The sequence below is a fragment of the Mixophyes fleayi genome, chromosome 4, assembly GCF_038048845.1.
Source record: "Mixophyes fleayi isolate aMixFle1 chromosome 4, aMixFle1.hap1, whole genome shotgun sequence".
NCBI classification, from domain to species: Eukaryota; Metazoa; Chordata; class Amphibia; order Anura; family Limnodynastidae; genus Mixophyes; species Mixophyes fleayi.
In genome coordinates, this window is record NC_134405.1 from 4,775,637 (window position 1) to 4,836,584 (window position 60,948).

A 60,948-nucleotide genomic window follows, 5' to 3' on the forward strand; every position below is an offset into this window, starting at 1 on the left:
CTTCAATTACAAAAAGAAACAGTAAGCCATAAGTGAGCAATAAAACGCTTTATATTATTGACTCAGCCTCCAGGAACGCTATGCAAAGACATACATTGTAAATGACCGCAGCAGGAAACAAGAGAAAATCAGTTTTATGGCAAGTGCTGGAATATACTATAGAGAGCTGGGTGAGGAGTGTGTGATAGTGAATCCGTCTTGCTGCTTGTTTTATCTTCTTTTACCCTACAGGACGAAGGATCTCCAGCATGGAGATATCTGGCAAAGGATCCATTCCTGGAGGTTTATGTGATTAGATAACGTTATCTCCAGTCCTAACCCAGCCAATTCCTGTTGGCCAACATCTTACCTATAGTTCTGCATGGGGCAGGTACAGAACCTAGAGGAGCTCCAAGGCACTTAGGGACATGAAGGTGTGGGGTTTTGTAGAATGTGACTGGTCTGTGTACACAGCGGGGTCATGAATAATTTACAAAGTATCTGTATGCGCTACAAAGAAATGTCCTGGCCAGAGCCGCAGAGCAAAGAGTAGCTTAAATAATCTAACTAGAAGGAGGTGGAAAACAGAGTATCTAGGCAAGAAATTAAACAGGTCAAAGTAAAGCAAAAATTTACAAAATAAAATAAATTGTAGCATGAGCCTAAGTAGTCTGGAAAAAAATGTCTACGAATGAAAAAAACGATAATAAATAGTTTGGTGATTTACGAGAGAATCATCGTAGGTTCATGGGTTGATGGAGTAGAAGACATAGTGATAAGACATTGGGAAAAATATTAATGGGAATAATAGAAACCATAAAGTATTATAGTTTGTCTATAGTGTAAGCTGTAAATGTCCACAAAGCGTGAAAAAATATTCCAGTATATATCAACAAGTGATGTACAGCAATGAAGTATGACAGAGTATGGAGGTCATGTTCAAGAAATGTTCTGTATCCTCAATAGCACGTAGTAGCTCCTCTGAACGTTGGTTCTTTACCTCCCCTGTGAGAACCGGGCGACGGGGGGGGGTGTATACCAATGCCTTCAGGTGTGTCTGGTTATCAGAGGATCTGTGCATGTTCAATCATACCACGATCTGTTCAGACTGTTAGTTTATGAGGCTGCGTAGCTGTATAACTGCTCCGTCCGGGCCGGCAGCGGTCCGCTTAGTAAAAGTGTAGAGTTATGTCCACAATGTTTTGGAGGCACGTGTAGTGTCAGTAGGAAATAATTAAATGAAACTAACGCATTTCAGTCACCAAACAATCCGACTTCCCTACACTCCAAGTTCAATTTATCATTGAAGCCACCAGATATGTGCTGGACCACAATCAAGTTTGGTTCGAAGGCCAATGTCATAAACAGACCCGTGGTACGACAATGGGTACTTTATTAGCACCCAGTTATGCCAATCTGTTCGTGGCTTATTGGGAAGACATTTGGACAAACCACCCCTATCTTAAAGACCGTTGTTTATGGAGAAGAATCATAGACGCATCTGGAATTCACTGAAGAAAATCTCAAAGCCTTTATTACTTGCATCAATAACAATAACCTCAACCTACGATTCACAGTCAATAGCAATAAGACCACAGTTGTGTTCCTCGACCTAGAAATAACACTTAAAACAAAACCTTTATTAAATAAAAGCCCATTGCGATACTTTCATCCCTGCATGTAGCAACAACACATGGCGTAGAAACAGCCCTAAAGGGCAATTTATGAGAATCAGTAGTAATTGCTCTGAATAGGTCACTCACTCAGAGACAGGTTCCTAGAGAGGGATTATGACCCGATGGCTGCCAATATAGCTTACCAGGGCTCTCTCGAGAGGGAAGGAGATCCCCTACTCATCACAAAGAAGAAAAATAAAACAGAGTTAAGCAATTCTACAATGATAATCCAAGCATTCTGAAAAAAAATCATTAAAAAACACTGGTCAATCCTTCTAGACGATTATAAGTTGTCCCAGGTACTACTAAGCAAACAGAAATGTAAGTACAGTTTTTTGTAACAAGAGACAGAAGATAAGCCATAAACATGGCTAGGCGAGAAACAGAGGGCTTTACCACTTCAACCGTTGCAATGTATGCAAAACCAAAGGACACGGCACTACCAAACCCACCAAGACCTTCAAGTCTAATACACGGATACAGAATTCAAGATAAAGGAAAAGATGTGACACCGTAAGGGTTATTTACCTACTGGCATGCCCCTGTGGACTTCAATATGTAGGCTGCACCATACGTAGCCAAAGCAATAGAATCTCAGAGCATCTCAGGAACATTAGAAAACAACTGGAAACTCACAATGTGTCACTCCCCGGACCCGCTGACCACCGGTGGGGTCCGGTGCTCTCACTTACCTCCTTCACTGCTGGGCATCTCCTCTGTCAGACACTGAGGCTCATCCCGCCGGACACCATCTTGACAGTTCTTCTGCACATGCACGGACCCAGCGTTTACCAATTCACTCATTCTATTTCCAATCCGCTGCTCTGAACCTCTAATTAAGACACCTCCTGCAGACCCCGAGTGCCAGATCTTCAAGTCTTCTCTCCTAATTAGACGTGTCTAACCCTGGCTCCTGCTTTCCTTGCTGTTGCTAAATGTTACCTATCCTGCTCCAGTTCCCTAGTGCTGCGCCTCTTTTCATCCAGCTGCAGAGCGTCACTTCCAGACTTGCTTCAAGCCCTCCAGCGCAGCACTCCATCATCCGGCTGCAGAGCGTTGCCACCTATGTCCTACCTATCTGTAGACTATCGCACCTGCTCATTGATCCTGACCACTGGGGCTCTCCAGTTCCTCCGGACCTCTTTGCTAAATCAAGCTGCAGATCATCTCATCTCCTCGCGACCCTGACTCAAGTGGCTTCTCAGGTCCACTGAGGAAGACCGTTCATAACGCGGGTGAAATGCGTTGGGTTCATTTACTTATTTCCTACCGATACTTTTTTGCTACTGATACTACAAGTACCTCCAAAACTCCATGGACGTAACCAGACACACCTGAAGGCACCGTTTTACACCACCCCTCGATTCTCACAGGGGAGGTAAAGAACAGTTCAATAGGAGGGAGATGCACAGAGGGGCTACTACAGTACCGATAGGAAATACAGTACATACTGTATATGTGACTTTGTTTTCTTGAACATGACCTCCATACTCAGTCATACTACATTGCTTTGGACATTTGGATATTTACAGCTAACGCTATAGACCAACTACAATACTTTATGAGAGATTTCTATATCCCCATTAAAAAATAAAATCACAATACATTTCACTATGTCTTCTGGTCCATCAACCCATGAACTGTACATGCATGATTCTCCTACATCACCAGATTGTTAAGGATGTGCCTGGACCCCCATGTTTTGTTTTTGTTACTGATTTTGCACAAAAATTCTGAAAGGTTTTGGCTTTGGATCTGGAAAATTGTGAAAAATAGGTAAAATTATGTGATTTTGAGCTGTTGTTGTTGTTGTTCTTATATTGTCATTTATAGCAGTGACATTAATTCCCAGTTTATTTTCTAATGATTCCTTCACAACTGTCCAAATTTTCACCAATTTTGGCCAAAGGCTGCAGCGAGCTGGCTGGTTAAAATCAGTGGCAGATTAGAGGCAAAAATACATGGCAGTTTAATAAAAGATACCCTCCCTAGTGGCACAGCATTGTGCAGAAAGTATCTATATACGGTTTGAGATTAAAGTGTCAGTCTCTATCCGTCCTTTTGGCCAAGCCTAAGTGTAGTAGCTGACCTAGTACAGTTAGTTCAGGTTACCCTGAATTGGCGGGTCTCCTTGGTCTGATGCCGGAAGGTCGGTGGTGTTTGGAGCCCAAGGTGACAGTGCTCTTGGAGGACAAAGCACATAGGTGACCTGAAAATGCACTGGTGGTGAAACTGGAAACCTTCATCTTGTACAACCCTGGGGTAAAGAGGACTGCCCCAGACATGCAGCGGAGGCGGTCCCGAAGACCTATGTATATAAATATGTAATATATAAATAATATAAGGTATATATGTTCTATTAGTGGAGTGTAAGTTAGATGGAGAATGATATGTAGTGTATTAAGTAGGGTTATGTAGGGTAGGATAACTAATTCATTTAAATAGATAAATTAAACAAAAAAAGCTGTCTAAAGAGTGTAAGGTGCAAGAGATACAAATGTTGAAACACTACGCACACACTAAATTTGGAACATTAGACAGCATGCATCATGGAGAGTAAGGAGGCAGTAACAAGCAGAGATCATTAGATAGTGGCATCAGTAGAAATTTAGACAAGTAGATAGACACCCAATTGTAAAGTGTTACGTAATTTGCTGGTGCTATATAAATAAATGTTGATGATGATAGACGATGGTGGGCTTTATCAGTAAAAAGAAACTTCAAAGACTATGCACACAATAAATTTGGAACATAATAAGGTAACCATCATAGGCACTAATGCTACAGAAACAAGCAGAGGTCATTGGATGGACAGTGGTAAAATGAACAAAGTTAGACATTTATAAAAGTAAATAGGCAAAGGTGACCTGCACCCATAATAAAAAGTTCAAAGACTAGTACTATGCACCTTCTTGTTGCACAGAGCATTCATCGGAGGCCATGAGTGAAGCTTTCAAATACCTTGTCTGATAAGTGTTTCTTTATGCTACGAGTAAGGTAGATCTGTCTGAATAGTAATATGTGCCATAATGCTGCCCTTGTGAATCAAACAATATTTGCCAGTATCATGTATATCTACATCCAGTCACCATGTATAATTGTCTACATCATATATATTTTATACTGAAGAGTTGTTATTTGTCAATGTCAGATTTTTTGCATAGTTTTCTATCTAACTAATGTTACGTTTGAGACTAAAGTGTCAATCTCGATTCGTCCTTTTAGCTAAAGTTCTAGTGTACTATCTGACCTAGTATGGTTGTTTGGGATGCCCTGAAAGGCTGGGTCTCCTTGGTCTGATGTCGGAAGGCTGGTGGTGTTTGGAGCTCAAAGTGCCTAGGCAAAAATTTCAGTTTGTTTGATATTTGTTTGCTTGAATGGGGTTTGGATATATACTATTTATGGGTGACCTTGTTCTCGGAGGGCTGAAGAACCAGTCTTTTGTTGCAGCCAAATATTTCAAATTTTGACTCATCAGTCCAAAGCACCTGCTGACATGTTTCTGCACCCCAGTTCCTATGTTTTCGTGCATAGTTGAGTCACTTGGCATTGTTTCCACGTCGAAGGTTGGCTTTTTGAATGGAATTCACTTCTGGCCAGACTTCTCCAAACAGTAGATGGGTGTACCTGGGTCCCACTGGTTTTATTCAAGTTCTTTGCGGAAGGAGAGCAGTACACTAATGAGTGTCTGCAGGCAACAGTGAAGCATGGTGGAGGTTCCTTGCAAGTTTGGGGCTGCATTTCAACAAAAGGAGTTGGGGATTTGGTCAGGATTAATGGTGTCCTCAATGCTAACAAATACAGGTAGGTGCTTATCCATCATGCAATACCATCAGGAAGACATACGATTGGTGCCAAATTTATTCTGCAGCAGGACAACGACCCCAAACATAAAGCCAATGTCATTAAGAACTATCTTCAGCGCAAAGAGGAACAAGGAGTCCTCTGGTCACTGGCCACACCAAACACCCACCCACCCATATGTTGAAAAGGACATACAGTAGTTTAACTAACCAAGCACTTTGAGAACTGCCCCATTTGTGGTTGAAGTGATTGATTTGTTTGGGCCCTCACAAAATCCAACATTTTAGTTGTTGATTGTTGAACTGGAAAAAAGATAGGGATGTTAACAAATAAATCATGGGCATTTGGATAATAGTGGTCATCTTCCTCAATGGTGACAAGTGATAATGTTACTATCACTCTCATCAACACCCTCATCAAAGATGTCTACAATTACATTTATATTTTAAAAAAGAAGGCACACCAAGTAGGTAACTGTAAGGCAGCATGTGTGACACTAGGTAGAGGGTCAGCAGCAATACATTGGAGAGGAACACACATATACATTGGAGAGGGACAGCAGCAACACATTGGAGGAGGACCAGCAGCAACACATTGGAGGAGGACCAGCAGCAACACATTGGAGGAGGACCAGCAGCAACACATTGGAGGAGGACCAGCAGCAAATACATTGCAGGAGGGACAGCAGCAAATACATTGCAGGAGGGACAGCAGCAAATACATTGCAGGAGGGACAGCAGCAAATACATTGCAGAGGGACAGCAGCAAATACATTGCAGAGGGTCAGCAGCAATACATTGGAGAGGATCAACAACAATACATTGGAGAGGATCAACAACAATACATTGAAGAGGGTAAGCAGCTATACATTGGAGATGGTCAGCAGCAATACATTGGAGAGGGTCAGCAGCAATACATTGGAGAGGGTCAACAACAATACATTGGAGAGGGTCAACAACAATACATTGGAGGAGGACAGCAGCAATACATTGGAGGAGGACAGCAGCAACACATTGGAGGGCACAGCAGCTATACATTGCAGAGGGACAGCAGCAATACATTGCAGAGGGACAGCAGCAAATACATTGGAGAGGGTCAGCAGCAAATACATTGGAGAGGGTCAGCAACTATACATTGGAGATGGTCAGCAGCAATACATTGGAGAGGGTCAACAACAACACATTGAAGAGGGTAAGCAGCTATATATTGGAGATGGTCAGTGCAAAATATTGGAGAGGGTCAGCAGCAATACATTGGAGAGGGTCAACAACAATACATTGGAGAGGGTGGGCAGCAATACAATGGAGAGGGTCAGCAGCAATACAATGGAGAGGATCAACAACAATACATTGGAGAGGGTCAACAGCTATACATTGGAGATGGTCAGTGCAAAATATTGGAGAGGGTCAGCAGCAATACATTGGAGAGGGTCAACAACAATACATTGGAGAGGGTGGGCAGCAATACAATGGAGAGGGTCAGCAGCAATACAATGGAGAGGATCAACAACAATACATTGGAGAGGGTCAACAGCTATACATTGGAGATGGTCAGTGCAAAATATTGGAGAGGGTCAGCAGCAATACATTGGAGAGGGTCAACAACAATACATTGGAGAGGGTGGGCAGCAATACAATGGAGAGGGTCAGCAGCAATACAATGGAGAGGGTCAGCAGCAATACATTGGAGAGGGTCAACAGCTATACATTGGAGATGGTCAGTGCAAAATATTGGAGAGGGTCAGCAGCAATACATTGGAGAGGGTCAACAACAATACATTGGAGAGGGTGGGCAGCAATACAATGGAGAGGGTCAGCAGCAATACATTGGAGAGGGTCAACAACAATACATTGGAGAGGGTCAGCAGCAATACATTGGAGAGGGTCAACAAGAATACATTGAAGAGGGTAAGCAGCTATATATTGGAGATGGTCAGCAGCAATACATTGCAGAGGGTCAACAACAATACATTGCAGAGGGTCAGCAGCAATACAATGGAGAGGGTCAGCAGCAATACAATGGAGAGGGTCAGCAGCAATACAATGGAGAGGATCAACAACAATACATTGGAGAGGGTCAACAGCTATACATTGGAGATGGTCAGTGCAAAACATTGGAGAGGGTCAGCAGCAATACATTGGAGAGGGTCAACAACAATACATTGGAGAGGGTGGGCAGCAATACAATGGAGAGGGTCAGCAGCAATACAATGGAGAGGATCAACAACAATACATTGGAGAGGGTCAGCAGCAATACAATGGAGAGGTTCAGCAGCTATACATTGGAGAGGGTCAGCAGCTATACATTGGAGAGGGTCAGCAGCAATACATTGGAGAGGGTCAACAACAATACATTGGAGAGGGTCAACAACAATACCTTGGAGAGGGTCAACAACAATACAATGGAGAGGGTCAGCAGCAATACATTGGAGAGGGTCAGCAGCAATACATTGGAGAGGGTCAGCACTGACAGTATCAGAGCTCATTAGACAGACAGTGCCGGCTTCAGTAAACATTTAACAGGTGATTAGAGACCAAGGGCACAATGTTAAGTGGTCCAAGATGGCATTATCCTTGGACCACCCACCCTGCTGTGATACTGGTACGTGTTAGACAGTTACATGATTGACATAATATGGTGGACACCCTAATAGACAGGGTTGGAAAGTCGACAATAATGACATTAACAGTGTTATTAGGATGACAATTGAAATGTAAACAGTTTTATCCCTAACTCTATCCTTGTCCCTATCCCTACCCCTATACCTAACTCTAATCCTGTCTCTATGCCTATCCCTGTTCTTAACCATGAGAAGGGATGTTTTTTTTCTTGGTGCAAATGGTGTATATGTTGCAGAGGTAGGTAGGATGTTAGATACAGAGATAGTGTTATTTAATTAAACATCAGTAAAAGACAACCTGACAACTTCAATTTCAGGTCCGGACCATAAATGACATATTCCATACAGGTAAATATTCATGGTGCAGGAAAGCACACTAGCTAAAACTAATAGTGATCCAAAGCATATGTGGTACAGAGGTATCTAGGATGTAGCATCTGTACCAATAATCATAAACTAGTAGCATTCAGCGGTCTTTTCAGAATTTGCACCAATTCAGTCATAAAGTCCTGTTATGCCTAATAATCCAAGTATCTAGATAGACAAGTGTCAGCAGCTCCAGCTGTAGATATCAGATCAAACGTGTATTATGTCCAATGAGTTCCAAAATATCCTCCTGCAAATGCAAAAGTTGGTGGTTAATAGTAGAAACAATAAAAGGCTAAGTTATTATAGCACCTTTCTACACAGTTCAGGTGTAAAAATTGAAATGAACGGTCCTGTCACATAAGAAGCCAGACTCACTCAGTGTACCTGTGCCAGGGTTCCTTCCAGCAGGTCCCGTCTCCTGTAGCGGGGGGCATCAGATGAAGGGGATTGGAGTTCCCGAGGTCCCGTTGGAGTCTGTCCGACCCCGACAAGGCTTCTTAAGGGATTGTGCAGTGATCACTGCATAATCCCTGAAGAAGCCCTCTCGGGCGAAACGCGTAGGTTTTATTTGCTGACAATGTTCCCACATTTGACACTCATTCCAATATTACAGCCTCACACCCAGAGCCACAGGTGGGCAGCTGGTGACTACTATTCTTTCCCACTGTGCAGCATTGGACGGACTCCAACGGGACCTCAGGAACTGCAATCACCTTCATCCAATGAATGAATGGATTCGCTGCAAATGATGTGACAGGGAGGAGATAACTCACGTCCCTACCTCTACTTCTTTTGGCCTGACGAAGGATACAGATGCCTTGGCAAACATTGTCTGGGTTGTGATAAAATATTTCCAAACAGTAGTGGTGCTTTTTTTGGAAGCAACGGACAGCGATGATTTGTGAATAAGCTTAAGTGCTGAAACACAGGCTGGAATGGAAACAGAAGAACTATGACCAGGAAACTCAACTGTTGATGGAGAGTACTTCTTGCACACAGCGTTAACAAAGTCCATGGTATTATGGATAATGGGGTTATCGGAATTTATAAGGGAGAAGGCCCAGGTCTGTGGCCCCCCTCGAAAACTCATGATTATGGAAACCACTTGGTTAAATTGGTTGGCAAAGTAAGCTGGAGAGTCTTGAAACTGTTTCATGGAAATCTGAAGAACTGAAATAAACTGTTTGATGTCTCCATCAAAGAAGACTGGAGGAGGATCTGATGACTTGGAAGAGGCATCTGGGCATTCTGGCTCACCAGAAAACTCTGGGGAGTCTTCAACTTGAGCAGCAATCTCTGGAGAATCCCTCACTGGGACGGCAGAGCATAAGTCCCCGACTGGGACGGCAGAGCAGGAGTCCCCGACTGGGACGGCAGAGCAAGAGTCCCCGACTGGGACGGCAGAGCAAGAGTCCCCGACTGGGACGGTAAGCTGGGCACATCTGACGGATAGCCCAGACTGAGCACACCACTTAGACTGTACACCATTGTGAGGAGCCGCAGAGCAGACAGCACTGTGAGGAGCCGCAGAGCAGACAGCACTGTGAGGAGCCGCAGAGCAGACAGCACTGTGAGGAGCCGCAGAGCAGACAGCACTGTGAGGAGCCGCAGAGCAGACAGCACCAAGTGGTAACTCGGGCTGAACCACATGAACTGGCAACTCGGGCTAAACCGCATGAACTGGTAACCTGGGCTGAACCGCATGGACTGGCAACTCGGGCTGAATCGCATGAACTGGCAACTCGGGCTGAACCGCATGAACTGGCAACCTGGGCTGAACCGCATGGACTGGCAACTCGGGCTGAATCGCATGGGACAGGGCCCTCTCTGGAGCAGACTGGAGGCACAGGGCCCTCTCTGGAGCAGACTGGAGGCACAGGGCCCTCTCTGGAGCAGACTGGAGGCACAGGGCCCTCTCTGGAGCAGACTGGAGGGACAGGACCCTCTCTGGAGCAGACTGGAGGGACAGGACCCTCTCTGGAGCAGACTGGAGGGACAGGACCCTCTCTGGAGCAGACTGGAGCTCAGGAACAAAGACAGCGGCTGAAGACTCGGAACTGGAGGCAGCAGCTGAAGACTGGGAACTGGACAGCACGGTAACAGGAGACTCGGGTGCAAAGGCTGCGGGAGACTCGGGACCGGACACAGTGGCAGAAGGCTCCAAGCTGGAGGCAGATGATGACACCTCGGAGCTGGAGGCAGATGATGGCACCTCGGAACAGGAGTCAGAGGCTGGCGCCTCGGAACAGGAGTCAGAGGCTGGCGCCTCGGAACAGGAGTCAGAGGCTGGCGCCTCGGAACAGGAGTCAGAGGCTGGCGCCTCGGAACAGGACACAGAGGCTGGCGCCTCGGAACAGGAGTCAGAGGCTGGCGCCTCGGAACAGCAGACAGAGGCTGGCGCCTCGGAACAGGAGTCAGAGGCTGGCGCCTCGGAACAGGAGACAGAGGCTGGCGCCTCGGAACAGGAGACAGAGGCTGGCGCCTCGGCACAGGAGACAGAGACTGGCACCTCGGAACAGGCGGCTGGAGCTGGCCCCTCAGGACAGGCGGCTGGAGCTGGCGCCTCAGGACAGGCGGCTGGAGCTGGCGCCTCAGGACAGGCGGCTGGAGCTGGCGTCTCAGGGCAGGCGGCTGGAGCTGGCACCTCGGGACAGGCGGCTGGAGCTGGCACCTCAGAGCTGGTAACTGGGGTTGGCAGATTGGGTCTCATCTCAGGGAACAGAACAGGTGAAGTGTAAACAAATCCAGAGTGCAGAGAAGTAACAACAGAAGATGGTTTGTTAGGCTGTCGTGGTCTGCGGAGAGGACAGGCTTGTAAGAAGTGTATATTACTTGCACAGTAGAGACACAGTTTGTTGGTTATTCTGCGCCGTCGCTCCGTTTCGGTCAGGTGGGGGCGTGGACCACCTGTGAACCGGGCATCTGTTACACTGTAGTTGTTAGTTAAATGCAAATTTGTCATAGTACTATCAAGAGGTGCTGGCAGCACAGTTTCAGCAGCAGACAGAGTTGGCTGAAGCAAATCAACAGTATTGGATTTCAGAGAAACAGATTCTGATAGTCTCCTGAGTGGGTCCAAAAGTATAGCAGAAAATTGAGCCAGCTGAGAGCGTAACAGAATTATGTCCGTTTGTAGACACTGAAGCAGAGGCTGTTCAGCCATTTGTAGAGCAGACATGTTTGCAGGGAGAAAACAAATGAAATCAATTACAATGAGAGTTCCAGGTGAAATCTGAAGCAGGGTTTTTCCACAAGACTCCAAGGCTTTCTTTTTGGCTGGTCATTCTGTTAGGGTTCTGTTCAAAACCACTTCCTTAATTACAGCCATGGAGCCAGAAACGTGATATAAACGTTTAAACTGTTTATTGCAGTAAAGGTATAGTCCAGGGAAGGCAAAATAAACAGTAAACAGTTCAGGCCGAATGGAACAATGGATTTCCAGATCTAGGCAAACAACAGTAAATGATAAAGAAATGCAGCAAATAACTTAACTGAAACCAGGAACAGAGACACATGCAGGTAATTCAGGAACAGATGCACATGAGCAGGCTAGGAACTTCAATGACCAGCAAGGGATTCAGGAATAGGCAGGCATATATAGGCCACAGACAGGTGTGGATGATTAACTAGCAGTGCAAGTTAACCCCTGATAGTAGGAAAGGCCAATCAGCAGCACCTCTGGAGGATCACCGCAACTGTACGGTAATATGCACACAGGGAACAAAGCAAAACATAACACAATGCACACAAAGATACAAAGGCAGATCGTAACACCTCCTCCTCATTATCTCATCCATGTACAACACATTCATTTTAAGATCCACAATTATCCCCCTCATCCTTTTGCACATTTGCAACTATCAAAGTAGCCATCAGTCCTCAACTACTAGTCCAATACTACTACCCATCCTCACATATCCAAATGGTTGGACTTTTCAAAGAAGACTGCTCTATTATTATAGTATCTGAACGGTCAATCTCACTAAACACACTCATAGATACCCTGCTTACACTATCCTCAGGACTCTGCGAGTGCCCAAGTAGTGCTTCAACCTCACTGCTATCCTCGGGCACTCTTTTGTCTGTTTTGGAGGTGTCAGTAACAGATGTACACTCTGAGCGACAAGGTGGTGCATGGGAAGTCAAGGAAGATGCACGTCCGCGTTGGGCACTCTGTTTTGGAATGGCCATTCTAGTGCGTACACCAGCACTACTAGCGAAAAGTGGACATAGTCTGATCATTGTTTTGCCACGGCGGGTGGTGTATGGAATGTTAGATATTTTCCTTTTTTTGGACAAATCACCACATTCATCAGAAAATTCCCTCTTAATCCTACTTACATCAAGAGCTGGTGTTTTCTTTGAGATTGAATTTGACAAATAGTGTTTGGACTTTGAGGACGTTTTTGTCAACTTTCTTCCGACATTACCAACTTTACTTGTAGAGGTGGTAACAGTAATACTACTACTGCCAGTACTGGTACTGGGCTGCTCCTGATCTGTACAGTGGTCCATGGGAGCCGAGAGGAGAAATGGTACTGGAACAGATTGGAGCTACTTGTAGATGCCACCACACCAGGGCAACGCCCAATGGGGTAGGGAAAGGAACGAATGTTATCTTACAATTCTTATAAACTGCTCCACAATATACTTCTAATTTAGACAATGTGTTCGGACGCTTGACCATTACACCAACAGGGACTGTAATGTCATTGTATTCAAATACATATTCTTTAATATGGAGTTGGTCCCCCCTTTTGCTGCAATAGCAGCTTCCACAAGATGTTGAGTGTTTTTGTGGGAATTTGAACATCATCACCATTTATTTATATAGAGCCACTTCTGCTGTAAGGCAGAAGTGCTAACCACTTAGTCACCCTGCTGCCCATTCATTCTGTAGATCATTTATGAAGACAGGCACTGATGTTGGACAAGAAGGCCTGGCTCGCAATCTCTGTTCCAGTTCATCCCGAAGGTGTTGGATGGGGTTGAGGTCAGGGCTCTGTGAGGGCCAATCAAGTTCTTCCACAATGAACTCATCAAACCATGTCTTTGTAGTCCTTGCTTTGTGCACTGGGGCACAGTCATGTTGGAATAGAGAAGGGCCTTCTCCAAACTGTTGTCACAAAGCATCTGGTGATGTCCAAGATGTGCCAGAGCGTTTCATCTTCCGAGTGTGGACGTTGAAAGAAGAAAGGTAAGATTAGGGGTATATTTACTAAGCTGAGGGTTTGAAAAAGCAGAGATGTTGCCTATAGCAACCAATCAGACTCTAGCTGTCATTTTGTAGAATGTACTAAATAAATGACAGCTAGAATCTGATTGGTTGCTGGTTTAGTAAATATTCCCCTTAATCTTACCTTTGAATACCCACAGTCAGGAGACGAAACGTGCTGGTACACCTTAGACATCACCAGATGTTTACACATCTACCTGTAAGATTTATGGATTTGGAAGAACAATTTCCTCCCCCTAGTGAGGAGGTAACAGGTATAAAAAGTTACTGCTGCAAGGTGGAAACCAGGTGTATAGTAATAATGCTTAGTAATTACAGTTTAGTAGTGCGGAATTAGACTCAATAACTATAAAAAAGCAGCTACTCCGGACTAGCACAGAATAAGTTGATACTTAAGAGGTGATAATCGGACAGCGAATTACATAGTTATATATAATAAGAAATAATATTAGGGATCTTAGTATTACAGCACAATAACTAGATACCAACATAAAAAATATAGATAAAACAATTAAGATCTGTGCTAATTATCACAGTAACTAGTAAGACCAATGACCCTAAAGAAGATCTTTGGGAATATTAGCACAATTGGATATTAGAGATAAAAGTGATCCCTACCCTAGAAAATTAAAAATACTTTGATTTGAACTTATTGATCTAAGAAACATTTCCCTACACAACAATCACAATAAAACACACTAGTGTGCACGTGTACATGTTATCTTGGTGAACTGTGAGTGTAAGAAACCAGACATATTGCCGAAATGATGGAAGTAAACCTCCCACCGATAGGATCAAGAACAATCCAGAGTAAAGGTCCAAGTGATGGTTATTGCAGAATATAGATTTCTTCACAGCTACAGAATTACTGTGAGGCTGCCGCCATCTTGTGGCCAAGTGGAATATTGCACTCACCCGGTTGCGGTGTATATGTGTACAACATGAGAATGACATACAGAGAAGTGGTACTGTGCAGTGTATATATGTACAGCATGAGAATGACATACAGAGAAGTGGTACTGTGCAGTGTATATATGTACAGCATGAGAATGACATACAGAGAAGTGGTACTGTGCAGTGTATATATGTACAACATGAGAATGACATACAGAGAAGTGGTACTGTGCAGTGTATATATGTACAGCATGAGAATGACATACAGAGAAGTGGTACTGTGCAGTGTATATATGTACAACATGAGAATGACATACAGAGAAGTGGTACTGTGCAGTGTATATATGTACAAGAGGGTAAGCAGCTATATATTGGAGATGGTCAGCAGCAATACATTGCAGAGGGTCAACAACAATACATTGCAGAGGGTCAGCAGCAATACAATGGAGAGGGTCAGCAGCAATACAATGGAGAGGATCAACAACAATACATTGGAGAGGGTCAACAGCTATACATTGGAGATGGTCAGTGCAAAACATTGGAGAGGGTCAGCAGCAATACATTGGAGAGGGTCAACAACAATACATTGGAGAGGGTGGGCAGCAATACAATGGAGAGGGTCAGCAGCAATACAATGGAGAGGGTCAACAACAATACATTGGAGAGGGTCAGCAGCAATACAATGGAGAGGTTCAGCAGCTATACATTGGAGAGGGTCAGCAGCTATACATTGGAGAGGGTCAGCAGCAATACATTGGAGAGGGTCAACAACAATACATTGGAGAGGGTCAACAACAATACATTGGAGAGGGTCAACAACAATACAATGGAGAGGGTCAGCAGCAATACATTGCAGGAGGGACAGCAGCAAATACATTGCAGAGGGTCAGCAGCAATACATTGGAGAGGATCAACAACAATACATTGGAGAGGATCAACAACAATACATTGGAGAGGATCAACAACAATACATTGAAGAGGGTAAGCAGCTATACATTGGAGAGGGTCAACAACAATACATTGGAGAGGGTCAACAACAATACATTGGAGGAGGACAGCAGCAATACAATGGAGAGGGTCAGCAGCAATACAATGGAGAGGGTAAGCAGCTATATATTGGAGATGGTCAGCAGCAATACATTGGAGAGGGTCAACAACAATACATTGAAGAGGGTAAGCAGCTATATATTGGAGATGGTCAGCAGCAATACATTGCAGAGGGTCAACAACAATACATTGCAGAGGGTCAGCAGCAATACAATGGAGAGGGTCAGCAGCAATACAATGGAGAGGATCAACAACAATACATTGGAGAGGGTCAACAGCTATACATTGGAGATGGTCAGTGCAAAACATTGGAGAGGGTCAGCAGCAATACATTGGAGAGGGTCAACAACAATACATTGGAGAGGGTGGGCAGCAATACAATGGAGAGGGTCAGCAGCAATACAATGGAGAGGATCAACAACAATACATTGGAGAGGGTCAGCAGCAATACAATGGAGAGGTTCAGCAGCTATACATTGGAGAGGGTCAGCAGCTATACATTGGAGAGGGTCAGCAGCAATACATTGGAGAGGGTCAACAACAATACATTGGAGAGGGTCAACAACAATACATTGGAGAGGGTCAACAACAATACAATGGAGAGGGTCAGCAGCAATACATTGGAGAGGGGCAGCAGCAATACATTGGAGAGGGTCAACAACAATACAATGGAGAGGGTCAGCAGACATACAATGGAGAGGGTCAGCAGCAATACATTGGAGAGGGTCAGCACTGACAGTATCAAAGCTCATTAGACAGACAGTGGCGGTAAACATTTAACAGGTGATTAGAGACCAAGGGCACAATGTTAAGTGGTCCAAGATGGCATTATCCTTGGACCACCCACCTTGCTGTGATACTGGTACGTGTTAGACAGTTACATGATTGACATAATATGGTGGGCACCCTAATAGACAGGGTTGGAAAGTCGACAATAATGACATTAACAGTGTTATTAGGATGACAATTGAAATGTAAACAGTTTTATCCCTAACTCTATCCTTGTCCCTATCCCTACCCCTATACCTAACTCTAACCCTGTCTCTATGCCTATCCCTGTTCTTAACCATGAGTAGGGATGTTTTTTTCCCTGGTGCAAATGGTGTATATGTTGGAGATGTAGGTAGGATGTTAGATACAGAGATAGTGTTATTTAATTAAACATCAGTAAAAGACAACCTGACAACTTCAATTTCAGGTCCGGACCATAAATGACATATTCCATACAGGTAAATATTCATGGTGCAGGAAAGCACACTAGCTAAAACTAATAGTGATCCAAAGCATATGTGGTACAGAGGTATCTAGGATGTAGCATCTGTACCAATAATCATAAACTAGTAGCATTCAGCGGTCTTTTCAGAATTTGCACCAATTCAGTCATAGAGTCCTGTTATGCCTAATAATCCAAGTATCTAGATAGACAAGTGTCAGCAGCTCCAGCTGTAGATATCAGATTAAACGTGTATTATGTCCAATAAGTTCCAAAATATCCTCCTGCAAATGCAAAAGTTAGTGGTTAATAGTAGAAACAATAAAAGGCTAAGTTTTTATAGCACCTTTCTACACAGTTCAGATGTAAAAATTGAAATGAACGGTCCTGTCACATAAGAAGCCAGACTCACTCAGTGTACCTGTGCCAGGGTTCCTTCCAGCAGGTCCCGTCTCCTGCCGCAAACCTCTTACCTCCTCTTGGAGCGGGGGGCATCAGATGAAGGGGATTGGAGTTCCCGAGGTCCCGTTGGAGTCTGTCCGACCCCGACAAGGCTTCTTCAGGGATTGTGCAGTGATCACTGCATAATCCCTGAAGAAGCCCTCTCGGACGAAACGCGTAGGTTTTATTTGCTGACAATGTTCCCACATTTGACAATATCACTCTCATTCCAACATTACAGCCTCACACCCAGAGCCACAGGTGGGCAGCTGGGGACTACTATTCTTTCCCACTGTGCAGCATTGGACGGACTCCAACGGGACCTCAGGAACTGCAATCACCTTCATCCAATGAATGAATGGAATCGCTGCAAATGATGTGACAGGGAGGAGATAAGTCACGTCCCTAAGTCTGCTTCTTTTGGCCTGACGAAGTATACAGATGCCTTGGCAAACGTTGTCTGGGTTGTGATAAAATATTTTCAAACAGTAGTGGTGCTTTTTTTGGAAGCTACGGACATCGATGATTTGTGAATAAGCTTAAGTGCTGAAACACAGGCTGGAATGGAAACAGAAGTACTATGACCAGGAAACTCAACTGTTGATGGAGAGTACTTCTTGCACACAGCGTTAACAAAGTCCATGGTATTATGGATAATGGGGTTATCGGAATTTATAAGGGAGAAGGCCCAGGTCTGTGGCTCCCCTCGAAAACTCATGATTATGGAACCCACTTGGTTAAATTGGTTGGCAAAGTAAGCTGGAGAGTCTTGAAACTGTTTCATGGAAATCTGAAGAACTGAAATAAACTGTTTGATGTCTCCATCAAAGAAGACTGGAGGAGGATCTGATGATGGATGGATGATGGAAGAGGCATCTGGGCATTCTGGCTCACTAGAAAACTCTGGGGAGTCTTCAACTTGAGCAGCAATCTCTGGAGAATCCCTCACTGGGACGGCAGAGCATAAGTCCCCGACTGGGACGGCAGAGCAGGAGTCCCCGACTGGGACGGTAAGCTGGGCACATCTGACGAATAGCCCAGACTGAGCACACCACTCGGACTGTACAGCACTGTGAGGAGCCGCAGAGTAGACAGCACTGTGAGGAGCCGCAGAGCAGACAGCACTGCGAGGAGCCGCAAAGCAGACAGCACTGTGAGGAGCCACAGAGCAGACAGCACTGTGAGGAGCCGCAGAGCAGACAGCACCAAGTGGTAACTCAGGCTGAACCGCATAGAGTGGCAACTCGGGCTGAACCGCATGAACTGGCAACCTGGGCTGAACCGCATGGACTGGCAACTCGGGCTGAACCGCATGGGACAGGGCCCTCTCTGGAGCAGACTGGAAGGACAGGGCCCTCTCTGGAGCAGACTGGAAGAACAGGGCCCTCTCTGGAGCAGACTGGAGGGACAGGACCCTCTCTGGAGCAGACTGGAGGGACAGGACCCTCTCTGGAGCAGACTAGAGGGACAGGACCCTCTCTGGAGCAGACTGGAGCTCAGGAACAAAGACAGCGGCTGAAGACTCGGAACTGGAGGCAGCAGCTGAAGACTGGGAACTGGACAGCACGGTAACAGGAGACTCGGGTGCAGAGGCTGCGGGAGACTCGGGACCGGACACAGTGGCAGAAGGCTCCAAGCTGGAGGCAGATGATGGCACATCGGAGCTGGAGACAGTGGCTGGCGCCTCGGAACAGGAGTCAGAGGCTGGTGCCTCGGAACAGGTGGCTTGAGCTGGCGCCTCAGGACAGGCGGCTGGAGCTGGCGCCTCAGGACAGGCGGCTGGAGCTGGCGCCTCAGGACAGGCGGCTGGAGCTGGCGCCTCAGGACAGGCGGTAAATAACTTAACTGAAACCAGGAACAGACACATGCAGGTAATCCAGGAACAGAGACACATGAGCAGGTTAGGAACTTCAATGACCAGCAAGGGATTCAGGAATAGGCAGGCATATATAGGCCACAGACAGGTGTGGATGATTAACTAGCAGTGCAAGTTAACCCCTGATAGTAGGAAAGGCCAATCAGCAGCACCTCTGGAGGATCACAGGTACTGCAGGGTAATATGCACACAAGGAACAAAGCAAAACATAACACAGGGTAAAATGCACACAAAGATACAAAGGCAGATCGTAACACCTCCTCCTCATTATCTCATCCATGTACAACACATTCATTTTAAGATCCACAATTATCCCCCTCATCCTTTTGCACATTTGCAACTATCAAAGTAGCCATCAGTCCTCAACTACTAGTCCAATACTACTACCCATCCTCACATATCCAAATGGTTGGACTTTTCAAAGAAGGCTGCTCTATTATTTCAGTATCTGAATCTGAACGGTCAAACTCACCAAACACACTCATGGATACCCTGCTTACACTATCCTCAGGACTCTGTGAGTGCCCAAGTTGTTCTTCAACCTCATTGCTATCCTCGGGCACTGATTTGTCTGTTTTGGAGGTGTCAGTAACAGATGTACACTCTGAGCGACGAGGTGGTGCATGGGAAGTCAAGGAAGATGCACGTCCGCGTTGGGCACTCTGTTTTGGAATGGCCATTCTAGTGCGTACACCAGCACCAGCAGTAGCAGGACCCCTACTAGCGAAAAGTGGACATAGTCCGATCATTGTTTTGCCACGGCGGGTGGTGTATGGAATGTTAGATATTTTCCTTTTTTTGGACAAATCACCACATTCATCAAAAAATTCCCTCTTAATCCTACTTACATCAAGAGCTGGTGTTTTCTTTGAGATTGAATTTGACAAATAGTGTTTGGACTTTGAGGACGTTTTTGTCAACTTTCTTCCGACATTACCAACTTTACTTGTAGAGGTGGTAACAGTAGTACTACTACTGCCAGTACTGGTACTGGGCTGCTCCTGATCTGTACAGTGATCCATGGGAGCCGAGAGGAGAAATGGTACTGGAACAGATTGGAGCTACTTGTAGCTGCCACCAGGGCCTGATCAACCACTAGGCTGACCAGGCTGCAGCCTGGGGCGCTGGGTCCCGGGGGGCGCTGCCCTGTGGGTATTTTTTTTCTTCATTCATTTTTTTTTTCGGGGTGGGGGAGGGGGGGTCGCCGCGGGGTGGTGGAGGGCTCGACAATCAAAAGCAATGGTGGTCAGTGGTTAGCAACACACAGCCAATCGCCAGGCTGCCTGTTGCTGTGCAGCAGACAGGAAGCAGGACGTCTTCACTTCCTATCTGCTGATCTGAGGAGAGGAGCGACGCTGGCACAACTACAGGTAATTGAAGGGGGGAACTGCCCTGCATATCTATAGGGAGGGGGGGAACTGCCCTGCATATCTATAGGGAGGGGGGGGACTGCCCTGCATATCTATAGGGAGGGGGGGGGAACTGCCCTGCATATCTATAGGGAGGGGGGGGAACTGCCCTGCATATCTATAAGGAGGGGGGGAACTGCCCTGCATATCTATAGGGAGGGGGGGAACTGCCCTGCATATCTATAAGGAGGGGGGAACTGCCCTGCATATCTATAGGGAGGGGGAGAACTGCCCTGCATATCTATAGGGAGGGGTAACTGCCCTGCATATCTATAGGAAGGGGGGGAACTACCCTGCATATCTATAGGGAGGGGGGAACTACCCTGCATATCTATAGGGAGGGGGGGGAACTACACTGCATATCTATAGAGAGGGGGGGGGGAACTACCCTGCATATCTATAGGGAGGGGGGGAGACTACCCTGCATATCTATAGGGAGGGAGAAGGGGGACTGTCATGCATATGTATAGGGAGGGAGAGGGGGACTGTCATACAAATCTATAGGGTGGGAGGGAGGGGCTGCCATGAAAATCTATAGGGAGGGAGAGAGGTTGATATGTATGAAGGAGGGCAGAGGAGGGGGGCTGATATATGTGACTGGGGGAGTTTTGATGTGACGGGGGGGATAGCTAGCTAGCAGAGTGGAGGTAAGGAAAATAGCTGCAAGGGGGATGGATGCAGGGTGGGAGGTAAAGAAAATGGCTGCAGCAGGGGTTAAGGAAAATGGCTGTGGGGGGGGGTTGTGGTTAAGGAAAATGGCTGCAGGGGGTATTTAAAAAATACAGCAGCTTTGGGGGGCAGAATCTCATGATTGTGTGGTGGTCACATGGGTGGTCTCAGCAATCACTAGAATACTAAATATTAGTGAGATGGGGCTGGTAGAGGTTTGTATTTGATTGACAACAAATATTCAGATATTGCTTATATATGCCTGTCCAATGGGTTACTTTTAGCTGGCCATAATGGAGTGTTTTGTTTTAACTAAAGGGCCTAATCATTCAGGGTTTGCATTATAATACATTTTTGCATTTTCAAAACAGGACGCCAACTTTCCAGAAGCCAGCGAGAGGATAACAAAGTTGCAAGAGAGAAGAGCAAGGACAGGTAAGAGACAATGGCACAATCTGTCTAAATTTGAATGGTGGAGAATACACCTGAACATTCATATTCAGGAGTGTTCCTATACACCTATATATTCGGAGGAGGGGGGGGGGGCGCTGCGGCCGTATTAGCCTAGGGCAGCCAGAACCCTTAATCAGGCCCTGGCTGCCACCACACCAGGGCAACGCCAAATGGGGTAGGGAAAGGAACGACTGTTATCTTACAATTCTTATAAACTGCTCCACAATATACTTCTAATTTTGACAATGTGTTCGGACGCTTGACCATTACACCAACAGGGGGACTGTAATGTCATTGTATTCAAATACATATTCTTTAATATGGAGTTGGTCCCCCTTTTGCTGCAATAGCAGCTTCCACAAGATGTTGAGTGTTTTTGTGGGAATTTGAACATCATCACCATTTATTTATATAGAGCCACTTCTGCTGTAAGGCAGAAGTGCTAACCACTTAGTCACCCTGCTGCCCATTCATTCTATAGATCATTTATGAAGACAGGCACTGATGTTGGACAAGAAGGCCTGGCTCGCAATCTCTGTTCCAGTTCATCCCGAAGGTGTTGGATGGGGTTGAGGTCAGGGCTCTGTGTGGGCCAGTCAAGTTCTTCCACAATGAACTCATCAAACCATGTCTTTGTAGTCCTTGCTTTGTGCACTGGGGCACAGTCATGTTGGAATAGAGAAGGGCCTTCCCCAAACTGTTGTCACAAAGCATCTGGTGATGTCCAAGATGTGCCAGAGCGTTTCATCTTCCGAGTGTGGACGTTGAAAGAAGAAAGGTAAGATTAGGGGTATATTTACTAAGCTGAGGGTTTGAAAAAGCAGAGATGTTGCCTATAGCAACCAATCAGACTCTAGCTGTCATTTTGTAGAATGTACTAAATAAATGACAGCTAGAATCTGATTGGTTGCTGGTTTAGTAAATATACCCCTTAATCTTACCTTTGAATACCCACAGTCAGGAGACGAAACGTGCTGGTACACCTTAGACATCACCAGATGTTTACACATCTACCTGTAAGATTTGTGGATTTGGAAGAACAATTTCCTCACCTAGGGTGGAGGTAACAGGTATAAAAAGTTACTGCTGCAAGGTGGATACCAGGTGTATAGTAATAATGCTTAGTAATTACAGTTTAGTAGTGCGGAATTAGACTCAATAACTATAAAAATACAGCTATAGATTTCTTCACAGCTACAGAATTACTGTGAGGCTGCCGCCATCTTGTGGCCAAGTGGAATATCGCACTCACCCGGTTGCGGTGTATATATGTACATGAGAATGACATACAGAGAAGTGGTACTGTGCAGTGTATATATGTATAACATGAGAATGACATACAGAGAAGTGGTACTGTGCAGTGTATATATGTACAACATGAGAATGACATACAGAGAAGTGGTACTGTGCAGTGTATATATGTATAACATGAGAATGACATACAGAGAAGTGGTACTGTGCAGTGTATATATATGTACAGTATGAGAATGACATACAGAGAAGTGGTACTGTGCAGTGTATATATGTATAACATGAGAATGACATACAGAGAAGTGGTACTGTGCAGTATATATATGTATAACATGAGAATGACATACAGAGAAGTGGTACTGTGCAGTATATATATGTATAACATGAGAATGGCATACAGAGAAGTGGTACTGTGCAGTATATATATGTATAACATGAGAATGACATACAGAGAAGTGGTACTGTGCAGTATATATATGTATAACATGAGAATGACATACAGAGAAGTGGTACTGTGCAGTATATATATATATGTATAACATGAGAATGACATACAGAGAAGTAGTACTGTGCAGTATATATATGTATAACATGAGAATGACATACAGAGAAGTAGTACTGTGCAGTGTATATATGTATAACATGAGAATGACATACATAGAAGTGGTACTGTGTATTGTATATATGTATAACATGAGAATTACATACATAGAAGTGGTACTGTGTAGTGTATATATGTACATCATGAGAATGACATACAGAGAAGTGTACAGTGTGCAGTATATATATGTATAACATGAGAATGACATACAGAGAAGTGGTACTGTGAAGTGTATATATGTATAACATGAGAATGACATACAGAGAAGTGGTACTGTGCAGTATCCAAATGTACAGTGGAAATTGATCAGGGACAGGTGGATGGTTACAGACAAAAATGTTTTCCTTTCTCCAAATGTTACCAAGATATCTCAGCCCATAGAAGGCGATGCTAAGCAGCGGTAGACACTGTCCAGGACTAATGAGGAATACTATCGCTGGCATAAGCTGAGCATCCAGGATCTGGAAGAGATACGTGAAGGATGATCTTATAAATCACTACACAAAGGATTTACAGATCTTGGTTTGTTAGTTTCCTCCTAGTTGTCGCTCCATCTTACACCCCGCTGTACACTGACATAAGCCGTTATGTTTTGGGCAGACGACAGTCTCTTGGCTCCATCTTTCAGGCTGTACCTCAGCAAGAGGACCGTGGATCCAGGAGAATGGGCTCTAGATATGGCAGGTTTAGGTGAATACAGCAATAATTGGTCATACAGATATGGGCACACCGTACACAGACCCCATGGTAATAATACACAACAGTAAGACTCCACAACAGCCGAGCGAAATACGTGGAACTTGCCAGCGGCGCATGTCTTCCCTCATACACCCATGGAATGGAGGGTCTTCATCTTACAACTCTACCACTGTCCAGAAGAGCACTATTATCTATGATGATCTTTCTCTACCAGAACCTCAAAGTCTTGTTTAGTTTTCCACTGTTATGATATAATCCTATGAACAGACAACTCTGTTTATTTCAGATTATTACTCCAGAGAGCAATTGTTTCCACACTATTTTCTTCCCAGCTATTGGATTACTGGGAGGCTGCCGCCATCTTGTGGCTGTTTGGCAAATTGCACCCACCTGGTTAGTTCAGCCCAAATAAGACCTTGAAAGACTGTGTATAGTGGAGCAGGTAGAAAGTTATAGGGCAATATTCCAAATGATGTAAGAGAGAGACACACATGTTGGTATAACTTTTATGCTGGAGACAACAGTAAATACAAAATGAAAAAAAATATCATACTGCCAAACGTATCTTAAAAAATGTACAAATCATTAGTTTAAAGTCCGCGTACAAAATGATAAATTAAATAAGAGCCAGGGGTAAGATGAGAGGTGTCCAATTGTGATTTTCACTTGATGGACAGATAGATTTTTGCTTTTCTCACAGGGATGTTTAGATATATGTTATCCTGTTCCCTACAGAAAGCAGTTAGCAATAAAGTTAGACCCCCTCTACTGCCTGTGTTTTCTCTCCTGTACCTCATGTGGAAGGACGCTTTCTCCAGGCTCTCCCAGATAGCGTCAGTGGAGGGGTCTCCTTCATTAGCAATGTCTCCCTCGGGGTATTGTAATGAGTTGCTGCAATTGAATCAGGCCTGCAGTACCTCTGTGCTACTAGAGGTGCTGCTGTTATACTCAGACACTTTCTCATCACCTGCAGGAGTTAACCTCACTCTTCTGATTAATCACCTGTGTCTGGCCCTTATAAGACTTCCTGTTCCAGCAAACGGTGCCAGTTCGATTGTCTCTGCTGCTGGTCTCCTAGTATCGCTCCTTTTTCAGTGACCCTGACTTCAGTTTTGTTTGACTTCGCTCCTGTTTATCCCCTGGTATTGTTGTGGAGCTTCCGGTTTCTGACCCTGGCTTGCCTGCCTTTCCCTCAGTCTGATTCTTCCCTGGATCATACAGTGTCTCCTGCGATCTCAGCTGGATATTCTGGTATCTTGTACCTGCAGCTACCCTTGTGTGCCTGGTCTCCAGTAACTCCTGCTTCTCCGCTAAACCTGGAGATCCCGGTATCCTGTTCCTATGGACTTGACCTAGCTGCTTTACTTATTGATTGCATCTAGTTTACACCAGTGTGACCTGTGTTCAAAATAAAGATGCTCCGTTTCATTCAAAACTACTATCTGCGTCTTCATACTGGAATCACTAATAGCCATCGGCACCGAGCTGTGGTTTGGAATGTTTGGCGGCAAACTTTCTGGGATTGGTACCAAATTTTACTTTGATCGCCAATCGCTTTAAGTTGCAGTTAAACGTCTACAGGCAGAGCTTGACAAAACCTTAGGATGAAATTTTAAAGACGATCAGTCTTTTCAACGCTGACGGAAAACTGGTTGTCCATCAACAAAACCATCCTGTTTCAGCAAGGGGTAACGGGTGTCCAGTTACTGTTGTGAGGTGGATACGGAGTGGTACTGAGCAGGCATAAAGAGGACAGCTCACATTCCTGAGAATGCCTTTATTTCATACTGCAATTTTCTTTTCCTTTACCAAAACATAATTTTGGCCTAGACAACACTACCAGGTAGATGAGGGAGCCTTATTTAGATTTAACCTTCCTTTGTTGTCACGGTACCAGGGCACCCACAGGCTACTTGCCTACACCAAACTCGGGGTAACCATTTTTGGGTGCAGCTTGAAACTTGGTAATGAGAGTTGCAAGAGCGGACAGGTGATCTCGGCGCTCTTCGGCACTCGTGGGCCCGTTCTGTGAGCTTGTGTGGACCAATGCTTTGGGGCCGAGCAATTATTGCTCCAAAGCATTGCCACTTCTCAATAACAGCACGTAGATCGGACCAGGGCAAATCTAGCAGGGCAGAAATTTGATTAATTGACTTGTTGGAAAGGCGACATCCTATGACGGTGCCACGTTGAATGTCGCCAAGCTCTTCAGTACGACTAATGTTTGATTATGGAGACTACATTGCTGTCTGCTGGATTTTATGCAGCCGATAGCAATGAGCGTCATTGAGCTGGCCAATCACCCTACGTTGTCACATACTTTGACATTGTAGTTTGTTTTCACATTCAGGGAAATATCCCCCCCAAAAATAGTATGCTGACGTTTATTAACATCAAATCTCCAACAAGTTATATGTAACATGTAACAGTACTTTATTAGAAATGTACACATTAAACATCATTGACTCTTATGTCAAAACATGGTAATAGCCTCTTTAAATACAGTGATACACATACAAAGAAAGGCCAAGACACTTACTGGATGTTGAAAGACCCAGGGCTGCAGCAACTATGACGCTAGGTCCAGGGCACTGCAGATTAGGAGGTCCACTTTATGATGTTATAGGCCTGAAAGGAAGACAAGCCAGGATCTCAGGTACATAAAGTTCCGTCCATGGCATTATTGTTGAGATTTCCCCGGGTGTCATGTGTCTCTTGGAATCACGATCCTGGGCCATATAGGCGACTGCAATCACCTTGATGGATGAAATTATAATTAAATGGTCCTGAACGTGATTGGACCAGTGCTGCTCAAGGTTCGAGAAGATTTATGGGAAGTAAAAATTAATGCAGAGACCACCGGCCTTGAATGGTTGACAGATGCATTACTGCACCCCAAGCCTTGGAAACCAAACGGATATCCCCCGAGAGGAGCTGAAACAAGGACTTTCTTTAGAAAGAGGTTGTGGAGATATTGATAGAAAGTTTTTCAGAGACTATCGAGGAGTCAAATTTTTGGGGCATGAGGGAATCGCATAGGCATGTTGGGCTGTGCTCAGCACCTAGAATTATTGATGTATTTGTGCCATGCCCCATAAGACAGAAACCCAGAGTACCATTTATTTTTTGGGGCAGTGGAGAGTCCAGTGTGAGGCTGCCTTGAAATTTTGGCATTTGTTGTGGAACTTTCCCCGTATGGTGCCAGGTAGACCTCCTGATCCAGATTAAGACCTTTAAGGGTATTTGGAAAAGGAAGACCAATGTCAACGGGACGAACTGCATTTAATAAAATCAGGACAGGTTAACCTATAGGTAGGTACTTTTTGCGATTTCCGTGATACAGATACTACAGCATTGTGTGCTCAGCATAGGACGGTGAGAGGATGGATGGAGACCAGAACGATGGACACCACGGTCCTGTGTAATCCAAAGGAATATTAACCTAACATATCTGGACACGTATCAGTCAGCAGAGTGTAACAAATAAGAACATTTCATCGCATTTCTTGCACTTTATCATTTTCTAGATTCCTTTCGGTAGCAGAGTCTTATTGTAAACAAGCCAGGTAGGATGGACAGTGGTGATAGATGGGAGGGAGTCACAATTTTACAGTTACTTTTACTCAATTAGACAAACTCCAGATATTTACCACCCCACCCCCTGTCCCAACCGTTTCACGGCTTTAGTTTTTAAAGTACAACTGACTGTGCACAGGCGTCAAAAGGAAATAAGTCCTGGATTGTACACCCCTCCAGCAGAGTATGGAGGGTGTCCACGGTTATATCAGTGGGCACTAATAGTGACCCCACACTGGTGACGCAGCGTACAAAATACTGACTGCATGCTCCAGGGACCACATCATCCCAGCCAACCCCCCGATCCCTTCCCCCATTATCACACAGAACAGCGCTCAGCCGGTGTCCAGGGAATCTGTTTATTGAACAAAACAATATCACATTCAATTATGTCCTGAAAAATGTAACTAAATAAAAAAAAATAACGACCAGAGGGGTGGAGGGGGTGGGAGAGAACAAGTGCAATGACTGGGGGTGTGTGGCAGATACAATAAACCAAAGCATTAAAAGAAGTCCACATCCTCCGGTGCATCCAGGTCTCTGTATTCGATAATGGAGCGAGGGTCTCCTCGGATCATCCTGTGTTGGGGGAGGAGGACAGTGAAGAGGAGCCTTCAGCAGATAGTGAGGGGATATTAGGGCATCCATAATATAAGATATCTAACTCACCTGTTGCGGGGTTTCCCTGGATAACCTCCCCCTTGGCCCCTAAAGGCATCGTACCCTCTTCCGGCACCATAAGGATTGGGAGCGAACTGAGGGGCTCCTGGAGAGAGGCGACAATATTAATTCATAATACAAACAAAGGACCACCAGTATCACCCCCAACCTGCCCATACATACCCCCATAGCCCAGGACAGAGGGGCGCGGCTGGCCGTACTGCAAGAGAGCTTGGGGTCCCTGGTGAGCATAAAGCAGCCCAGGGGCCAAACCTGGAAAAAAAAAAAAAAGTGACTTCAGTTTGCTCCTCCCATTGCAGGGTAACACTGGAACATACAGATGGGAGCTACGCTCCCCGCCCCTTGCTGGGTGACAGAAGACAGCTGACCTTGGGCTGCGGCTGCTCCCGGGGGCTGGATGGGTTTCACCTCAGGAAGTGCTGGACGTTTACTGTCCATCAAGAAGTTGTTGAAGAACACGACCTCCTTCTTCACCTCCTCGATCTTCTCCGCGTGTTTGTTGAATATGTGCTTACGGACAAACTCTGGACCCTAAAGCAGAATTAGTAATTAGTGCTGTGGTGCAGAGACCCAGGAGACTCCTCCAATGACAAGTCCCTTTAGATACCACAGGCCTCAGACTCTACAGGAGGAGGTTTAGGTACTTATTAAGAATCACAGCGATTGGCGCCCCCTCCCACTCGTAATGTCCTTGCACAGACCTTAAATTTCTTGCCGCTCAGCGGACACAGCCACTTCTCCTTGCCCAGTTCCTGGGTATTGGCCGTAACAAACTTCTCCACTTCCTGCTCTGGGTCCTTCTTCCCGACCTTCACCGCTTCCTCCTCAGACAGGGTCTCCCGGACGGCAAAGAGAGGGGCCAGCTTCTCCTCGATGGTCTTCTGCCAATCGGCAACTGCGAGGAGAAGAAAGGGTTCAACTACTATGGTGCACCGTGGGAAGATGGTGGGTACGTCAGGCAGCGATACTAAACAAGCGCACCTTCTCTGTGCGACACGCGGTTGGGTGGGATTGGTCCTCGTACGTGCATAATTCCACAGCGAGTCGGCATCTCATCTTCGCTCGGGTAGTCGCAGGTAACGTAATAGTCGACCGAGTGCACAATGCGCAGATATAGGAGGAGCTTGTCCAAGACCTGCATTGCAAACAGAGTAGTTATAATCTGTTCTCCCTACACAGTGACATGTAAACACTGCAAATCAGCATCTACGTCGCTACACAAACCCTACAACAAAACTGGCCAATATCTATTCAGAATGGTTTCACATTGTAGCCAGGGAACATTGTCCAGGCCTATATAAAGTGGAGAGGTCTATACTTCAAGCTGTGTTGTATGTAAACCTTTTACCTTTATGAGCTTGTCATCTCTTTCCAGACTGATCTCGGCTGGGTTCCCCTCTTTCGGGGGCTCCATTCCAGCAGTCCTCCCAGCCCCTAAGAGCAGGTCCTCTTCCTCCGCACTGACCTCATCGATGAGGTAATCTGTGATGTTTTTCAAAATGGGGTTCTGCGCGGCCACCTCCTACAGAGAGAGCGAGCGATGGACATTGCTATTGACCTGAGGCGGAGCTGCCCAATGCCAGAAGTACACAAAACCCTCCTCCGTTACCTGACCATCCCGAGACTCCTTCCAAAGCTGCCCCCTCTCGTCCAGAGCATGGATGAGCCGAGCCGACAGCTTGATGTCATTGCGGAGGATCGGCCGGTGCTGCGTTATTCCGGTCACGTGTCGGATGCGCCACGACAGCTCTCTGTTCACCACTGGGCTCAACTCACATTCACGGAGCTGAAAAGTGGGAGACAAAAGGGAGCGGTATGAAAGACAGAAAGGTCACAGGTTTAGAGTCACTGGGGATTATGAAAGACAGAAATCTAGGCGTAACATGCATGAGGGGGTAAGAACGACAGTGGAGGGGAGCAGTCTGTACCCGGATATTCTGTAGATTCCAGCAAATCTCTTTAATGTTCACTCCTCGGTCAAAGGTCACGTAACCTTTACGTAGAAACCTGTGAAACGCAGAATGAGACCAGTTATTTACACAACGCAGAAAGAGCAGCATTGCTCTATAAGTGATGTCTGTTATCTCACCTCCTATCAGGCTGCGGATCAGACAGCGCCACCCTGAGGAATCCTGGGTACCGCTTACACAGCTAGAAAGAGAGCGAGAGAAAGTGGTGTCAAGTTGGAAGATGGAGCTACTGTGAGAGGATAACAGCCAATGTGAACAGTGTGAGCTGGACGATAGACATTCCTTATACACGAACATAAATGGATGTATGTATCCCACTTATTACGCTGCTATCAATGTGTTGGATATGTCATCTGTACATTATCCTGCAACGGTCAAGGTCGGCTTATACAAACTGGAAGCTGTGGAGGTTTGGGGGGTAGCAGGAACTATAAACCTCCCAGGTCGTCATTTAGGAAGTTTGATAGAAACTACCAAAATATAAAGGTCACGGAGGAGGGATGTAGGCGCAAAAGCCGGTGTCTCACCGCTGTGATCTCATCCTTTGAGATGTTGGGGGGCACACTCGTTATGAAGAGAGAGCACGTTTTGTGTAACGGACGAGGCTTCACGGCGTCGTCCTTCGGTTTCTCTTTTTGTTTCTCCACCTCTTCGTCCTTCTTCGGTGAACCCTCTGCAGAGACAAGCAAGTGTCACCAAAAAGCATCGCAACACAACAGCGCAAGACTTCCGGCTCCCGCACTGTGATAACATTAGTGACACTATCGCCAGATATTTATATAGCGCCACTAATTCCGCAGCGCTGTAACAGAGAACTCGCTCACATCAGACTCTGCCCCAAAAGAGCTTACAGTCTAAATTCCCTAACATACGTGTAAACACACACAGACTACAGTCAGCTTGATAGCAGCCAATAAAGCCACTAATATGATTTTGAAATGTGGGAGGAAACCGGAGCACCCAGAGGAAACCCACACAAACACAGGGAGAACATACAAACTCCACACAGATAAGGCCATGGTCGGGAACTGAACTCATGAACCCAGTGCTGTGAGGCAGAAGTGCTAACCACTGAGCCACTGTGCCTTCAGGGTAGGGGGGTTAGACACACCCCCTCTACAGGAGGCAGCTACACCCACCTTGTCCGTTCTGTCCTTGGTTCTCAGGTTTGGGACTGGCTGGCTCGGAAGCGGTGCCAGATTCGGAATCGCTGCCATCGTCGCTGTCTCCACTCCTCTTTCTTTTTCTCTTACTGGACTGAGAAATAAAAACAACAATGAATTCTGTGAGTCTTAATACACACTATTACCGAGATCTGTCTCTTAATCCAAGGGGAAAATCCCATCTTTGTACCTTTCTGGTTTCGCGTTCTGGTTCCTCCTTTTCTACTTTCCTCTCTTCTTCCACTTCCGGTTTTGGAGGCTTTTCCTCCTCTTCGACCTTTTCTGTATTATCAGTCTAGAAAATAAGTCTGTATGGTCAATATCTAACACCACCCGTCCCCTATCCATGCAAGATCCGCTCCGCACCAACCGCTCACCTTAGCGGACACTTCCTTCTCCTCAGCCGGCTTACTCTGACCCTCGGAGGTCCGAGCTTCCTCCTTCTTCGCGGCCTCTTTCTTTGCAGCCTCACGTTTCGCCTGCTCTTCCTCCTCATCGAGTATCTTCAGGTCAATGTCTGTCCCTCCTTCCATCTTTATTACGGCTGCGAGAGAAAAGGGTATTGGTTAGCAGAGGGGCTTTGGGGCCAGACATAAGGAAGGTGACTACCATCTGGGCACAGGAGACCCAAAACCACAAGGTAGCCACAGCAGACATGGTGGTTTAAGGAGAACGTAGGATTGCGTTACCTGCGTCCAACACTTTGATGATGGAAGGGGCCTTCTCCATGTCCAGCTGGATTTCATTTAACCATCCGCTGTCCGTTAAGAAGAGGAAAGCATTGAGTCGATTCCGTAGAGCAGCCTGGGACTCCTGCCTGTGGCGGCCCACTTCGTCTGGGTGATACTTGGATCGGAACCTGGGGAGAAGTGGCGATGTATAGGAAGAAATGGGGGAGGGGGGGTGGGAGAGAGGAGGCGATGGGAGGAAAGGAGACAGGGAGGTGTTTTAGGTTACAATGAAAATACATTGGCATCAAATCAACAGCTATAAACCCCCAACACTGACATAGCCCTGTATACAACCTGTTCATCTCATACCCAGCCAGACCTCCAGAGTACCCATCAGCATTAACCATTACCACCCACAGCCCCTAGTCTCATTAAACCCCAAAACTGAAATTATATTCTATTACCCCTGCAGCTGAAGCCCCACCCCATGGGAGGCTACAGTAATCTGAAACACTACAACATCACTGACGTATGACTCAATCACAAAGAGCAAGATTGTCAGGCTGTCACTGCCTGCTCAGCACTACTACGTACACAGGAGCTCATCTCATTAAGCGTATTATACAGCTGAGGAAAAAACAGCCAAGTATATTAATGTTATATTGTGGCTTTACTGCCCCCACCCCCCTTGTATATGGGGGTTGTACTCAGATGTGCCCCTCTCATCTCCACATTCATCTGCAGCTCACCCAGGTCTTCCTCACCCACCAACACTATAACCCCCAACCCAACAACCTCCCACCAAACAACAGAGGCTTATTTCATAAAACACGAGAACCCACAGCCAACCCAAGTGTTACCTGGTCCGCACCGGGCAGCAGTTTCGTAACAAAACATTTATATTTTCACCAATATCCTCTGGAATTCTATGAGGTTTTTTTGTTTGTTTTTTTATTTGGGGAGTTTTGTTTTACATTGCGGCCTGACTGGCTAATCCCTATGACATTTAAACACTAATGAAAACAAAAAAACCTGACTGTCTAATTCCGGAAAAAAAACTCGAATAAGAAAAAAAAAACGGCAAAAAAAAAAAAAAAACGGTCGCCAGGAGGAGGATTTCTGCATCTTGAACGTCTTCAGAGAAGGAGAAAATTGCATTTTAGGTTACAGGGAGAAGTTACATATCAAATAAAATACATGCAAATAATAGCAATTATACAGACAACAAGCAGAGGGACCGGGGGCAATAAGAGAAGGCGGTGAGAGGAGAGGAGGCATCAAGAGGACACTTAAGGAACAGAAAAGGAAAGTTGGGGAGACATGGAGAAACGGAGGATTGGGGAGATCTTCGCATTGAAGATAAGAGGGTCTTCGTACCACTCCTCATCTTTGTGTGCCAGGAAGAAGTCTTGCATCTGCTGACGCCGGAACTCCATCTTGTACTCGTTGTAGCGTCGTACGGCCTCCGTCTCATCCACAGAGTCCTCCAGAGACAGCAGAAACTCTTTGAAGGTTTTCATCACGGGGGTCGGAGTCCCCATGTCCACTTCGTGAAGGTTCCCCAACCTTAGGAGAGAAGCAACACAAGATGTTCCGTACAATGAAAAGTCCGCTCCCAACTATAGTGACTTGCGGAACAAATTACTCAGACTCTCAAATACTTACCTTGCCTGTATGGGGATCCCGTGGTGTGGCATTACATGCATCTCTGGATGAGCCCAGGGCTGCGGAGGACCATACGTTGGACCACCGGAAGAGCTGGAGTATGGCATGTCGTATCCGCTATGGTAAGGGTCCGAGCTGTGATCATCCCTGACACAAAACACAACCAGCGTCAATAAAGAAAACACTCACTGGGGTGGGGGATTACAGACTTATCGCCCTCTTCTCAGTATCCAGCCTACCAATCTCTCCTCATGCGTTTCTGGGGTGGGCTGAGTTCATGTCGGGGTGGAGAGAATCTCTCTCTCCTGCTTCTGTCATAGTCTCTGTACTCTCCCCTGCTCCGCCTCTCCCGTCCTCTATCCCAATCCCTGAAAGAAAGATTAGAGTGTCAGCGATAATGCAGATATTCCATGTACTCTTCGCTCGTCGGTGACGCAGTGACTACAACATACAAACTGATTAACTGTGGAGAGATTTAGCAAGAACTCTCTCCATGGGGTCACTGCAGAAACATAAGGGGCGTGAGAGCCTACAGGGTAATAAGATAGGATCCCTGGGATCCCTTGCACCTAGTCACCCTACAGACAGGAACCACAGGAGGCTAGAAACACACCAAGGAGCGCTAATACACAGAGAGAGCACAGCCGCATTGTAGACGTTCTCCTCACCTATCATTCCAGTCATCTCGCCTCCTCTCCTCTCGCTCCCTAGACCTGTCGCAGTCGCTCCGCTCTCTCCGGAACTTATCTCTCTGCCTTCGGTCGTACTCGTCGTCGCTGTCAGCCATTTTGTGTGAGTTCTGCAGAACGGCGCTGGGAGGAGAAAGAGGGTTAGAGACCATCGGGGATATAAGACACCACTGTATTGTACACCGAGGAGCACCAGCCTCACACTGGGAGCCCCCTCCCCAGCGATACACCGACCCCATCCCTCAGTCACCGGTCTCCACAGCCTCACCCACAGGGTGGGGGTCACACACATACATACATATCCCCACCAACCCCATCCCTCAGTCACCACAGCCTCACCCACAGGGTGGGGGGTCACACACATACATACATATCCCCACCAACCCCATCCCTCAGTCACCACAGCCTCACCCACAGGGTGGGGGTCACACACATACATATCCCCACCAACCCCATCCCTCAGTCACCGGTCTCCACAGCCTCACCCACAGGGTGGGGGTCACACACATACATACATATCCCCACCAACCCCATCCCTCAGTCACCGGTCTCCACAGCCTCACCCACAGGGTGGGGGTCACACACATACATACATATCCCCACCAACCCCATCCCTCAGTCACCGGTCTCCACAGCCTCACCCACAGGGTGGGGGTCACACACATACATACATATCCCCACCAACCCCATCCCTCAGTCACCGGTCTCCACAGCCTCACCCACAGGGTGGGGGTCACACACATACATACATATCCCCACCAACCCCATCCCTCAGTCACCGGTCTCCACAGCCTCACCCACAGGGTGGGGGTCACACACATACATACATATCCCCACCAACCCCATCCCTCAGTCATCGGTCTCCACAGCCTCACCCACAGGGTGGGGGTCACACACACACATACATATCCCCACCAACCCCATCCCTCAGTCACCGGTCTCCACAGCCTCACCCACAGGGTGGGGGTCACACACATACATACATATCCCCACCAACCCCATCCCTCAGTCACCGGTCTCCACAGCCTCACCCACAGGGTGGGGGTCACACACATACATACATATCCCCACCAACCCCATCCCTCAGTCACCGGTCTCCACAGCCTCACCCACAGGGTGGGGGTCACACACATACATATCCCCACCAACCCCATCCCTCAGTCACCGGTCTCCACAGCCTCACCCACAGGGTGGGGGTCACACACATACATATCCCCACCAACCCCACCCCTCAGTCACCGGTCTCCACAGCCTCACCCACAGGGTGGGGGTCACACACATACATACATATCCCCACCAACCCCATCCCTCAGTCACCGGTCTCCACAGCCTCACCCACAGGGTGGGGGTCACACACATACATATCCCCACCAACCCCATCCCTCAGTCACCGATCTCCACAGCCTCACCCACAGGGTGGGGGGTCACACACATACATACATACATATCCCCACCAACCCCATCCCTCAGTCACCGGTCTCCACAGCCTCACCCACAGGGTGGGGGTCACACACATACATACATATCCCCACCAACCCCATCCCTCAGTCACCACAGCCTCACCCACAGGGTGGGGGTCACACACATACATACATACATATCCCCACCAACCCCATCCCTCAGTCACCGGTCTCCACAGCCTCACCCACAGGGTGGGGGTCACACACATACATACATATCCCCACCAACCCCATCCCTCAGTCACCACAGCCTCACCCACAGGGTGGGGGTCACACATACACATACATATCCCCACCAACCCCATCCCTCAGTCACCGGTCTCCACAGCCTCACCCACAGGGTGGGGGTCACACACATACATACATATCCCCACCAACCCCATCCCTCAGTCACCGGTCTCCACAGCCTCACCCACAGGGTGGGGGTCACACACATACATACATATCCCCACCAACCCCATCCCTCAGTCATCGGTCTCCACAGCCTCACCCACAGGGTGGGGGGTCACACACATACATATCCCCACCAACCCCACCCCTCAGTCCTCGGTCTCCACAGCCTCACCCACAGGGTGGGGGTCACACACATACATACATATCCCCACCAACCCCATCCCTCAGTCACCGGTCTCCACAGCCTCACCCACAGGGTGGGGGTCACACACATACATATCCCCACCAACCCCATCCCTCAGTCACCGGTCTCCACAGCCTCACCCACAGGGTGGGGGGGTCACACACATACATATATACATATCCCCACCAACCCCATCCCTCAGTCATCGGTCTCCACAGCCTCACCCACAGGGTGGGGGTCACACACATACATACATATCCCCACCAACCCCATCCCTCAGTCACCGGTCTCCACAGCCTCACCCACAGGGTGGGGGTCACACACATATATACATATCCCCACCAACCCCATCCCTCAGTCACCGGTCTCCACAGCCTCACCCACAGGGTGGGGGTCACACACATACATATCCCCACCAACCCCATCCCTCAGTCACCACAGCCTCACCCACAGGGTGGGGGTCACACACACACATACATATCCCCACCAACCCCATCCCTCAGTCACCGGTCTCCACAGCCTCACCCACAGGGTGGGGGTCACACACATACATACATATCCCCACCAACCCCATTCCTCAGTCACCACAGCCTCACCCACAGGGTGGGGGTCACACACATACATACATATCCCCACCAACCCCATCCCTCAGTCACCACAGCCTCACCCACAGGGTGGGGGTCACACACATACATACATATCCCCACCAACCCCATCCCTCAGTCTCCACAGCCTCACCCACAGGGTGGGGGTCACACACATACATATCCCCACCAACCCCATCTCTCAGTCACCGGTCTCCACAGCCTCACCCACAGGGTGGGGGTCACACACATACATACATATCCCCACCAACCCCATCCCTCAGTCACCGATCTCCACAGCCTCACCCACAGGGTGGGGGTCACACACATACATACATACATACATATCCCCACCAACCCCATCCCTCAGTCACCGGTCTCCACAGCCTCACCCACAGGGTGGGGGGTCACACACATACATACATACATATCCCCACCATCCCCATCCCTCAGTCTCCACAGCCTCGCCCACAGGGTGGGGGTCACACACACACACATCCCCACCAACCCCATCCCTCAGTCACCGGTCTCCACAGCCTCACCCACAGGGTGGGGGTCACACACATATATACATATCCCCACCAACCCCATCCCTCAGTCATCGGTCTCCACAGCCTCACCCACAGGGTGGGGGTCACACACACACACATCCCCACCAACCCCATCCCTCAGTCACCGGTCTCCACAGCCTCACCCACAGGGTGGGGGTCACACACATATATACATATCCCCACCAACCCCATCCCTCAGTCATCGGTCTCCACAGCCTCACCCACAGGGTGGGGGTCACACACACACACATCCCCACCAACCCCATCCCTCAGTCACCGGTCTCCACAGCCTCACCCACAGGGTGGGGGTCACACACATATATACATATCCCCACCAACCCCATCCCTCAGTCTCCACAGCCTCACCCACAGGGTGGGGGTCACACACATATATACATATCCCCACCAACCCCATCCCTCAGTCTCCACAGCCTCACCCACAGGGTGGGGGTCACACACATATATACATATCCCCACCAACCCCATCCCTCAGTCACCGGTCTCCACAGCCTCACCCACAGGGTGGGGGTCACACACATATATACATATCCCCACCAACCCCATCCCTCAGTCACCGGTCTCCACAGCCTCACCCACAGGGTGGGGGTCACACACATACATATCCCCACCAACCCCATCCCTCAGTCATCGGTCTCCACAGCCTCACCCACAGGGTGGGGGTCACACACATACATACATATCCCCACCAACCCCATCCCTCAGTCACCGGTCTCCACAGCCTCACCCACAGGGTGGGGGTCACACACATACATACATATCCCCACCAACCCCATCCCTCAGTCATCGGTCTCCACAGCCTCACCCACAGGGTGGGGTCACACACATACATACCCCCACCAACCCCATCCCTCAGTCATCGATCTCCACAGCCTCACCCACAGGGTGGGGGTCACACACACACATACATATCCCCACCAACCCCATCCCTCAGTCACCACAGCCTCACCCACAGGGTGGGGGTCACACACATACATACATACATATCCCCACCAACCCCATCCCTCAGTCATCGGTCTCCACAGCCTCACCCACAGGGTGGGGGTCACACACACACACATCCCCACCAACCCCATCCCTCAGTCACCGGTCTCCACAGCCTCACCCACAGGGTGGGGGTCACACACATACATACATATCCCCACCAACCCCATCCCTCAGTCACCGGTCTCCACAGCCTCACCCACAGGGTGGGGGTCACACACATACATACATATCCCCACCAACCCCATCCCTCAGTCACCGGTCTCCACAGCCTCACCCACAGGGTGGGGGTCACACACATACATATCCCCACCAACCCCATCCCTCAGTCACCGATCTCCACAGCCTCACCCACAGGGTGGGGGGTCACACACATACATACATACATATCCCCACCAACCCCATCCCTCAGTCACCGGTCTCCACAGCCTCACCCACAGGGTGGGGGTCACACACATACATACATATCCCCACCAACCCCATCCCTCAGTCACCACAGCCTCACCCACAGGGTGGGGGGTCACACACATATATACATATCCCCACCAACCCCATCCCTCAGTCATCGGTCTCCACAGCCTCACCCACAGGGTGGGGGTCACACACACACATACATACATATCCCCACCAACCCCATCCCTCAGTCACCGGTCTCCACAGCCTCACCCACAGGGTGGGGGTCACACACACACACACATATCCCCACCAACCCCATCCCTCAGTCACCACAGCCTCACCCACAGGGTGGGGGTCACACACATACATACATATCCCCACCAACCCCATCCCTCAGTCACCGGTCTCCACAGCCTCACCCACAGGGTGGGGGGTCACACACATACATACATATCCCCACCAACCCCATCCCTCAGTCACCACAGCCTCACTCACAGGGTGGGGGTCACACACATACATATCCCCACCAACCCCATCCCTCAGTCACCACAGCCTCACCCACAGGGTGGGGGTCACACACACACATACATATCCCCACCAACCCCATCCCTCAGTCACCGGTCTCCACAGCCTCACCCACAGGGTGGGGGTCACACACATACATACATATCCCCACCAACCCCATTCCTCAGTCACCACAGCCTCACCCACAGGGTGGGGGTCACACACATACATACATATCCCCACCAACCCCATCCCTCAGTCACCACAGCCTCACCCACAGGGTGGGGGTCACACACATACATACATATCCCCACCAACCCCATCCCTCAGTCTCCACAGCCTCACCCACAGGGTGGGGGTCACACACATACATACATACATATCCCCACCAACCCCATCCCTCAGTCACCGGTCTCCACAGCCTCACCCACAGGGTGGGGGTCACACACATACATATCCCCACCAACCCCATCTCTCAGTCACCGGTCTCCACAGCCTCACCCACAGGGTGGGGGTCACACACATACATACATATCCCCACCAACCCCATCCCTCAGTCACCGATCTCCACAGCCTCACCCACAGGGTGGGGGGTCACACACATACATACATATCCCCACCAACCCCATCCCTCAGTCACCGGTCTCCACAGCCTCACCCACAGGGTGGGGGGTCACACACATACATACATACATACATATCCCCACCAACCCCATCCCTCAGTCTCCACAGCCTCGCCCACAGGGTGGGGGTCACACACACACACATCCCCACCAACCCCATCCCTCAGTCACCGGTCTCCACAGCCTCACCCACAGGGTGGGGGTCACACACATATATACATATCCCCACCAACCCCATCCCTCAGTCATCGGTCTCCACAGCCTCACCCACAGGGTGGGGGTCACACACACACACATCCCCACCAACCCCATCCCTCAGTCACCGGTCTCCACAGCCTCACCCACAGGGTGGGGGTCACACACATATATACATATCCCCACCAACCCCATCCCTCAGTCATCGGTCTCCACAGCCTCACCCACAGGGTGGGGGTCACACACACACACATCCCCACCAACCCCATCCCTCAGTCACCGGTCTCCACAGCCTCACCCACAGGGTGGGGGTCACACACATATATACATATCCCCACCAACCCCATCCCTCAGTCTCCACAGCCTCACCCACAGGGTGGGGGTCACACACATATATACATATCCCCACCAACCCCATCCCTCAGTCTCCACAGCCTCACCCACAGGGTGGGGGTCACACACATATATACATATCCCCACCAACCCCATCCCTCAGTCACCGGTCTCCACAGCCTCACCCACAGGGTGGGGGTCACACACATATATACATATCCCCACCAACCCCATCCCTCAGTCACCGGTCTCCACAGCCTCACCCACAGGGTGGGGGTCACACACATACATACATATCCCCACCAACCCCATCCCTCAGTCATCGGTCTCCACAGCCTCACCCACAGGGTGGGGGTCACACACATACATACATATCCCCACCAACCCCATCCCTCAGTCATCGGTCTCCACAGCCTCACCCACAGGGTGGGGGTCACACACATACATACATATCCCCACCAACCCCATCCCTCAGTCACCGGTCTCCACAGCCTCACCCACAGGGTGGGGGTCACACACATACATACATATCCCCACCAACCCCATCCCTCAGTCATCGGTCTCCACAGCCTCACCCACAGGGTGGGGTCACACACATACATACATATCCCCACCAACCCCATCCCTCAGTCATCGATCTCCACAGCCTCACCCACAGGGTGGGGGTCACACACACACATACATATCCCCACCAACCCCATCCCTCAGTCACCACAGCCTCACCCACAGGGTGGGGGGTCACACACATACATACATATCCCCACCAACCCCATCCCTCAGTCACCGGTCTCCACAGCCTCACCCACAGGGTGGGGGTCACACACATACATACATATCCCCACCAACCCCATCCCTCAGTCACCGGTCTCCACAGCCTCACCCACAGGGTGGGGGTCACACACACACATACATATCCCCACCAACCCCATCCCTCAGTCATCGGTCTCCACAGCCTCACCCACAGGGTGGGGGTCACACACACACATACATATCCCCACCAACCCCATCCCTCAGTCACCGGTCTCCACAGCCTCACCCACAGGGTGGGGGGTCACACACATACATACATATCCCCACCAACCCCATCCCTCAGTCATCGGTCTCCACAGCCTCACCCACAGGGTGGGGGTCACACACATACATATATACATATCCCCACCAACCCCATCCCTCAGTCATCGGTCTCCACAGCCTCACCCACAGGGTGGGGGTCACACACATATATACATATCCCCACCAACCCCATCCCTCAGTCATCGGTCTCCACAGCCTCACCCACAGGGTGGGGGGTCACACACATACATACATATCCCCACCAACCCCATCCCTCAGTCACCGGTCTCCACAGCCTCACCCACAGGGTGGGGGGTCACACACATACATACATATCCCCACCAACCCCATCCCTCAGTCACCGGTCTCCACAGCCTCACCCACAGGGTGGGGGGTCACACACATACATACATATCCCCACCAACCCCATCCCTCAGTCACCGGTCTCCACAGCCTCACCCACAGGGTGGGGGTCACACACATATATACATATCCCCACCAACCCCATCCCTCAGTCACCGGTCTCCACAGCCTCACCCACAGGGTGGGGGGTCACACACATACATACATATCCCCACCAACCCCATCCCTCAGTCACCGGTCTCCACAGCCTCACCCACAGGGTGGGGGTCACACACATACATATCCCCACCAACCCCATCCCTCAGTCACCACAGCCTCACCCACAGGGTGGGGGGTCACACACACACACATACATACATACACACATACATACATACATACATACATACATACATACATGTTACCTGGTCTCCTCCCGGTGTTTCTGCCCTCGCTGGAACCGTCTCTCTCAATGGCAACAAAGATGGAAGCGGGAAGATGAATAACACGTCACTTCCTGTCCTCGCCGGATACACGTCACTGCGGGCGGTGTCTCAGCCGAGAGGGGCGGCGGGAAGGCCTAGCCGCCATCTTATGTAAGGGCAACGGGGAGGGAGGGGAGGTTCGTCCGGATTATACACAGGGTATGACAGAAATACGGGCAGATAAGCCATAGAGCTGCTCGGTTACTGTGATTCCCGGGGAGAAATAGTCGTTGGAGCGAGTCCGGGCTCCCACGGGCCCTGGTGGAGCCAGACACAAAGATGGCGGCGGAGGCGTCACCTGAGGAGGACACTGCGGGGACTGTGCAGAGATGTACAGTGTGTGAAGGGAGGTGGGGTTATCATATGGATTCATTTAATCCAGTATGCTGTAATGTAAATAAGTGAAGGATTCAGAGGCAGACTCTTATATAAATAGTGATGTGGATAAATGCAGAGTTTATTCATCATGGCCGCCCTCTGGTATGATCATACCTGTCATACCTCCCTACAGCGGGACAGTCCTGATTTGGGGGGGCTCCCATGGTTAGGGGCATTTGTCCCATTTCCTGGACAGCTGGATGTTGTAGCCCCATTGACGGGGCCCTTTATATACCATATGGCTTCCAAGGCGCTGGGTATGTTCCCTGGGGGACGTGGTGCACCCCATCATTACCTCAATGTTCAGATGCACATATTGTCTGCTATTACAGTGAGACACCTCTGCTCATTGTTCTGTGGGTACATCAGGAACAGCGAGCATTAAGTTTATGCACAGAGTCCATATTTGCAGTGTTGGCCCTTCTTTTTGAAGACCTCTGCAGTGCACCCTGGCAGCTGTCAATCAGCTTCTGGGCCACATATTGACTGATGGCCGCCCATTCTTATCTAATCAATGCTTGGAGTTTGTCAGAATTTGTGGGGGTTTTTTTCGTCCACCCGCCTCTTGAGGACTGACCACAAGTTCTCAATGGGATTAAGTTCTGAGGAGTTTCCTGGCCATGGACCCAAAATTTCGATGTTTTGATCCCCGAGCCACTTAGTTATCACTTTTGCCTTATGGCAAGGTGCTCCATCATGCTGGAAAAGGCATTGTTCATCACCAAACTGTTCTTGGATGGTTGGTAGAAGTTGCTCGTGGAGGACGATTCGGTATCATTCTTTATTCATGGCTGTGTTCTTAGGAAAAATTGTGAGTGAGTCCACTTCCATGTCTGAGAAGCAACTCCACACATGACTGATCTCAGGATGCTTTACTGTTGGCATGACACAGGGCTGATGGTAGCGCTCACCTTTCCTTCTCCGGACAAGCGTTTTTCCAGATGCCCCAAACAATCTGAAAGTGGATTCATCAGAGAAAATGACTTTACCCCAGTCCTCAGCAGTCCAATCCCTGTACCTTTTGCAGAATATCAGTCTGTCCCTGATGTCTTTCCTGGAGATAAGTGGTTTCTTTTCTGCCCTTCTTGACACCAGGCCGTCCTCCAAAATTCTTCCCCTCACTGTGCGTGCAGATGCACTCACACCTGCCTGCTGCCATTCCTGAGCAAGCTCTGCACTGGTGGTGCCCCAATCCAGCAGATGAATCAACTTTAGGAGTCAGTCCTGGGGCTTGCTGGACTTTCTTGGGCGCCCTTAAGCCTTTTTCACAACTATTGAACCTCTCTCTCCTTGAAGTTCTTGATGATCCGATAAATGGTTGATTTAGGTGCAATCTTACTAGCAGCAATATCTTTGCCTGTGAAGCCCTTTTTGTGCAAAGCAATGATGACTGCATGTGTCTCCTTGCAGATAACCATGGTTAAATGAGGAAGAACAATGATTTCAAGCACCACTCTCATTTTAAAGCTTCCAGTCTTATTCTAATTCAGTCAGCATGACAGAGTGATCTCCAGCCTTGTCCTCGTCAACAATCTCACCTCTGTTAACGAGAGAATCACTGAACTGATGTCAGCTGGTCCTTTTGTGGCAGGGCTGAAATGCAGTGGAAATGTTGTTTTTGGGATAAAATTCATTGTCACGGCAAAGAGGGACTATTAAATTAATTGCAATTCATCTGATCACTCTTCATTACATTCTGGAGTATATGCAAATTGCCATCATAAAAACTGAGGCAGTAGACTTAGTGGAAAATAATATTTGTGTCATTCTCAAAACTTTTGGACATGACTGTAGAGGCGAACTTGCAATTTCATTGCCAGGTCAATAGGTCTAATTTGGAAGATCTTCACAAGGTCTTGAAAAACCTCAGGAAGGAGGGTCCAGGTGCTGATGGATCAGGAAGTCCTTGTCACAGTATCTGGTTTGCTGAGATTGTTTGGTATGAAATGTTCCTCACACTGCAGGATGCAAGATGCTTCTCTCATGGTCTGGGGAGTACAAATTCCCCCTTATTTTTCATATAAGCCACCGCCGTGGTATGGTCAGCCTGGACCTCGACTAGTCAGATACTCAACATGATCGATGACCTTCAGTGTAGGATGGACTCCAAAGTAACCGTCTGCCAAACCGGAAATGAGAATGGTTTCCCTACAGTCCAATAGGACTATGTCATTAAACTACAGTTTAATGCCAAAAATGCACTTGGGTCTCAAAACCCAAAGGCTAAATATAGTATTAATGGCATAATAATGGAAACTACTGAAGAGGAAAGGGATCTAGGAGTCACTATTTCAGGTGATGTAAAGGCAGGTAAGCAATATAACAAAGCAATGAGGAGGCAAATCAGATGCTTGGTTGTATAGGAAGAGAAATCAGTAGCAGAAAGAAAAAAGTAATAATACCACTGTATAGGTCATTGGTACGGCCTCATCTAGAATACTGTGTTCGGTTCTGGAGGCCATATCTCCAGAAGGATATAAATACATTACAGACTGTACAAAGAAGGGCAACTAAAATGGTGCATGGCCTACAGCACAACACTTACCCGGAAAGACTAAAACATCTTACTATGTATAGTTTGGAGCAGAGAAGGTAACGGGGGGACATGATAGAAACTTTCATATATATCCAGGGTTATAACAAGGTGCAGGAGGGAAACATTCTACAAAGGAAGAGAAGTATTAGGACACGAGGACATGTACTGACACTGGGGGGAAGTAGGTTCAGAGGAAATGTGAGGAAAAACTACTTCACAGAAAGGGTAGTGGATAAGTGGAATATCCTCCCATCAGAGGTGGTAGAGCAATCTAAACACGCTTGGGATAGACTTAAAGATATCCTTAAATAGAAATAAGAATTAAATAGGGTTTGTGGTTACCATAAGATAAAAAATGGGCAAACTAGCCTAGATGGAGCAAGTGGTTCTTATATGCCGTCAAATTCTATGGATCTATGACTAATCTATACACCAGTGAGGCAACTACCCGGTCAAATGGATCTCTGGAGGTGCCTGAAAGATCTATTCCACAGAGTAGTGCATTTGGAAAAGTGTGTGTGTGAAATTGTGCTTGTGGTACCGCGTCTAGAGTCAAAATCATAATGCCCACCACCTTTATGTGGTACCAGATAGTAGTGCGTAGGTTAGTCGGAGGTTAGCCCTTGGAGGGGCAGAACCTTATCCTGGGGAAGGATCGCTGTCTGCAGCACCTTATCAAATTATATAGGGGACAATAAATAAATAAAATGCTGAACAGTGTAAGTACATACAGACATCCCTGTGCCCACCTGTTATACTGGACAATGGAGAGAGTACACGGGAGATATAGGGAGGAGGAGGTGATCTTTCCATAACCCACTACCTCTGTACACCTAATGCACTGCAGAAGAGCATTCAGTAATGTCATGTTGGACATTATATTTAAATAGGGCCCAGCACAAACATTTTCAAGGAAAATATCAAATACTGAGCAACCGAAACCCCCAGAAAGTCTGTGATAACCGTGGGGATCTAGGCTGGGTGCCCTCGAGATGTTATCCCTAATCCTAGAGAACACAGCATAGATATATTGTGGTGTGTGGGGGTAGGGTGAGCACGTGTAAGGCTTTCAAAAATGATATCTGTTGTAGGATTGCTTTTCTCTATGCAGACAACGTTCTGCATAGACCGTGAAGTCGATAACATTTAGAAGGTGCCAAAAAAAACGAATGCTCTCAAAGAAGATATGACACGTGAAAAGGAAAAATAGATCAGGTAAGGGAAACATATTGTAAGTGATTACGTGACATGGCATGTATGTAATGTTGCTTTATAGCTAGCAGGTGGTGTTTTCTAAATTGTGATTTTAGATTCCGAGCAGCACCATCTGCAGGGTAGAGGTGGTATTGCAACCTCTATTCACATTTTGCTGAGATAGCTGATAACAGAGAGTAATAGCTTACATTCTGCTGCAAATACAATGTCAAACATCACAAGTTCTATCAGGGGATGGGGAATTTACCATATATGTTTATGTTTTCAGTGTCTCTTAGAGGTAACTTGCTTTTTAGGAGGTCTGAGCGTCGATGGCGTATAGTACGCCGCTAACGGTCGGATATAATGCCGCCAGAAACAAGAAAGGGGTGAGAAAGTGGTAGAAAAATAGTTTTATTTATCAGTACAGTTAATGTTGATTCACACATTCAGTCTCATGGCAGCTCCATGAGACGTACAGGAGTGTAAGCCAGGAGTAAGCAGCCCCTATTAGTAAACCTATTGTACCATTATATTACCCCATTAGCGTTCCCTTTAATACACCACCAGTCCCCTAAATAAATCTCCCCATCCGTTAGGCACTTGTGGCGCGAAAGTGTCGTGTTGCGTCTCTGGTCACAGAACTAGTTGCGGCAGTACTCGGAGGAACAAGCGTGAAGACAGAACGGACGGCTATCTCTTTCCGTCCATGTCGCATCATCGACGTAGCTTATGAACAGTGTTAATTCATTATTCAGTCAAACCGTTAAACTGCGCACAGTGGAGGCAGTCATTTTGTGGCCGGGACCAATGCTCCTGAGAATGCGGCCTACCAGATTGTTAGGAGCCATTGACGAAATCGCCTCAAGCCTCCACGGCATCGCTGCTTCCTAGTGAATTGATGGGCTGTATCCTGAGAAATATTGGTTCATGCCACAAAATGGCCGCCGCTATTTCGTCAAGGCAGTAGGTACACTTAAAGGATATCTCTGGCGGAGATTGAAAAATCAGTTTGGCATGGATTATCCTAAAATAATTGTGAGAAGATTACTTATCTGGGTTCCAGGGTTCAAATAATCTGTAGTTTCCCAAATCGTATCCCCCAATGCGACTAAACGTAAGTCACAATTCTGATCCGTCCAAACATGCCCACGTTCAGAAGAAGCTCCACCCACTTTTGTGCAAGCTCTACCCCTTTTGAGGTCCGCAAATCAGGACAGTTGGGAGCCGAATGACTGACGGGCTCACCTGGGACTGCTGGTTTGTTGTCCTTGGTGGTCCACACGATGTCTGGCAGGAAGGGGATATCCCCGTCTCCCAATGTCTGCTTCGCCCTCCTCGCTCCTGCAAACCTACAGCGAGTGAGCTCCTGAAATTGGGGAACCAATCAGACTGGATGAGAACTGGATCCCGGGTAAGTAATCTTCTAAGAACATAAGATGTTATGTTTAGGGTGGAGTTACCCTTTAAATTGGCAGCATTAAGGGGCTCCTTTTTTTGGCAGAATTTTGTAAGACAATCACCCGTTGCAGGACGGAGATGACTCCCTGGGTCATATACTCTTACTCGTAGCTGACCCTAGTATGTAGAGTCCCGTGTAAGAGGGACTTAGAGGGGTCATTGCTTGGTGCCCCCGCTCTCCTCATTCTCCACCCGGACAAATCTCTCCTCACAAGTAATCCGCAGAGGATTCACGGCCGCAGCCAAACTCTCTTGTGGGGTGTGTGGTGGTCACACACCTTTCTTGGTCGCCTGAATGCGTGCGTTCATTTCAGACAGCTGCTGCGGAGTAGCGAGAGTCCGCAAGAGATTGTTCTCATGCTCCAGGAGACTGTTCCTTTCTGTCAGGTCTTTAATATGTTCCCTTAAAGTCTCTACTTCCTCACGGACAGCAAAGAGGAGGTGGGTTTTTACTAGGTCCTGAGCGGAAAGAAAATAAGTATAGATTACACTGTTCTTATCAGCTTAAGAATAGTAGAGAGTCAGAGGAGCTGTAGTGACAGAGCTGTGTGTGAGGTCAGTACAGGAATAGTAGAGAGATACAGGACAGGATGGAGGTGTAGTGACAGAGCTGTGTGTGTGTGAGGTCAATACAGGAATAGTAGAGAGATACAGGACAGGATGGAGGTGTAGTGACAGAAGTGTGTGTGAGGTCAGTACAGGAATAGTAGAGAGATACAGGACAGGATGGAGGTGTAGTGACAGAGCTGTGTGTGTGTGTGAGGTCAGTACAGGAATAGTAGAGAGATACAGGACAGGATGGAGGTGTAGTGACAGAGCTGTGCGTGTGAGGTCAGCACAGGAATCGTAGAGAGATACAGGACAGGATGGAGGTGTAGTGACAGAGCTGTGCGTGTGAGGTCAGCACAGGAATAGTAGAGAGCTACAGGACAGGATGGAGGTGTAGTGACAGAGCTGTGTGTGTGTGTGTGTGTGTGTGGGGTCAGTACAGGAATAGTAGAGAGATACGGTAGAGGGTGGAGGTGTAGTGACAGAGCTGTGTGTGTGAGGTCAGTACAGGAATAGCAGAGACACAGTGCAGGGTGGAGATGTAGTGACAGGACAGTATGTGAGGTCAGTACAGGAATATTAGAGAGATACAGGACAGGATGGAGGTGTAGTGACAGAGCTGTGTGTGTGTGAGGTCAGTACAGGAATAGCAGAGACACAGTGCAGGGTGGAGATGTAGTGACAGGGCAGTGTGTGAGGTCAGTACAGGAATAGTAGAGAGATACAGGACATGATGGAGGTGTAGTGACAGAGCTGTGTGTGTGTGAGGTCAGTACAGGAATAGTAGAGAGATACAGGACAGGATGGAGGTGTAGTGACGGGGCAGTGTGTGAGGTCAGTACAGGAATAGTAGAGAGATACAGGATAGGATGGAGGTGTAGTGACAGAGCTGTGTGTGAGGTCAGTACAGGAATAATAGAGATACAGGACAGGATGGAGGTGTAGTGACAGAGTTGTGTGTGTGAGGTCAGTACAGGAATAGTAGAGAGATACAGGACAGGATGAAGGTGTAGTGACAGAGCTGTGTGTGAGGTCAGTACAGGAATAGTAGAGAGATACAGGACAGGATGGAGGTGTAGTGACAGTAGTGTGTGTGTGAAGTCAGTACAGGAATAGCAGAGACACAATGGAGGTGTAGTGACAGAGTTGTGTGTGTGTGTGTGTGTGAGGTCAGTACAGGAATAGTAGAGACACAATGGAGGTGTAGTGACAGCAGTGTGTGAGGTCAGTACAGAACGAAGCACTCACCATAGCCTGCTCTATCTTGTTGTCTATGGCCTCCATACTGTTATTAGAACTGTTGAGGACGAGGAAGCAGAGAGAGATCAGGATAAGTATCAGCAGTAATATTATTATCCTATCTTAGCACTGAGACATTACATGGAGCTATACATTGAGGGAACCATAATACAAACAGGTAAAGATGGCCCTGTCCCAATGAGCTTACAATCTAAGTGGTGTTGTGTACATTGATGGACTGCTGTTCCTGGCAGGACACCCCTTTGTGTGTTTGGTTGTATTACTGTGTTATTTCCCAGTGGTCCTGTGTACACCAATCAGCCACAACACTAAAACCCCTGACAAGTGAATAACACTGATTATCTGGTTACAATGACACCTGTCAGGGGGGGGGATATATTAGGCAGCAAGTGAACAGTCAGTTCTTGAAGTTGATGTGTTGGAAGCAGAAAAACGGGCAAGTGTAAGGATCTGAGCGACTGTGACAAGGGCCAAATTGTGATGACTAGACGGCTGGGCCAGAGAATCTCCAAAACGGCCGGTCTTGTGGGGTGTTCCTGGTATGCAGTGGTTAGTACCTACCAGTAGTGGTCCAAGGAAGGACAACCTGTGAACCAGCAACAGGGTCATGGGCACCCAAGGCTCCTTGATGCGTGTGGGGAGTGAAGGCGCCCGTCTGGTCCAATCCCACAGAAGAGCTACTGTAGCACAAACTGCTGAAACAGTTAATGCTGGGTATGATAGAAAGGTGTCGGAACACACAGTGCCCATGCTGACCCCTGTCCACCACTGAAAGAGCCTACAATGGGCACGTGAGCGCAAGAACTGGACCAGGGAGCAATGGAATAGGTGTCCTTGGCAGACGAATCACGTTTTCTTTTACATCATGTGGACGACCGGGTGCGTGTGTGTCGTTTACCTGGAGAAGAGATGGCATCAGGATGCACTGTGGGAAGAAGGCAGCCGGCAGAGGCAGTGTGATGCTCTGGGCAATGTTCTGTTGGGATTCATGTGGATGTTACTTTGACACCAACCACCATCTAAACAGTGTTGTAAACCAAGTACACCCCTTCATGGTAACAGTATTCCCTGATGGCAGTGGCCTCTTTCAGCAGGATAATGCGCCCTGTCACACTGCAGGAGTTGTTCAGGAATGGTTTGAGGAACATGACAAATAGATAAAGGTGTTGACTTGGCCTCCAAATTCCCCAGATATCAATCTGATCGAGCATCTGTGGGATGTGCTGGAAAAACGAGCCATGGAGGCTTCAGGTCACAACTTACAGGACTTAAAGGAGCTGCTGCTAACGTCTTGGTGCCAGATACCACAGGACACCTTCAGAGGTCTTGTGGAGCCCATGCCTCGACGGGTCAGAGCAGTTTAGGCAGCACGAGGGGACATATACAATGTTATGCAGGTGGTTTTAATGTGGCTTAACAGTATACATGTGCTGTGTTCCGGGCCTCCTTGGCCATCAGGGTTTGTGTCTGTCTGTGAAATTCCCGGGAACATTCCAGTGATGAGCTGTCTGAGAGCTGTCTCTTGTCTGCCGGGGGGAGACGCAGAGAGAGCTGACCCCCAGCGTGTGTCATCTTTATTCTTTATTATACATTCATGTGTTACATCTTCTTATTACATTGGTTATATGTACGCATAGAAATGCTCCTTCCTAGTATGTCGGGGGAGCAGGCTCTGGATTTATAGTGTGTCGGGGGAGCAGGCTCTGGATTTATAATTTTTCGGGGGAGCAGGCTCTGGATTTATAATTTTTCGGGGGAGCAGGCTCTGGATTTATAATTTTTCGGGGGAGCTGGCTCTGGATTTATAATTTTTCGGGGGAGCGGGCTCTGGATTTATAGTATGACGGGGGAGCGGGCTCTGGATTTATAATGTGTTGGGCTAGCGTGCTCTGGACTTATAGTGTGTCGGTGGAGCGTGCTCTGGACTTATAGTGTGTCGGTGGAGCGTGCTCTGGATTTATAGTGTGTCGGGGGAGTGTGCTCTGGATTTATAATGTGTTGGGGGAGCGTGCTCTGGATTTATAGTATGTCGGGGAGCGGGCTCTGGATTTATAGTGTGTCGGGGGAGCGGGCTCTGGATTTATAGTATGTTGGGGGAGCGGGCTCTGGATTTATAGTATGTTGGGGGAGCGGGCTCTGGATTTGTAGTATGTCAGGGGAGCGGGCTCTGGATTTATAGCATCGGAGGAGCGGGCTCTGGATTTATAGTGGGTCAGGGGAGCGGGCTCTGGATTCATAGTATGTTGGTGGAGCAGGCTCTGGATTTATATTTTGTGGTGGAGCGGGCTCTGGATTTATAGTGTGTCGGAGAGCGGGCTCTGGATTTATAGTATGACGGGGGAGCGGGCTCTGGATTTATAGTATGACGGGGGAGCGGGCTCTGGATTTATAGTGTGTCGGGGGAGCGGGCTCTGGATTTATAATTTGTCGGGGAAGCAGGCTCTGTATTTATTATGTGTCGGGGTAGCTGGCTCTGGATTTATAATTTTGCGGGGGAGCAGGCTCTGGATTTATAGTGTGTCGGAGAGCGGGCTCTGGATTTATAGTATGACGGGGGAGTGGGCTCTGGATTTATAGTATGTTGGGGGAGCTGGCTCTGGATTTATAATTTTGCGGGGGAGCAGGCTCTGGATTTATAGTGTGTCGTGGGAGCGGGCTCTGGATTTATAGTGTGTCGGGGGAGCGGGCTCTGGATTTATAGTGTGTCGGGGGAGCGGGTGCTGGATATACAGTGTGTGTCGGAGGAGCTGGCTCTGAATTTGTACAACTGGTGAGGTGTATTTAGTGTCCACACTGGCCACTTACCTGTCATTCTCCATCTCATCTCCCATGCGGAAGACAGACTGAGCCAGTAAAAGGCGTTCATTGAAGACATCGGAGACCGGGCGGCTGGGGCGCGTTTCGCTCTGCACAGAGGAGCGTGGTGACGCTGGACGGGGTGGAGGAGACCGCTGCCCAGGAACAACACAAAACACAATCATGTGAATGAGTTCTCTGTACAGCGCTGCGGAATTAGTGGTGCTATATAAATAAATTGATGATGATGAATCGTGAAAAATGTACAGTTTACATTTTGCAGTTATATATAATCCCACATACAGTAATGCGGGTGTACAGGGCCATATATTGGGATGTCACACACCTGTTATTAGACAGACATGCCCGTTTATTATCTGTGGGGTAGAGCTGGATGAATGCGGGGTCTCGGCACCATGCACCTCGTATTGTGCCCACATAAAGTAGGTTCTTGCTGCGGCACAAGATGTATAGTGGATCCCAGCATCCTACATGACGCTAAGGGCTGGTGGCTGTGTTGTTATGGGTGCTTGGGATATACCCAAGGAGCCTGAGAGCAACACAAGTATCTAATAAAGACAAATATATCACTCATTGCTCAATCAACAGAAATGTTGCTGGAATGATTTTAACAATGGAGACGTTATGATGAATGAATTGGGGGAGGTCAAGTTTGGTTCACTGATAGACACATTTACAGTATCCACAATGGGCGAGTAGATCGTTCTGCGATCGGAGTCCAAATATGTATAAATCTAAAAATGTTGTATATGACCCATATTGATGCCCTTTTATAAAATTCTGCCCTACTAATGGCACAGAGTCTGTCCCTCCCCCTGCAGGGTGACACAGACAGAAGGGAGCTATGAGTCTGTCCCTCCCCCTGCAGGGTGGCACAGACAGAAGGGAGCTATGAGTCTGTCCCTCCCCCTGCAGGGTGACACAGACAGAAGGGAGCTATGAGTCTGTCCCTCCCCCTGCAGGGTGCTACAATGACAGACAGAAGGGAGCTATGAGTCTGTCCCTCCCCCTCCAGGGTGACACAGACAGAAGGGAGCTATGAGTCTGTCCCTCCCCCTGCAGGGTGACACAGACAGAAGGGAGCTATGAGTCTGTCCCTCCCCCTGCAGGGTGACACAGACAGAAGGGAGCTATGAGTCTGTCCCTCCTCCTGCAGGGTGACATAATTATATAAATAAAGTACTACAAGGATGAGTTACTCACCAGAGCTGTTGTCTCTCTCTCTGTCGCAGCCCCGAGTACAGGGACCCCATATGACCTAGGGCCCGGCTGGCCCTTTGTCCCAGCCCCAGGTGACAGCAGTAAGGGTGTGGCTGGAGACGCTCGGGGGAGCCCAGAATCCAAGGAGTGTCCTGCGCCGGCCCTATGCTGGGCTCCCACCTCCAGCTGGTAAAAGTCTACACACGTCCATCGCCCCTTCTGATACCTCCGTCCTCCCCCCAGAGGGGCCTGATCCAGACGTACCAGCCGAAAGCGAGAGGTGGGCGGTGAGCGAGGGCCATTGGGGGGTGACGGAGAGCGCTCCACAGAGATTGGGGAGAGTGGTGAGGACGGCTGGTAGTCACTGGTCACACTGGTGATCTGGAAGCCACTCCGCTTCTTCCCCAGACTCATGGTGGGGCGTTCCTGAGGGAGAGAGAAACAGGAGGTCACCGGTTCTCTATGTCACTGCTCTGCTACACTGCTGTGTGACTACACTGCTCTGTCACCACACTACTACACTGCTGTGTCACTACACTGCTGTGTCACTATACTACTACACTACTGTGTGACTACACTGCTCTGTCACTACACTACTACACTACTACACTACTGTGTCACTACACTGCTCTGTCACTACACTACTGTGTGACTACACTGCTCTGTCACTACACTGCTCTGTTACTACATAGCTCTGTCACTACACTGCTCTGTCACTACACTACTACACTGCTGTGTCACTACACTACTACACTGCTCTGTCACTACACTACTGTGTGACTACACTGCTACACTGCTCTGTCACTACACTGCTCTGTCACTACATAGCTCTGTCACTACACTGCTCTGTCACTACATAGCTCTGTAACTACACTGCTGTGTCACTACACTACTACACTACTCTGTCACTACACTGCTGTGTGACTACACTACTGTGTGACTACACTGCTCTGTCACTACATAGCTCTGTCACTACACTGCTCTGTCACTACACTGCTGTGTGACTACACTGCTCTGTCACTACACTGCTCTGTCACTACATAGCTCTGTCACTACACTGCTGTGTCACTACACTACTACACTGCTGTGTGACTACACTGCTCTGTCACTACACTACTACACTGCTGTGTCACTACACTACTTCACTGCTCTGTCACTACACTACTGTGTGACTACACTGCTCTGCCACTACACTGCTCTGTCACTACATAGCTCTGTCACTACACTGCTGTGTGACTACACTACTGTGTGACTACACTGCTCTGTCACTACATAGCTCTGTCACTACACTGCTCTGTCACTACACTGCTGTGTGACTACACTGCTCTGTCACTACACTGCTCTGTCACTACATAGCTCTGTCACTACACTGCTGTGTCACTACACTACTACACTGCTGTGTGACTACACTGCTCTGTCACTACACTACTACACTGCTGTTGTCACTACACTACTTCACTGCTCTGTCACTACACTACTGTGTGACTACACTGCTCTGCCACTACACTGCTCTGTCACTACATAGCTCTGTCACTACACTGCTCTGTCACTACACTGCTGTGTGACTACACTGCTCTGTCACTACACTGCTCTGTCACTACATAGCTCTGTCACTACACTAATGTGTAACTACACTACTACACTGCTCTGTCACTACACTGCTGTGTGACTACACTACTGTGTGACTACACTGCTCTGTCACTACACTGCTCTGTCACTACATAGCTCTGTCACTACACTGCTGTGTCACTACACTACTACACTGCTCTGTCACTACACTACTGTGTGACTACACTGCTCTGTCACTACACTGCTCTGTCACTACACTACTGCACTGCTCTGTCGATACACTACTACACTGCTCTGTCACTACACTGCTCTGTCACTACACTGATGTGTGACTACACTGCTGTGTCACTACACTACTACACTGCTCTGTTACTACACTGCTGTGTGACTACACTGCTCTGTCACTACACTACTACACTACTCTGTCACTACACTACTACACTGCTCTGTCACTACATTGCTGTGTGACTACACTGCTCTGTCACTACACTGCTGTGTGACTACACTACTACACTGCTCTGTCTCTACACTGCTGTGTGACTACACTACTCTGTCACTACACTACTACACTGCTCTGTCTGTACACTGCTGTGTGACTACACTACTACACTACTCTGTCACTACACTACTACACTGCTCTGTCACTACATTGCTGTGTGACTACACTGCTCTGTCACTACACTGCTGTGTGACTACACTGCTGTGTCACTACACTACTACACTGCTCTGTTACTACACTGCTGTGTGACTACACTACTCTGTCACTACACTACTACACTGCTCTGTCTGTACACTGCTGTGTGACTACACTACTGTGTCACTACACTACTACACTGATCTGTCACTACACTACTAAACTGCTGTGTGACTACACTGCTCTGTCACTACACTGCTGTGTGACTACACTACTACACTGCCCTCTCACTACACTGCTGTGTGACTATACTACTACACTGCCCTCTCACTACACTACTGTGTCACTACACTATTGTGTCACTACACTGCTGTGTGACTACACTACTAAACTGCTCTGTCACTACACTATAACACTGCTCTGTCACTACACTGCTGTGTGACTACACTACTACACTACTCTGTCACTACACTACTACACTGCTCTGTCACTACACTGCTGTGTGACTACACTACTACACTAATCTGTCACTACACTACTACACTGCTCTGTCACTACACTGCTGTGTGACTACACTACTACACTGCCCTCTCACTACACTGCTGTGTGACTACACTACTCTGTCACTACACTACTACACTACTCTGTCACTACACTGCTGTGTGACTACACTACTACACTGCCCTCTCACTACACTGCTGTGTGACTACACTACTACACTGCTCTGTCACTACACTGCTCTGTCACTACATTACTTTGTGACTACACTACTACACTACTCTGTCACTACACTACTACACTGCTCTGTCACTACACTGCTGTGTGACTACACTACTACACTGCTCTGTCACTATACTACTACACTGCTCTGTCACTACACTGCTGTGTGACTACACTACTACACTGCCCTCTCACTTCACTGCTGTGTGACTACACTACTACACTGCTCTGTCACTACACTGCTGTGTGACTTCACTACTACACTGCTCTGTCACTACACTGCTGTGTGACTACACTACTACACTGCCCTCTCACTACACTGCTGTGTGACTACACTACTACACTGCCCTCTCACTACACTCCTGTGTGACTACACTACTACACTGCTCTGTCACTACACTGCTGTGTGACTACACTACTACACTGCTCTGTCACTACACTGCTGTGTGACTACACTACTACACTGCCCTCTCACTACACTGCTGTGTGACTACACTACTACACTACTCTGTCACTACACTACTACACTGCTCTGTCACTACACTACTTTGTGACTACACTACTACACTACTCTGTCACTATACTACTACACTGCTCTGTCACTACACTGCTGTGTGACTACACTACTACACTGCCCTCTCACTTCACTGCTGTGTGACTACACTACTACACTGCTCTTTCACTACACTGCTGTGTGACTTCACTACTACACTGCTCTGTCACTACACTGCTGTGTGACTACACTACTACACTGCCCTCTCACTACACTGCTGTGTGACTACACTACTACACTGCCCTCTCACTACACTCCTGTGTGACTACACTACTACACTGCTCTGTCACTACACTGCTGTGTGACTACACTACTACACTGCTCTGTCACTACACTACTACACTGCTGTGTGACTACACTGCTCTGTCACTACACTACTACACTGCTCTGTCACTACACTGCTGTGTCGCTACACTGCTCTGTCACTACACTGCTGTGTCACTACACTACTACACTGCCCTCTCACTACACTGCTGTGTGACTACACTACTGTGTCACTACACTACTACACTGCTGTGTCACTACACTGCTGTGTCACTACACGTATGTGTCACTACACTACTACACTGCTCTGTCGCTATAATACTACACTGCTCTTTCACTACACTGCTGTGTGACTACACTACTACACTGCTCTGTCTCTACACTGCTGTGTCACTACACTACTACACTGCTGTGTGACTACACTGCTCTGTCACTACACTACTACACTGCTGTGTGACTACACTGCTCTGTCACTACACTGCTGTGTCACTACACTACTACACTGCCCTCTCACTACACTGCTGTGTGACTACACTACTATACTGCTCTGTCACTACACTACTACACTGCTCTGTCACTACACTGCTGTGTCACTACACTACTACACTGCTGTGTGACTACACTGCTCTGTCACTACACTACTACACTGCTCTTTCACTACACTACTGTGTCACTACACTGCTGTGTCACTATACTACTACACTGCTCTTTCACTACACTGCTGTGTGACTACACTACTACACTGCCCTCTCACTACACTGCTGTGTCACTAAACTACTACACTGCCCTCTCACTACACTACTGTGTCACTACACTACTACACTGCCCTCTCACTACACTGCTGTGTGACTACACTTCTACACCGCTGTGTCACTACACCGCTCTATCACTACGCCACTGTGTCACTACACCGCTCTATCACTACGCCACTGTGTCATTACACTCCTATGTCACTACACTACTACAATCCTATGTCACTGCACTACTATATATCTACACTACTACACAGCTGTCTCACTACACCGCTCTATCAGTACTCCACTGTGTCACTAAACTGCTTTGTCACTATATTTCTTCACTGCTCTGTTACTACACTGCTATGTCTCTACACTACTACACAACTGTGTCAATACACTGCGGTACTACACTAGTGTGTCCTACACTACTGTCACTACACCGCTATCTCTGTACACCACAGTACACTGTATAGGGAACATGACACTATAGAGGGAGAGAGCTTACCTGCTAGTGACAGGGACCTGATACCATCCCCCCCTATCACATAATACTTTGTATCCCCCTCATGCTTCGGCAGCCCTGGAGACTCCTATCACATGATACTTTGTGTCCCCCCCTCAAGCTCCTACAGCCCTGGAGACTCCTATCAGATGATACTTTGTGCCCCCCTCATGCTCCTGCTCCCCTGGAGACTCCTATCAGATGATACTTTGTATCCCCCTCATACTCCTACAGCTCTGGAGACTCCTATCACATGATACTTTGTATCCCCCTCATGCTCCTGCTCCCCTGGAGACTCCTATCAGATTATACTTTGTATCCCCCTCATACTCCTACAGCTCTGGAGACTCCTATCAGATGATACTTTGTATCCCCCTCATGCTCCTGCTCCCCTGGAGACTCCTATCAGATGATACTTTGTATCCCCCTCATACTCCTACAGCTCTGGAGACTCCTATCAGATGATACTTTGTATCCCCCTCATGCTCCTGCTCCCCTGGAGACTCCTATCACATGATACTTTGTGTCCCCATCAAGCTCCTGCTGAGACACTCACCCTGTTGACATCTCCGTGTCAGGAAGTCCTTCCTCTTCTGTCTCCCCCCACCAGTGCTTCCTTCTCCCTCTCTCTCTCCTCCCCTTTGCTGTGTCTTCCCCCCTCCTTTCTGGCTGTCTCTATCACACACTTCTCTCTCTGTCCTCCTTGCAGACTGCTGTATTCTGCTCACTGTCTCTTCCTCACTCACCTACACTGTCACTTACACTCTCTTACTCTCCCCAAACTTTCTCTCAAACCGTCTCTCTTTCTCTCGCACTCTTCCTATCACTGTCTCATTCTCTTTATCTCATCTCTGTCTCCTCCTCCTGTCTCTCTGTATGTCTCTATCTGCATCTCTCTCTACACCTCTCTTGCTCTCTATACATCCCTCTCGGTCTCTCCCCCTCTCTCCTTATTCCTGTCTCTCTGTCTCATCTTAGGCTCTCTTCCTCTCTCACTATTCCTATCTCTCTCTTCCTCTTTTCCTCCCCTCTCTCTCTTTTCTATTTCTCTACCAGTCTGTCTCTTTGCCTGTCTCACTCCCCCTCCTCGCCCCCCCCCCCACTCTATTCTCTCCCTCTCTTGCTCTCTCTCTCTCCCTCTCTTCTTGTCTCTCTCTCTTTGTGTCTGTCTCTCTCTCTCTCTTTGTGTCTGTCTGTCTCTCTCTCTCTTTGTATGTCTATTTCTCTTTTCCTATCTCTCTCTCCATGTCTCTCTGTCACTCTCTCTGTCTGTGTCTCTCTCTCTCCTATCTGTCTCTCTCCCCCGCTCACCCCATTGTCTCTCTCAGTCTCTCCTCTTCCGTGTCACTGTATATATTGGCAGGCAGTCAGGGACATGCCTGTCTTTTAACCCTTCCCCCTAGTGCTGCCACACACAGTACATAATTCTAACATTGCCCACACTGTGCTGGCTAACGTCCAGTGTTATAACCTGGGTGGTGGGGAATGGATACAGCTTTCTTCACTGTAAAGCAGAAGTAGAGGGTGTATGTCAGCTGCTTCCCCGGCTAATCCTGCCAGTCCTTGCCCTTTGCCCTGTGTTGTCATCTGACATAGGTGTGACAGTGTATAGATTGTATAATATTGTATAATATCACAGTACTCTGTGTAAGGCTGGGTACACACTAGAGACACTTTCTCCTGATGCGATATCGTTAACGATTTTAACGACTGAAAGAACGAAAGTCCCGATCAGCAGCCGATTCCTGTGTACACACTATACACGTTTTATATGATTTACCTTCAGATCTGTGCTCTTCATCTGTCATAACCATCTG

General features: G+C 48.0%; 2 protein-coding genes across 4 annotated transcripts; both read right to left on the minus strand.

Annotated features, from left to right (window-relative positions):
* Nucleotides 1-28,158: 28,158 nt before the first annotated feature.
* Nucleotides 28,159-42,788, minus strand: SRRT (serrate, RNA effector molecule). Its single transcript, XM_075206178.1, has 20 exons — nucleotides 42,698-42,788; nucleotides 34,632-34,775; nucleotides 34,203-34,331; nucleotides 33,964-34,110; nucleotides 33,676-33,864; nucleotides 32,317-32,486; nucleotides 32,005-32,171; nucleotides 31,818-31,922; nucleotides 31,604-31,721; nucleotides 30,992-31,137; nucleotides 30,584-30,645; nucleotides 30,423-30,501; nucleotides 30,104-30,280; nucleotides 29,843-30,016; nucleotides 29,476-29,629; nucleotides 29,196-29,389; nucleotides 28,863-29,025; nucleotides 28,657-28,746; nucleotides 28,483-28,579; nucleotides 28,159-28,392 (listed from the first exon to the last, which is right to left on the minus strand). The coding sequence occupies exons 2-20, from the start codon at nucleotides 34,748-34,750 to the stop codon at nucleotides 28,317-28,319; spliced, it is 2,556 nt and encodes an 851-aa protein (XP_075062279.1). The 5' UTR covers nucleotides 34,751-34,775; nucleotides 42,698-42,788; the 3' UTR covers nucleotides 28,159-28,316.
* Nucleotides 42,789-47,263: 4,475 nt separating this feature from the next.
* LOC142150971 (TSC22 domain family protein 4-like) lies at nucleotides 47,264-60,679 on the minus strand. Of its 3 annotated transcripts, none has more exons than XM_075206184.1 (5): nucleotides 60,603-60,679; nucleotides 54,156-54,578; nucleotides 52,941-53,086; nucleotides 50,124-50,172; nucleotides 47,264-48,785 (listed from the first exon to the last, which is right to left on the minus strand). In XM_075206184.1, the coding sequence occupies exons 2-5, from the start codon at nucleotides 54,564-54,566 to the stop codon at nucleotides 48,597-48,599; spliced, it is 795 nt and encodes a 264-aa protein (XP_075062285.1). In that variant the 5' UTR covers nucleotides 54,567-54,578; nucleotides 60,603-60,679; the 3' UTR covers nucleotides 47,264-48,596. The 3 variants fall into 3 exon arrangements, with proteins under 3 accessions (XP_075062285.1, XP_075062284.1, XP_075062283.1); XM_075206183.1 differs by lacking the exon at nucleotides 60,603-60,679 and adding an exon at nucleotides 60,443-60,507; XM_075206182.1 differs by lacking the exon at nucleotides 60,603-60,679 and adding an exon at nucleotides 59,688-59,764.
* Between the last annotated feature and the right edge of the window lie 269 nt (nucleotides 60,680-60,948).

Coding starts and splice junctions, on each gene's coding strand:
- LOC142150971 (XM_075206184.1), bottom strand. CDS start 54,566: ATGAGTCTGGGGAAGAAGCGGAGTGGCTTCCAGATCACCAGTGTGACC. Junction 53,087..54,155: donor AGAGAGAGACAACAGCTCTG/GTGAGTAACTCA, acceptor GTTCCTGGGCAG/CGGTCTCCTCCACCCCGTCC. Junction 50,173..52,940: donor GATGAGATGGAGAATGACAG/GTAAGTGGCCAG, acceptor CGTCCTCAACAG/TTCTAATAACAGTATGGAGG.
- SRRT (XM_075206178.1), bottom strand. CDS start 34,750: ATGGCTGACAGCGACGACGAGTACGACCGAAGGCAGAGAGATAAGTTC. Junction 30,502..30,583: donor GATCCGCAGCCTGATAGGAG/GTGAGATAACAG, acceptor TGCGTTTCACAG/GTTTCTACGTAAAGGTTACG. Junction 28,580..28,656: donor CTCTGTCCTGGGCTATGGGG/GTATGTATGGGC, acceptor GCCTCTCTCCAG/GAGCCCCTCAGTTCGCTCCC.